The sequence below is a fragment of the Triticum aestivum genome, chromosome 7A (assembly GCF_018294505.1).
Source record: "Triticum aestivum cultivar Chinese Spring chromosome 7A, IWGSC CS RefSeq v2.1, whole genome shotgun sequence".
Taxonomy (NCBI): domain Eukaryota; kingdom Viridiplantae; phylum Streptophyta; class Magnoliopsida; order Poales; family Poaceae; genus Triticum; species Triticum aestivum.
The window spans coordinates 647,057,831-647,129,442 of NC_057812.1; the positions used below are offsets into that span (position 1 = coordinate 647,057,831).

Genomic DNA, 71,612 nt, shown 5'->3' on the forward strand with positions numbered 1-71,612 from the left:
ATATAAAATTTTATGAAATAAATCATGGTTATATAAAAATATTCGTGTACCTCAAAAAGGATGTTTATGGTTTTGAAACAAATGTTCACATGTTTGAAATAAGTGTTCACGTGTCTCTATATATACAATGTGCATTTTACATACAAGAAAAGAGAGAAATGAAATGAAAAAAAAAAAAGATAACAATACAGTCTGCATGCTGTGCTAAACGTTCGTCGCTGCCACATGCGTTGTTGGGCACTCCCCATGTGTCAACGTACGTGTCGCATTAGGCGACAACAAATCCTATATGACACCCATGGGCATCATATAGTTTAGGCTACGCCAAAGAGCCCCCCAGAGAGCCTGGCCCACATAACGGTTGTTCTATCTCGGGTTCTTTATATATTTTATTTTATTTTTATATTTACATATTTTGTTTTTTATTTTTGGTTTTTTATTTTTTTAATTATTTCAATTTTTTTTTACTTATAGGTTTTACAATATATGGTGAATTATTTTCTCAATATATATTGTGAAATTTTCTCAAATACACACTGAACTTTCTTGGTATACAATGAAAATATTTCAAACACACACTGAACTTTTTTAAATATATGATGAGCATTTATTTGATAAGCATTGAACATTTTTCTTACTATACAATAATTTATTTTAATTATAAGATGATTTTAATACACACTGAATATACTTTTAATATAAGATTACTTTTTAATATACACTGAACTTTTAATAGAACACATACTGAAATTTTTATAACGTATATTTTTATATGTTTAATAGGGTTTTAAAATATCTATCTCCTAAAGAACAACAACCATTTTTTTGTGAAAAAACAACTTGAAACCCGAAGAGGAATGAAATAAAAACTGCTCGCGGTCAATGTGGGCCAGGCAATTTGCCTTGGCTTTAGAGAAGCCACCCTTAGTTGGCGCATGTGGGTGTTAACTAGTAGGTCTCTTAGGTGATGTACAAATGTGCCCTAGAATATATGACGAGGTCGAGGGAGGTATTTGGACATCCCACAAACCATAACAGAGCACAAAGCCCATTTTGTTGTGCTTGATATGCTTGAGAATAATGACCTCTCTATTATTCTTGGGTGAAACTTTTTAAACATTGCACACACTACTACAAACACAGGGTAGCGGTGGTGGGTGCAAAAGGGCGCACCAGTGGCAGGAGACGTTGTGGAGGGCGCCCGCTACCGATCTCCCGCCACTGGTAATAGGTCACTAGTGGTGGGCAGAGCAACCATCACTGATAATAGTTTTATTAGTGGCTCGCGCCTACACAAAACCACCACTCGTAAAGTACCCTACTAGAGGTGGATCTATATACCGCCCACCTGTAATGGCGTCGGCCAGGTAAATTATAAAAAATAATGCTACCGCGTCAACATTTTGCTGCCATTGGCAACGTTTTGCACAGAACACATAGATATTATAGTGATAGCCATAAGATATTGCAATGCGCTGCAATATTACATTGATACTCATCATTACATGCATACATGCATTTTTCTACCTTATCCATTAGTTAGTATTATGACTAAACAACACATAATTTAACCATTGAACATTTTCATCATGGCTAGACAGCACAAAACACGTTTGATGGTCAAAAGGGCTTATGACTCAAAAGGTCATTGACAACTACTCCCTTTGTTCTTATTTACTATGCATATTAGATTTGACTAAAGTCAAACTTCGTAAAGTTTGATCAAGTCTGTAGGAGACAATATAAAAATTTACCATAACAAATCTATATGACATGAAAGTAAATTCAATAATGAATATAATGATATTGAATTGTTATTCTATGTGTTAATATTTTTGTTTATAAATTTTGCCAAAATTTATAAAGCTTGACCTCGACCAAAGCTAATATGCGGACTAAATAAAAGCAGGGGAGTATACTAGCTAGTCCGCTATTATCATTTCGCTGCTGCTCTTTTCATTATTCGATAAATGAAATAGTTTTCCTCAGCACTAATAAACAATTACCAGATTAAATTACCATTGGAGATACTTGCCTTCAAAAATTAGTTTCACAAAAATTCTTTATAGTGTTGCAGGATGTACTATAATAAGTCTATAAAAGTAAACTGGTTTTGGTTATACTTCCTATCTACAGCTTCTTATATCATAAGTATGTGCAGTAAGTCTGTTTTTATATTCCAGAGGCGCATGGGAGTAAGCTCGAGCTGCAGACGAGCTCAGACTCTATAGGAGGAGCATGTTCCGCTGCGCCTCTCCCACCTCCTCGGCGCACAAGGGGATGGCCAGCGCCGCGCAGCAGCAGGGTGTTGATCACAAGATAGTAAATGATTTCTCTATTAGTAGAGGTCTGAAGGTAAGGAAGCAAAGGAGTTATTAATATGTCTCTCTGGTTTTGATTTCATAATGTAATATATGTTTTATCTGTACACCATGTTTGCAGGTTCGAGAAGGGACGAAAGATGAAGAATTTGCCTGAAGAAAATATTGAACAAAAAGTACCTCTCTCTCTCTCTCTCTCTCTCTCTCTCTCTCTCTCTCTCTCTCTTGTGTATGCAGTGAAATTTGTTACTGCATTTTGATGTGATTGTGTTGTCACAGGCTCCAGATGGCTTCCTAGGGGTGATGCGCTTCAGTTTGAGATTGGGATGTTGGCTTTCTCTAACCTGCCTTCCTTGAGTCTGAAGTTGGGGTATATATTTCAATGTTTTCATGGCTAAGCGATTCTATAGCACCTTTCAACCAATAGGTTATATTTTTGTATGAGTTTTTAGAGAAAGTGCAAAAAAAATTGTGCTTGTTTCCATCAAGAAAGGACTTTGGAGCCATCACATTTGACACGCCCTAGGCACTCATCAGACTGACTCACCGACCATGCTTTTGGTTTCCAATTGCCCCTGCAGTTCACAAGCAAGCAGGCCGCAGAGGACATGGCATTGGCCATGTTCAACCGTGCCCTGAAGCTTTCTGGAGCAGGTCTGTGCCTCTGTGTGCGTCTTCTCTAACTTCATCTCGCTGGATCTATGGATCATTCTGCACGTTGGGCTTGTTGCTGGCTGCTAGCCTGGCTTGTAAGAGGATGCTCCCCTGCTCTGAGTCCAAGGTACACCAATGATCAAAAGAACACCTAAATGAAAAAAAACTCTTCCATTTGTAGTGAAGTTTTTGTAGATGTAATTTCTATTTCTTTTACATGTGGATACTGTTGTTTTGAAGCAAATTTCACCATTATTTTTTCTCAGGTTTTGTAACCTATATCAGTTTTTTTATCAGGTTTTGTTTGGTCTATTATCAGTTTTTCTCGCTTATTCTCTCTAATCAGAAAAGGAGCCTGAAAATCTGCATTTACATTTGCAGATACTGAGGGAAAGTACATATCCAGAGGCACCAATTGGGAGAGGTACAACATATGCATTTCAAAGAGAACTGGAAGAGCTAGCACCAAAGAGCCCCAACTCACCTCCACAATCAAGTTCTACATGCAATTCACGGATAGTGGTACGATGCTTCTCCTGCCTTTTTATTAAGATGAACATGCTTTGTTTCGTTAACTGAATAAGGCATCTCAAAATAATTATGATGGTTTCTCATTTGGAGCTTCACTAAGAGTCTAAGATGCATTTGTTGAATAGCCGTTCTTTAAAGATAGAAGTATTAGATGCCTTGGTGATTTCTTTGTGGTGTAGATTCCTATTATCAACATATTTGCTAACCGCGAAGTTTATCTTGGTGGATATGTAAATTATTGTTCATTGAGAATGCTTCAGGTGATTTGTTGATGCAGAGTCCTAATTAATCAAACAAACCTTACTCGTCTCCTTCTCTGTAAATCATTGTATGCAGGTTGTCGGCACATCTTTTAACCAAGTCACCTCCATTGATCCTTTTGTTGACAAGCAGCTAGACCCAAGGTTAGTCTCTGAAGATGTCTGTTCATAATTTATTTTGCCCGTCACATGTATTTCTTTGGTATGCTCATTGTATGCGCATCTGTCATACCTGTGCAGACCCAAGGTACCAAACAAAATAAGAAAGGCATCAAAACTCCTAGGAATCTTGCTAGATATGAGCATCTCTTTTGCATGACGAAGGAAATGAGCGGCTGGCTAGATCTAAATAAATCCTCATTGGATTACAAATTGTGGAGGGACCGGTCAACATTTTTAGTTTTTTACTGCATGGCTGCTAAGTATACATAGATTTAGGAAAACTACCTGCGGTAATTCCTGCTCTGGCATGCGTTTCTCTTAATTTTTTATTTATGAACTCAGACCAAGATTTATGAATTCATACCAAGCAGTGTATGTACGATTGGTTGCAGCTAATTATTCCCACAGTATCTTATGTACGCCATGTTCCAAGCAATTTCATTGTTCTCTATGATCGGCTGCACGTACATCAACATAGTGTTTCATATGCATCATGTCCCAGGCAGTCAAATGTATTGCTTTATATGATCAATAATTTATAGGGAATGCCTAATTTCTTGCAGCGTTTCCCATGGTAGATCGGTTTGGCCCTGTTGTGCTACCTAACTGATTTTGAATCAGCCGCCGTCGCAAGACCTTCCACAGCTAGACCTTGACGGCGCCAGCCGTATGGACATCCAGGTATATGATATTTTGCTACACCAGTTTTATGCTTTCAAGTCCAGCTAAGGTTAAGCCACACAAACTTCCATTAGTACTTGAATTTTTGTTTGTAAAACTTTGGATTAACAATCTCAAACAATGCTCATACTTCTTATATTCACTTGCAATTCTAAATATATGTGTGTGTTTTCTCTATGCTGTACTACTAAACTATTTGTGTTAAACAAAACACGACATCTGCACACATGTTCTCAAATTGGATCATATTTGAAGGTTTTAAGTATCCGTCCAAATTCCAGTCATGAATCGCCTAGGAGTTAAGCATCAAGTCTCAACCCAACCCTTTTTCATGGCTTCTCTGACTAAGTGATGGTCCACCTTTTATTGATTAGTGTAATTACTGAAGTGCTTAGATTATCGGTTAGTGGAAATCATGTGGTTTTGCCTCACTTTCTTTCTCATTTTAGATCCCGCCTTAACCATACAAAGTAGTTTGACGCCTGACAAATAGGCTGAGCCTATAAATTTGACTGTGAAAAATAAACTGAGCTTATAAGTTTGACCGCCATGTTATCAACTTTCTTTCGACTACAACCATCTCTCTCCATTCTGGCCGCATTCACTTTTATTCATACAACCTGCTTCTGCTGTTGTATTGTACTACAAAGCATGAAGTTGTGTAAGTTGTACGATACCATGTATACACACGTACATTTTCTTACTATGGCTAATCCAATTCCAATGTATATGTGTAGCTTTGTGCTTTGCTTCCTGTCTATCTATAGCTTATGAGTTGAGACAATTCCAAGTGTGATCAAATAGCTTGTGTATGTGCCTGTGTAGCTCAACGATCTTTCAAAATGGTTATTCATGTCTGGTTGCGTCTGGCGGGCAACGCGCGGCAAGTCGTGCCACCTATAATTGAAGCATCGTTCATGGTCAGGCTAGAACTACATAATATTGTTGCTCGAACTGCAGCCAGCAGGTGCTTTTCTTCTCCTCCTCAAGCTTCGGCAAGAATATACTACACATATATAGTAGCTGAGAAAGCATGACATGCCATAATTTGTTGTCCTTTTGTATCCTCATACACTGTATCTTCCTTTTTCATGACCCAAAAATAGCTGGGAAAGAATGACATCCATAATTTGTTTTCCATCCTAGGCTCATTTGCCGGCCTGTTATTATTCTTTTTTGTCCTTAATAAACTGTATCCTTTCTTTAGTATTCTCCTTTGCTTATTCAGGTAACTGCTGAGGATGTTTAAAAAAGACATCACCAATAGCAGAGCACTCTATTGCTGCAATTACATGCAGGTACAAAATTGATGCCCACTTTGGGATCTCCCTTGTGGCCTTTCCTACAATCATAAGAGCTACCAAGAGACGCAATTGCTTTTAGTTATCCCCTTCAGAATACTAATTATTGATGTAATGTAGAAGGTAAAAGGGAATAAAATGATCTCTTTGAAATACTTCAGAATACATGCTTCAGAGCACTAATTATAGCTATAATGTCTCTCTTTGCTTTGCTAGAATATCTCTTCAAATTTAAGAGGAGCTTGGTACTATTTTTTCTGATGGACTTTCTTTATGAGGATCAAAAGATTTGTCTCTGATGGCTTTTCTTACAAGTTCCCAGCCATTTTGTCACCCTCCTCTCCTATCATTAAAAATAGGACAGAGTTTCGCGATCAGCGACCTGAGGCGCCACTGACAGTATTATCAGCTGCCATTCAGCGGCCAATGATGCACAATGGCACAAGTGACATCATCTTCGATTTTTCTTCTGTTCATTGCCATAAAAAATTAGCAGGCTGCATTTGAGCTTGTAATATTCATTTGATGTTTCAACTAATGGGTTTTATACAATGTATTGTTGGAGATTGGATTGCAAAAACATGAGAAAATAACTTCTGACTGGATGACAACAATGTCGACCTTTTTGGAGAGAAAATTGAATCGGATTAGGCGGCAGCTGAAGAGCATGCTGCGAAAGTGAAGGGTTCTGGCAAGAAGAAAGAATGTATGTTATCTTACATTCTTTCTATTTTGAAGATTGCCTTGAGTGTGAAAGATACTGAGCATGGACCTATGTTCTTATTAATAGCTCTTGCTGCCTGTAGTACCATATAGATAGAAAATAGCTATCATTTCTAATGAAATGATAAGATTTCTTGATCTTCAATAATGATGTGTACATAAATAGTACTAAACTCGATGCTGCCTTATGATAATCTCATGGTGATGTTGAACTCATTGCTTCTATCACATGTGAATGTTTCTTCTTACTTTTATTTTGTTATATACTGTTTGAGTAAGTATGTTAAACCTGAATTAGTACTAACTTGAGCATTACCTGCATAACCACAATGATGGGACCGGCATCCTCGCGCCAAGGCGCGTTACCGATCTAGTGTTTGTGAAGAATAGGAAAATATCTGCATGTCCATGATGCACCACAAACATTAACCTAGATCCAATTTCCAAGTTGCACTCCTTCAGTATTCGCCTCCACAATTAAATAGGATGCATCAATCTGGTACAGTTGAGTAGGTGTCGTCGAAATTGGTCTTTTATCATGGAAGATAAGTGTCATATCACCATGCGCATCCATCATCTTAGGCACGACACATCTTGGAAGCTTCTATTGCAAGAACACAATAATCGAGAAGCATTAACGTGCGCGTATGGAGCGCCCTCTCACAATAGCCATGCGTGCAGCAGGAACGGCAAACAGGAAAAGGGTGCAGTCTACAATGATGTTGGTGGCCTGGCATATTTGGCTGGAGAGGAATGCAAGAACCTTCAGAGATCGCCAGCGTCAGAGTGCTGAAATCCTTGCAGCAATCAGGCAAGACATGGATTCCTGGAGGCTTGCTGGAGCCAAATGCCTGGAAACACCACTTGGTGACCCAGGCTGATCTCTGTTCAATTTTTAGGCAAATGGCGACCCCTCTAGTGATGCCAACTCTGTAACCCCCACCATGATCACTTGATCATGATTTTTTTTTCCGCATGCTCCCTGCTTAATCAATGAAAAGCCAGCAGTGATGGATCTTTCAAAAAAACAATAGCCACGTCGAATTTACTATGCCGAAGAGAAAAAGGTAAAAAACGCGTCGACCCATCGATTCTTGCTCTCGCACGCAAGCCTCCCCTCGTCGCCTCTCCTCTTACGATCTCTCTCCCCCCGCGACTCCTCGCCGCCGCCGCCACCACCCATGTGCCGTCCGATTCCGGCGAGTCCCGGCGGTGGGTGACACACCATCGACCTCCCCTGGCCCCATTCCTTGGTCCCACCCGTCCAAATCCGTCGCTATAGGCCTTCTGCCCTCGCTCCTGACCCTTGGCCATGGCTAGGGTCTCGCGCGCGGCGTCACCTTCGTCGTCGGCGAGGCTCTGGCGGGTTCCGGCGGCTCGTCTCAACGCGTGGCTCCGCCTCATGGAGCGCTGCAGCGCGGACGAGAAGGTGGAGGGCGGCGGTCGCCGTGGCGAAGGAGGGGCGGCGCTGCCACAGAGGAGAGCGACGAGGGTTGCGGCGTCGCTGCAGATGATGAGGAGGAGAGCCACTGCACCACGCGATTCCACGTGATCCTCTCATCTTCAGGCTGAACATCCTCTGTAGCATCCGCTGAAATTTTCTATAGTGAGTCCCCTGTTGTTTCATCTTCAGAACATCCTCTGAAATTTTACTTTGGCTGATGATGTTCTTACTCCCTTATGAGATCAACTGTACAATTGCTCTAAAATATTGCTTGACTGCTTGTTTTTATCTTAATAAAAGTATAGATTCTATTCTGGCAAACTGTCCACTGTATTTTTTGATAGTTAAATCTTCTGTATTCATTGGACAGAAGGGCTACATCATCAAACACATTAACCTACGCGTAAGGGGCGCCCTCTCGCAATAGCCACGTCGAATTTACTGTGCTGAAGGCGACAAAGTTAAAAACGCGTCGACCCATCGATCATTGCTCTCGCATGCAAGCCTCCCCTCATCTCCTTATTTCAATTGCATTTCAGTTGATGCACAATATGTGATGCTTTAGACGACACTACAGCGAACTATTTCATTTGTTATGCCCCTTATTGTATTTCAGGCTCAGACAACTAAAAGAGGAAGTTCTTGCAAAAAAGAAAACTAGAAGAGGAAGTTGCTATGGTTGGTGTGGCTGAGAAACTACGGCATAAAAGAGCAGAAGTGGCCTGAGTCTTCATGTTCTTTGCAGGTATAAGCCCTTCAGGCAAATTAAGCAGTTTTTCATGTTAGAATAGGGTGTTGCTTCATGCAACTGCGCCGCCGTTTAGTGTTTACAGATCACAAACTAAGCAAAATCTGGATGTTCTTTCGATTATAACTTTATTACTAAAGTTCTCTTATTTTAGTTTGTTGCACTGCATGATATACTGAGCATACTTCTTACTATTTGATTTAAATATATGGATAAAATGGCACCATTTGTTTTGGGGTGGGGTCAGAAGAGTTCTCAGCAGCATATGTACTTTGTGAAGTCCATATGCTGCGAACTAATGCTACAAAAGTTATCCTTTCTCTCTAGAAGTATCTAACTTACATGGCGTGCTTGCAAATCATGATTTAGGATGACCTTGTGTTCAGGTTGAAGTAAATAATGTTCTCATATCATTCTTTCACAGATATTTGTGTAGTTCTCTAGCTTACAATTTATAACAAATAAACTAGGATCCTTTCTTATTTTTTTCCTCAAAGAGGCATACCCGACCGCAGTGAGGAAGGAGGGCTTCGGTCGGCTATTCGGCGGCCTCCCCTACCACTCAAGGTGAAGCCACCTCCTCCCTCTCTCTTTACTACCTTTTTTCTGCCTTTCACTGCTGACGGTCTCTCCCCTGTTCGCTCCAGTAAGAAATGATCCTTTTTCTGGGAGGGCAGCAGATCTAGAAACAAGGATTTATTTTGCAAACAAATCGATGGGCAATGCATTGTGTACAACATCGGGCAGGAAGCAGACCCATAAATTTTACGCTTTTTATTATTTTCTGTTTTAATGAAACCTATTAGATAAATGTGAAGTTGAAATCCTGCAGCTTATGATGAATGGGGATCAGGTGTTAGTTTGGTTGTCAGATCATTTGCATGATGTCAACTTATTATATTATGCTTATTATAGGCGACGTATCAAGTATTAGGCGTAGTAGTAAAAGCAGAAGAAATAATCTCTCAGGTTACAAGAAAGTTAGTTTTTCAGGTGTGCATGCTGATGTGAGGTTTATATACAGAGTGAAAAGGAAGTGTTGATAAAATCCATTCATTCATTGGCCTGCATGCATCACCTATTCAAGTGTCACATGGGAGCTCAGCCCATTTTTGAAAGGAAATTGATCTGGTTGCACTACAATAAATAGTTAACACCTTCATTGAGGTGCCTGGCAGCGTACTGCATGAATTAGTGCAATTTTGTAAATTTACTTCTGGAATTGCCGAACAACCTCAAGGTTGGCTACACAATATATTTTTTTAGTGTAAATGTGATTAATTTCCAAACACTTCAGCAAAAAAATCCAGCATCGAGAAAAGTGTTACCATTACTAAATTAGGCCCTTTTGGATAAATACGAACTTAGCTAGACAGACTCATATAAAGTAATGTTTTTTTATTGTTGCCCCATAGATTCTTGGTAATCAATTCAGGATGATATAATTTTATAGCTTGGCGTCAGGAATTTATAGTTCAGATTAAATTCCTGACGTATAAATGTATAAAACCATGTTATATAATTCCACAGTATTAGATGCTCAATATTGTTCTTGCCATGATGTATATTAAATGTGGTTGTGTTTTTATCCTTCCCATTTTCAGATCAGGTTCTGGTTGATGTGTAGAGCTATTTCCATCCCAACAAATGTCTCTCAGAGATCTATCTGCCTACCATGATTTGAGTGCTGAACTATTATCCGGGTTCCTTGCAGAAAAAATCAATGATATGATTGTTCATGTTAAATGGTCTTGCCTTTCTTCTTCTTATTTCACTGTACATCCTGATCTAACACTATCTGGATATAATATGTGCTTGTTGCTTGACTGGCACTTTACTTTTCTATGCGGAAGGTACATTACAGAAGATGATAGGATACTTTCAATTCTGCATTAGCATGACAATATCCATGATGTAAGCAGCTTTCATTCATAAGCATCAATCTGAATAATAATAATTCAGAAATTGTTTTGATTTTGATATGTTCCTGATGCTTGTGGTTGGTTTGCCCCCATTGTAGCGCTGACATGATCCTATCATACATCGAGTAGCTTTTGGTTGGATGGTAAACTGAGTGGACAAAAATGACCTTGTTTTTTATTTTGTAAAATGATAATTTAATGAGCTTATGATTCCTAAAATGAATAGTATGGTATTTTCATCATTAAAATCCAGGCAACTATTGAACTCCCTGGAAAGGGGTGTGTGTGTGCATTGGGGCTAGAGGCACTGCTTGGGACCCAGTTGTAAGTGGGTGGTCCATTTGTGGAGAGTTGTTGTGCCCTGTTGGATGTGTTGCTATGTGGTTAATTATTGCCTATGTGGTTGGTCGTGTGAATTTTCTATTAGACTTGCATCGTATGTGAATTAACACCGCCTTTCCCCTCATGTATAAACCTTTCTTCTAACAAAAGAAAATGATGGCACCATGACAAGGAAAAATATCTAGAGCCCACAACCCAGTGACCAGTTGAGATAGGACTACTTAAGAAATGGAGTAAGGAGATTAACCTCGCCACTTCTTGATTCTTCCCTCTTTCCAGTGCCCTGTTCCCAGAACTTATCGTCTTTGCTTGTGCAGATTTTGATTATGTACGCCTACAAGGTATTTGCTGAAAATCCCAGAGGGCTGGCAGGGAAGGAGTGGTCTCTATAAGCCATGTGATTCCATTCTTCAAAAAATTAGTACCAGCAATCATAGCAAGATGATTTTGAGATTAATAAGAATCCATGAGATGAATAAAAGTATGAAGAAACAAGGAATTCTGTCACAGGAGAAACTGTGGTACACCACTTCAACACGGCACAAGAGGCAGATCAGGGCATCTTCAAGGATAAGGAAACATCTGCAGACCTGAAGGTGGTTGGGAACTTGGGATGTCCTTGCTATTGGAGTGGTTCGCCGAAAATTATCGGCAGTTTGGTTGCACATTGGAGCTTATCACAAACAATACACAGGAAGGATCTCAGTGTTGTACGGGTTATGGTGGGATAGGAGGGATCCTGCACACCGGGTTGAGGTGAACGCTTATGAAGACACACTTGATGAGGAGTATGATGAAGACTTTGAAGACCAGTCAGCTGAAACTCCAGTGAATTCAGTACAGGAGGAGCCTGTCCTAGCTCGGAACCGGAACGCGCCGTAGCAGGAGGCTGAGGCATCTACAAGCTCAGCGAGGAAAGTTTAAGGTTTGTACTAAATTGTGGCAGCGCTTTTCTTATAAACAAATGATCATGTGGTAACATTCGATTCGATTTTCTTATTTTAGGAAGACGACGAGAAGATTTGAGAAATGATGATATATAGCATGCTGCTGCTGCTGCATAAGTGAAGTCCTCTCAGCGTGATTGGGAGGAAGACTGTATTGCTGATCTCCATCAGAAGACTATCCTATTTAGTACTGTCATTATTAATAAGAGGAATCATAGTTATAAGTTACTATTAAGTGTCTCTTGTGTGATCTCGAATTTGTGTGTTAAGTTTGTGCTTTATTACTGTTGCTGCAGCTGCGTCTGCAATTCTGCATCTGCTTATCTGAACCGAAGTTGTGATGCTGCCCTATATTTATTTGAAAATAAAATCTATTGTGCGTCTGTTGATCTGATATGGCAATATTCCTGTTCAGTTGGCCTTGCATTTTATTTATTTGCTACTGTAGTTTTTTTTGTGAGACATTTTCCTTAGAAAAAATATATGAAATTGTGTGTATTTTGTTTGATCGTGAGGTTATTTTAAGGTTTGCTTATGTTCTTTTTGAAGGAAGTAATTGCAAAAAACCACCACAATTGGGGACCCTAATTCAGAAAACCGCCACCTTTCGATTTTTTTTTCAAATAACCACCACCATTCTGCTGACAGTTTTCAAAAAACACTGATAGGTCACTAAACACATGTTAACAACGTTTCTGGCAGATGGGTGCCGATGTAAGTGATGATGTGGCACTGAAATCTCACGGTGTTTGGCCTGTACAGTAAGCTGCACATGGGACCCGCACGTCAGCCTCTATACTTCCTCCTCCACAAGCGTTGACAGGGGAAAATAATCACACCTGCATCTGACCGGCGCACCACCGGATTCAGCCGCCGGCCGGCTCGCGAGCCTCCGCCTCCGTGATCTCCCTCCACCTTGTCTATCTATGCTCCTGCACGCGAGCCGCATCAGCGACCATGCCCAGGCACGGGGGCGCGAGCAGCAGCGGCGGCATCGACCAGGCACGGGGGCGCGAGCAGCCACGCAAGGGCACGAGCAAGTGCAGCGGCCACGGCTACGCACGGGGGCGCGAGCAGCAGCAGCAGCAGCCACGCACGGGGGCACGAGCTGCAGCACCGGCCGCGCCCATGCGCGCGAGCAGCAGCACCGGCCTCGGGACGGGCCGCGAGCAGCAGCACCGGCCGCGCCCGGGCACGCGACCATCAGCACCGGCCACGCCCGGGCACGCGACCATCAGCACCGGCCACGCGACGGGCCGCGAGCAGCAGCACTAGCCGTGCCCGGGCACGCGACCATCAGCAGCGGCCACGCAAGGCGGCTCGAGCTACCGCCTGCTACAGAGTACGGGCACGCCGCAGCGATGGCAGGAACGCGAACTCTGCCCAGCGTCCCGACTACCCCGTGGGCGCCCTGGTCCGGCGCCGAGATCCCTCATGAGGGCCATCTCCTTCCCCCCTATTTCGCCGTTGCCCGCGACCTCCCGAGCACCATGGCCGAGAGCACGAGCTCTTGGTCCGCCCCGCGCCCCGACTACCCCATGATCGCCTGGTCCGGCGCCGCCTCTCTGCCTGCGGCCGCGCTACCTCGCACTCAAGTCACTCGCAGCCCATTCCTACACTGCCACTGGCGAGCTAGGCAGCCGACGGGATGCCCTCTAGGTGTTTGAGGAAATTACTCAACAGGACCTAACGTCCGTCTCCTCACTCTGTTTGGCATATGCCAGGTTGACCTGACAATAGGATCTACCCGTCAGATTCGTTGTCAAACGGCTCTAATCAATCGATCAGTGTTTTCTGAAAACTGTCAGCACAATCCTGGCGGTTATTTGAAAAAAAATCGAAAGGTGGTGGTTTTTTGAATTAGGGTCCCCAATTGTGGTGGTTTTTTGCAATTTACTCCTTTGAAGGTTTGCTTATGTTCTCTTTGATCCTTCCTGAATGCGAATAAGAAAAGAAAGTTGAAACATGTTCACTAATATGTGTGCTTTGCAGGCTTTGTTTCCATGTAGGGATGTATTTGAGTGTACACTTACCTGACTTTATATAGTGTGTCATCTTTTGTTTATGGCTAGAACTGCTGTATCAAATGTGCAAATGGCACCAACATCATACAGTGGGCCATGCCTGATAGCTATTGCTGTCATTTCCCCTCCTGAAATCATCCTTTTCCTATATGTAGGAGGTTCAGTAAGGTTGCTCACCAATGAGCTGGGAGTATTTTTGTCCTGAGTACTTGCATGATTGAAGAAGAAATCAGGTATTGCTAAATGTGCTATTGCAGATCAAAGGTGAACTCAAACGATTTTCTTACTTCAATCTCAGGTGAGGACTCTTGTTCACTAAAATTCATTTTTATGTAATTATTTTATTGATCCATGACATCGGCCATCCTCTGTTTCCCTTCCGCTCCTCTCGTCGATGACCATGAGTAGGCAAAGGAGATGAAGCGCACGCGCAGTGCCAACGCCGCCGCCGCCGCCGCCGGATTTTCTCTCGAGTCAGGGGAGGTGTTTGGGGGATCGACTAGGAAGGATCGAACGGCAGCTGGAGAAGACCTGCACAAGGGTGCCACCAGTCATTATGTTCTAGACCAAATAGATCGTAATGCGATCGAGTTGGAGAGGTGGATTCAGACAACAGATTCCTTCACAAATTCAAAGGCAGAACTCAAAAAAGAAAGGGCAAGGAAATGAAGGACGCAGGACTACTAGAGGCAAAGACAGACAGACGCGGCCGGAGCACTATGACGGCTTTGATGGGCGTGGAGGAGTGCACGAAGACGCTGCGGAGCACTGCTGAGGAGCTTGTCAGCAGGAGTAGCTGCTCCCGCTGCTGCATCACAACCGCATCCTGATCTGCTTCGACAGGTTCAAGCCCTCCGTCACCGGCCGTGTGCACATCTGGAAGGTCAATAATAATTCTCCGACTCTTAACTTCCCAGCCGCCAAGTTGCTCTTGCACCACATGCTCTTGCCGCAAATTCCTAGGATCGTACGTACGTTGTATGTTTCAGAATGACTGACACACGTCCTCGCCTTCTCCTCTTTTGTTTCTACCGAATTCTAAGGGTGTTGGAAAGGTGATCAGTGTGAACAAGATGGTCAGGGCCGGATGCAAAGTGAAGATCCTAATAGTGGACTAGAGGCCTGGGCTGAAGGACTCCGCAAGATCAAGGAGCGGCTGGACCACGACAAGGACGTCGGCGGTGGCTTCTCCGCCATGTGGGATTATTGTTTGACCTTTCACAGTTACTTCAGGTGTCCATAACATCAAGCATAATTTTGGTGCTTCTTAACCTTTTGCATTCTATTCTAATCCTATGACAGAAGTTTTCTTAATACTTTTAGTTATGAATTTTGTTTTGTGATCTTCTTCCTGATTCGATGTGATTAGCATAATACTAAATTTGTTGGCTACTAATTGATACTTCTGTGTGATACCTTTAGTGTGTGCTGACCGGATTAATCTAAAGTACCAAGATTTGCTTGTTCATTATTTTCATTCAAGCTAATCGAATGTTCATTATTTTGTGTCAATACTGTACAATAGAGAGCTGTCCATGACATGTATGGGAGCAAGGGAACCGGAGGTACTAGATGTAGGCACTAATTGTATTTAGAGTTCGGCTGCAACAATCAAATCTTTTAGGATGGTACTAATTAATGTCTTGATTATTTTTTATTCCAGTCAACATCAGGTACAACCTTGACTAGGAGATACCATGAACATATCTTAGTCAAATAATTTATGAGCGACCTGTACTGTTTACTTGATCTTTGGTTCAGAAAATAGAATCTAGCTTCAGTCAAGTTAACCATCAATTTGTTTCAGGGTTAGTATCTATAATTATCCCATGTTAAAAGAAAATTGGTACTATGAATTAAGTGACACCATGAAATAATCTGGATCAATATAAGAAAGAAGAATTACAAGTTTGTTAAAGAATGGGGGATTAGAAGTACAAAAGTAGTAAATCAATGATGGCTTGCTCATGTTGGTTATAATGTAATCGATTCCATTGTGTGAGACAACAACCAAGAGCAGTTTATTTTATCATTCTAAAATAGTATCACTTACACCAAACGTCATTTTAGTAGCATGTTCATGTCAGAATCTAAGAGTGTTAGGAACATAGGGAGGAGATGGCAATTATGGACATTGGAGAGGAATAAATTTGATCACATATTCTATATAGGGTCTTTTGTAGATGCATGTTAGCTGCAGAAGCACATCCTTGTATGACGAAAATTCTCTTAGTACCAACATGAATATGATAGTTCGGTGCAAGACGGTGTTGATCGACGGTGGTCGTCGTGGTCGAGGCAGCGGGAGGCGACTGCGATGACTGATATGGTTACCAGCATATAAAAGGTAAGCGACGCCGCTGTTGGGTCTCTCTCGTCTCCTCCTGATATGGTTCATGCAATATTTGGTGCTTGCCTTGTTTGCTTGTCATGGAAATTTGTTTGTTGGATAGACAAAATAATGTGTACATGTCATCGTAATAATCATGGGTATGTATTTGTATAAACTGTCAACTGCAAATGGTTTGGTTCCTTTGAAAAGGACTGAAAATATCTTGCTAGATAGTAAGGTGGACTATCAATGTTTTAAATTAGATGGGCATATTTATCTGATGGAGATCAATGACATCAAGGACACACAGGCAGCTGCGAAGCATCTCATGGATCAGCCGGTGAACAGAAGGAGCAAAGACGGCATTTCCTGCATCGTCGTAAACATTCGTTGCTAGCAGAGGCTTCAACCTGTGAATAGGAGGTGCAAAGATGAATCTCCTCCGTCATCATAAACTTCCAAAATTTGTAGTGGAACTTTTTACTAACATGTCATGTTTATGTGTTACCAAGATTGCAAAAAAACAATTGAAATGGGGACTGCCAACCTGGCACCGCCCCAACTTTTTCTCGGGAGGCGCCACAAGGTGGCGCCCCAACCCCTAGTAACACAGTAAGCACCGGAAATCCGTTGATGCTCCCGGGAGTGCGCGCTCCTGGACGTGAAAAAAACATTTCAAAATGTGAAAAAATTCCAAACAAAAATTTGGCGCATACATCTCGATATTATATGTGTGCACGTCAAGTTTCGGATAAAACAGTCATTTTTAGTGGCTTGTGTAAAAAAGCCAAAATGATGTCTTGTGAAAAGCATTTTTAACACCGGATTTTGTCTTTTTCACGCGTGACATATATGAGTTGTCGGTTTTTCACGAAACGACTTTGTGAGCATGTACAATATCGAGATGTGCGCGCCAAGTTTTTGTTTAGATTTTTTTGACATTTTAAAATATGTTTAAAACACATTTTAAAAATCAAGAGCGCTCCCATGTGCCAAAACGCCACTCTCGCTACTATTTTTAATTCACAAAGAATGTATGAAAAATATGAAACTGAATACAATTCTTACCATGTATTTGTTATGAATGTTGGCCTTGTTCAAGGCATGCACTAGTGGCATGTATGGTGCATCATTTCGTCTGGCATTATAAGTGTCCTTAAGACACTCAATATCATCAACAAAGGAGAAGAGGCACATTTTATCCTCCCAGGTAAGTGCGGTCTCGATAGTATAGTAAGTGTTGTATACAATCTTCCAAGTTGTTCGGTTCTCAGAAGTAAGCTGTCCAATAATATGTAAGCAAGATTAGTTAATTATAAATGATAATGTATTTTGACTGATATACAAGTTAATTACCAGGTATGTTTAAGAGACATACACGGAGGAAGGATTGAAATGTTGTCCAAATCCACACAGATGTCAAGATCAGAATCAGAATATTTGCTAATATCAAAGTGGAGTACATCCCTTCCTCAAATTTGTAAGCTTTGGCAGATGCCCTCCAATTAGAACACTCAAAATAAGTACACTCTTTTTCGTTATGAATCGTAGACTTGAAATAAAAAATCCCTCTTTAGTCTTGAGGTAGGCAATGGTCCTAGTTTCCTAATCCATGGAGACCTTCAACTTTTTTAAGAAGTCAGGCCTTGCAAGATATGGGATGCAGTAAAGTCGTAATAAAGAAAGAACAAAAATTACCATTATTAAGAAAAAATCCTTAATACATGCTTATGAATAAATTATGTGCAATAATTCTTAAAACATATATACCGTCATCCATTTGTTTCCCTGCAAAAGCGTGAGGTAAAAGCAATTGGTGTGCAATCCAACATTGGCGCACAAACCCCTCGTGTTGAAATAGTTGGGGCACTCTGTTTGTTGCGTTGAAATTGACAAATAAGAATAACAAATTACGAGTCGACAAAAAAATCGACATGGCCTTTTCTAAAACGTTGACATATTGAGTGTCAGAATTTGACGAAACGGAAATGGATCAAGGTTTCGTCAAAATGTTGGCACTCATTTTCAATCTCTGGAAATTTTGAAGACATGCACATCCTCGATGGACATTCTGACTAACATTTGTCACCTAGTAGTTGTTGTGTAAAGCCTAAACAACAAGCTATAGGGCAGACACAACATACTATGTAAATGTTAAACACTTGTATGATAGTATTACATTTTGTTGCTACAAGGGTACATGGCATGGAATACCTATAGGCTCACCTACCAGAATATCATTTAGCAAAATTGGTTAAAAATCATGCTACTACTATCTTTAAAACATAATCATGCAAAAGATGAAAAATATGGGTCAAGGATGGTCATGCGCTACTTGCGTGTAGCTGATGTAGTTGAAGGTATGTTCCTCGTCTACTCTTCTTATCAATGTTATAATCTGATGATAAAAAGAATAATCCTAATAAACACCAACTTCAAATAAAATCCAATAAAAGATGAAAAAGAACAATATCCAATATTATTGTTAGAAAAATACTAAGGACATGTTCGTAATTAGGTTTGAGGCATGGCTAACTTGGTTGAATTCCCAATCGGAGTGAACAAAGTTTTAGGTACGGTGTGCCAAGAATAATCATCAAATAAGTTCAAAACTAAAATGAATCAAAGTGGTAGGGTTTTGAGAGACTTTTTAAGTCATGGATAAGAAGATGCTTCAGTTCCCACTTGGATTTGAACCTATACGAGAGATATGCCAAACAACTAATTCACAAAACCTTGGATTTGACAATGGAATTTGATGCACGGAAGGTGGGCGGCTGCGGGATGAAGGTGGCGGTGAAGCAACGACCACAATGGAATGTAGCGCATGCACGAGTTCCACAAACACGACCCCCACCTCGTCATGCCCATCGGCTACTGTGCCGACGTCGACTTGTGTAACACCCCAAAAAATAGAGCTTTTTGATTTTTGTGTTGTTATTAACTTTTGACAGTCTTCCAAACATTTTCTTCTAAACTTTGTAATAAAAGTTCACCTCGCCCTTGCTTACACCTGGATCACAGCACAACCAAGACCTGCCCATCTCAATTCCTAGTTATCTAGAATTTGAAACCCTAGCTCTGAATTAACACAAAGGAAACTTCACTTTCTTTGTTGATCTAGTCTACCCCAATATTCGAAGAGCCTCCCAAATCCATATGGATCAAGGGAGTGACACAATATTGCCATGGCAAAAGCAATATTTCTCTTCCAGAGACAATTACAGTTTCTGCCACTTTTGGGGAAATAAATCCAAGGAATACTTAGGCACCTCAACAATTTTTAATTTTAATTGTAGGTTATCATTGTGCCTATAGTATACATGGGCAAAAGATTGGCTCAATGAGGGCAAGGCAAAGTCTTGCATTAATTGGTAAAGCCCGTATGCCCTAGGTCGCTATTGTGAAGGAACTACCATTTTGGTAGCTCTGAAAATTCTCAAATAATTTGGCAGCACCTAGTAGTCACACATGAACAAAATACACCACAAACTTGGTCATTCACAGCCACACAAAATCACAAAGCAAGGTGGAAAGTTTTTGCCCTAATTGCAAGGTTGTGAAAGAAGTGTTAGCTAGGAAAGTCTCGTGTAGAGTGTCTTGGAGGAGATAGTCACCTTAGCATGCAAACACTCTCTGCAAAGATTCGCAACTTGCCTCACAAACACCTTGCTCTCCAATTTAAAATATAAAGGAATCCAGCAATGGGTCATCTTAGGACAAGTCAAAGCACGCGCGCGCACACACACACACACACACACACACACACACACACACACACACACACACACACACACGCACACACGCACACGCACACGCATACGCACACACACACACACACACACACATGCGAGAATATCTTATTGAGATCAAGATTCGGTGGGAACCAGTGAAAACCATGTGAAAACAATATTTTGAAGTTGCAAAAAAAAATCTCAAAGTCGTTTTCGCCCGATTTTTCGTAATAAGCTAGACAACTCTCTTATTCTAAATGAATAGACATATCTCCTATTGGTTTCTCAAAAAAAAGAAAAAATAAATGCAACTAGATATGCACTATTTATCTTTCTTGGCTCGAATAATCTCTACACTTATGTACATTTCCCGTTGATCCCTCTCAACCCCTTGGTCAGGATCTCCTTTTAATTATTTTTGTGAATGCAGATCGCGACCTGCTATCAAAGATAGGTCGTGGATGAGGAAATGGCTAGTCTGGGGTTTAGGATTTGCTAGCAATAGTTGATGTTGCTAGCGCTTCCTTATTGTCGACGCCAAAGCAGTTGCCAAAAGGCCCAAACTTCCTTTAGCTTTGTGATGGTGCGGTTCATCTTAGATGAATGGAAACCATTGCTTAGGGGGGTGTTTTATCGAGTAGGCATGGATGGTTGTGTAACCTGAGGATGCTAGGAAACACCAGTATGTTTTTTTTTCATGTTCCTTATATCGATGATAGACCTAAAAACAATATTGATGGACATGAAGGATGGTGTGTTCATAGAGATCAACAAGAGGGGAAATGTCAAAGTGATAGGGCTTATAGCTAGGGAAAAAAATAGACATGCCTAATAATCCGGCAGGCAAGCACCACGAGGGAGTGTCACTGATCTCTACACACACCCCATTACCCATGTTCATCAATTGTTGTTTCTAGGGGTATGGAGATAATCCTATTTGCTGTTTTCTAGCATCCTCAACTTACACAAACCCATCCATCCCTACTTCACTTGACACACCCCTAAGCTGTGGATTCCATTCATCGAGGTGGACTAAACTTTATTGGCATCGAAGGAAGTCTGAAATAGCAACAATAATTGCAATGCTATGTTTTCTCAATATTCCTTAATGTATTACCGAAAAATGTTTATGCCCCGCTTTATTAATGTATTTACCATCTTCATTGGTGATTTAGGAGTTTACTCCCTCTTTGGCATTAAAGGATTCTTTTCCCAAAGTCAAAAGAAAAGCTAATTCTTGCACAACAATATTTAAAAAAAAACTGTGCTGCCAAACTTCATTTCTTTTTGAGGGGTACAAACTTCATTTTTGTTGAAAAATATATTTTTTAGTTCTGTTAAAAAATATATATTCTCCCCAAAACCACCACTCGCGAAACCGATATGCCCAATTCCTACCGCGGAAGTGTTTTGTGCCGGAAGTTTTCGGCCCAAAACAAAGAGAGCGTTAGAGCATCTCCAACAGGCGCCCAACGCGGCGCGCGCCCATCACCTGGTTTGGCGCGGCGCGCTGCGCCCGCTCCAGCAGCCGCGCTAAAATGCAGCGCGCGCGCGCCGCTCCAGCAGCGCGCAAAAAATGCAGCGCGCACACAACATTTTTTTTAATTTTCGAACGCATAGATAAAATAAAAACTAGATAGATTGCATAAATAAAAAACGATACAAAGGTATTTTACATCGGTGCAACTATATAGATAGTTCGAAAGCATAGATAAACTATGGCGCAACTAGATAGAAACTACTCTAAGTCGCTATCATCATCACCATTATCATCCTCGGCGGTGTCGTCCAAGGTGTCTAGCCAGATGTCCAGCCACCGATCATTGTTCGGCGTGAAGAACGACTGCCCACCTGCTGCAACGATGTCGGACTGCGCATTCACCAACGCCTTCCGCTGACGCCTTTCCAACCGCGTCTCGCGGTGCCTTCGCGTGTCCTCCTCGCGGCGCCTTGCCCAGTAGGCCTGCTCGTAGGCGACGTCCTCCGGGTGGCGCTGGCGCCACTCCGCCATGACCCGCTCGTCCTCCTGGGCGACGAGGAGGCGGCGTTGCCGCTCGGCGTGCTCCGCACGGTCTTCCGCCGTGTTCAGACGAGGCAGAGGGGCGAGGTTGAGCGCTTGCTGGAGCGTGTAAACATCTTGAAAGTTTATCTGGCCGCGCGGCCGGCCTAGGCGCCACGCCGCCGCGTCGTACGCGCGGGCGGCCTCGCGCGCCGTCCCTTACGTGCCGAGACCGAACCGGAGTTCGCCAGAGCGTATCTCCGCGGTGTAGCAGCCGTTGGGGCGCAGGCGGACGCCACGGTAGCCGGACGCTCCTCGGCGGCGCGGTGGCATGGCGGCGCGTCGGTGGCGGGGCGCTGGAGCGGCGCGTGGCAGAGGGGAAGAGGAAGTGTGGAGAAGCGCGTGGCGAAGCGGCGCGCAGCTTTATAGGCGCGCGAAGCGGCGCGCCAAATCTTGTGCGCGCGCGCGCAAACGGTTTCGGCGCGCGCTTGTTTCCCGCGGCCGCTGGAGCGCGGCAAACCGCCCCGCGCGCGTCGTTTGGGGCGTCTGTTGGAGATGCTCTTAACCGGAGGTCCGACGGAGTGGTGAGCCGTCGGCGGTAAACGGGAGGAATGGCGGCGGCGGTGTCCCATCTGGATCTGGACGGTGGCACGAAGCGGCGGCGGAAGGAGGAGGAAGTAGAAGCAGGCGCGGAGGCGGCAGAGGACCGCATCTCGGAGCTGCCGGAGGCGCTGCAGCTGCACATCCTCTGCCTGCTCCCGCTCAAATCCGCCATCCGCACCGGCGCGCTCTCCACCCGGTGGCGCTCCCTCTGGACGCACCGCTGGCCGGCGCCCTCCTCCCTCGACTTCCACCTCGGCACCCACGACTCCCCCCATCCGTTCCTCGAAACCCTGGAGCGGCGCGGGCGGCGGCGCCTCCAGCGGTTCGCCCTCTCCTTCCACATCGGCAAGCTCAAGGCCGAGCACTTCCGCCGCTGCCTCGACTACGCGGCCGCCTGCGCCATCGAGGACCTGCACGTCCACCTCTCAAACCGCGTCTTCAACATCTTCTTCGACTACCGGCTCCCGCTGGGGGACGCCCACCTCGCGCGCCTCTCGCTCCGCGCCGTGACCGTCGACCTCCCCGTGTCCTTCTCCGCCCACTCCCACCCCTTCTCCGCCCTCGAGGTCATCCACCTCCACTGCGTCCGCATCTCCGACCGCACGGTCAACCGCCTGGTCGCTGCGTGCCCCCTCCTCCACACCCTCGATCTGCGCTACTGCGAAAGCCTCCTCTCCGTCATCGTCACGGCGGCCGGGGCACACTTGAGGAGCCTAACCCTTGCAGAGTGTGGTTCGGAAGCCGAAGTATTTTTTGCCGGCGATGCGTCCAGCCTGCGCTCATTCCACTACAGCGGCGCCTACATTCCGGCCTGCAGCATCCCGGCCACCGCCAATCTTGCTGACCTTTACATCTGCTTCGGAGGACCTAACCGCTGGAGGCAATTGTCAGGACCTTATTGCGAGCTGCGCACAAACTGGCTTCAACTGCTAACCAATTTGTCTAACCTCACCGTGCTTACCCTCTGCAGCAGTGCCCTACGGGTTCGTCGCTCTCTGCATTTCATGCTATCCGGTTGATCCCAATACTCAGTTACTGTCTTACTGATAAACTTCTTCTTGCAGAGATTGTCTGCCAAAGCTCGTGCCAGGTTAGCTGCCACAGGCGCTGCACCATGCAAGTTGCTGAATTTGAGAGAGCTTCAGCTACTGATGTTCGCAATGGAGATCGATAACATAAACGACATTTACACTTTCCTTGTGGCCTGCTGTGGCCCTCGATTGGAGAGGTTATTTGTGCAGGTGAATAAATTGCCTTTGACTTTTGTTGGCCTGCTGTGGGCCTCGATTGGAGAGGTTATTTGTGCAGCTTCGACTTCGTATACAAGCTGTCAAAGAGATTGCCTTATGGCCTTGACAAATGCATTCAGTTAGTAGTCATTGTATTGTTGCTTGGTTTTGATGTGCTCACTTATTTTGAATGCTTACTACACCCTCTTGCAGCTTCCGACAAGTAGTTGTTAGTATAGGCCAGAGGATGAACCATCAGGATCAGAATCTGAGGAAAATGGGTCAGTGGAAGAGCTATCAGAGCAAGAAACAACGGAGGAAGATGAGCTAGAGGAAGAGCTGTCAGAGGGAGATGACCCAGAGGAAGAGCTGTTAGAGGGAGATGACCTAGAGGAAGCGCTGTCAGAGGGAATTGAACACGAGGAAGAGTTGTCAGAGGGAGAGTCACCTGAAGAAAATCAATCACAGAAACATGGGTCGAGGGAAGAGATATCTGATGGAGGGCAATCAGAGGAAGAGGCAATAGAGGATGGTGATGGCTTTGAGAACCTTCTGTTGGTCAACATGATGAATTTCAAGGGGCGCCACCATGAGATGCAGCTAGTAAGCCTTTTCTTGAAGATGTCTACTAGTCTCAACCAACTGATACTGTTTACTCCCAAGACTGATCACCCAGAATGGCTTCAGAAGGATCATATGAATAATTCACATATTCTTGAAAGAAAACTATCGCCTCTAAGAAAGGCCTCACCGAATGTTCAGATAGTACTCAGTGAACCTGATGATAGTGCAATCCAGCCGTTGCACGAGGCTTTTGTCAAGGTTTAATGATTTGTTTGTTGTGGAGTTATGACCAGATAATGCGAAATATCAGAAACTAGCAACTACTAGTATTAGGCAAGACAAAGAACAAGCTAGTCTGCAAGGTAGGCAGGATGCTGTGTTCTGGAGTACGTCGTCTGGGCCTTATACTCCCTCCGTCCGGAAAAGCTTGTCCCTCAAATGGATGTATCTAACACCAAGTTAGTGCTAGATACATCCATTTGAGGGACAAGTTTGGGACAAGTTTTTCCGGACGGAGGGAGTATTTTGCAGCTTAACTCCTTAAGACTCTTATAGAAAATATCATGACTGGGACTTGTTATGCCCTAGCTTTGACTTGTACCTCAATCAGTTGGTATGGCAACGAGTGTTGCAATTTTATTTTTCAGTTTTCCTTATTTATTATTGTCACTATTGCCATCTTCATTGGTGATTAAAAGTTCCTTTCCTGGCGCCAAGAGAATACCCAGGCATGAATCCTGGGAATTGTACCCAGTTTGACAGATCTTGGCTGAATTATGTACTGCTGATATGTTTAATCAGATGTTGACTTCTATGTCACTTGTCTGCAGCTGGATGAAGTCACTTTCTACATGTGCTCTACTGTTAAATCAGCTTACCTTCCGCTGGTGTAATCCTCAAACATATGACTACAATACAAGTTCTTTGTAGCATGTGGTGTATTGTAAATTCAGTTAAGCCTGTCAGTGGCATAACTCTCAGGGGGTTGCTGACAGCATCAAACAGTGTCATGTTTGCTTACCTATGTATGTGTCAGTTTTTTTCCCTAGTGTGTGCAGGATAGGCAGGATGCCAAGTACTATAATCGATGAAGGACGAATTATCATCGAGTATATACTATATTTTCTGGGCCTTAAATTCTGCACCTTAAACTCCTTAAGACCCTCAAAAGATCCTATGATCCAGTTTCTGAATCGACCTTGTTGGTGTTCGGTTTGAACAAACTGATCATAATTCAGTTCAACAGCTGGGCAAGAAAGCCTTATGAATATAATGTAGTAGGCTGAGACTTGCTGTGCTCAAGTAACTTTTTGTTTTCCTCAATCTTCATTTAGTACAGCATTACTGTAATCAGCTGCAACAGTTACAATGTTATCTTTTCCCACTTTTCCCTTGTTTATTGTCCAACCGTCTTTATTGCTGATTCAAGAGTTTAGTCCCTTTTAGGCATGATCATTAAGGGGTTCTTGTCCTGAAGTCAAGAGAAAACACCAAATCATGTAATATGGGAGCTCAACCAGCATGAATCCTGTAAACTGTACCGGCCAAATTCTATATATCTATTGTCAGATGCTGACTTGTCTGTTGTTTGGATGCAAAAGTTCTGAATATTTGTTCCTCTCTACATGTGCTGCACTGTAAATCCAGTGTGCCCTGCCATTCAACCGGTTAGGATGACCGTTAAAATTTGGTGAGATCTGATCATCATCAGAAACACATCGGGTATTGGTAAGATCCAAGAGCAAAGAGATACGTGGTTCCTTTCCTTGTACAGACCAATGCCGTTTTCCTATATTTGCCTCATCAATCACTTGGCAGCTCGCCTCAGATCAGAGGAACGACTGCATGACTGACCTTGCAAGCATATACTCTCGATTTACACATCATTCACGGATAATCAAGAGGGAATGAACAAAAATGGAGAATCTGAACCGGGTTCAGGAGAACAAAAATGGGTCCTCTAGTACTAGAAATCAGTTGGGTCCCCAGCACACGACGTGGTACGCCTTGTGCAGCTTCTCCTCCTCGGACCGCCTGGGCCGCGCAGCCCTGCCGACGGCCTTGGAGGAGGAGGAGGAGAGGGACGCCGGGACGGCGCGGCGGCCGGTGAGCACGGCGCGGTGGTAGAGCGAGCGGAGCGCGTAGTCCCAGCGGCACAGCCCCGCCTGGTCCTTGAGCACCTCCACGGCCGCCATGCTCGTCGCCACCACCAGCGACGCCCCCTTCTTGGTCGCCGACGAGCTCATCTCTGTCTTGTGCTTCCGATAGATGGGTCGATTTCTCGCGAGCTGAGGTTGTGCTGAACTCTGTAGGTTGAGTCGACGCAGTGTGCCACCGACGAGCAGCAGGGGCGAGGTGTTTATATACGCGCGCGTGGGGAATGGATTCAGCCAGCGTGGAGCGAGATGCAGGGGGAAACATGGGGCTTTGGTTGCTGGTTTCGGGCGAGTAGGCACAGACCACACCCAGATTCCCAAAAACCGGGGGTTGGACCGGTGGGTTCGCTCGACAAAAGTGAGGCCTACGCACGGCGCCACCCACTAGTTTCCGGAGTTCCGGCTTGACGTCGTTCCTTGGTTCGGGGCTATCACGCCGGTCGCACCAGAGCGTAACGTGCGCTTTGCTCCGCCGTGAAACTAATTAAGTATATTTTTCTTCTACTATAAGGGTTATTATTATACCTGAAAGTGCGTTATATCGACTAGAGGGGGGGATGAATAGGCGATTTTTATGAAAGTCTTCAAAACGTGAAAGTTTCGAAGACAAACGATAAAAATAAACCTATTACCATACAGCGGAAGGTAGAGTACACTAGGCAAACCATAGTCAAGTATTCAATAAAGTGAAAGCACAATGACTAATAGCAGCTAGATAGTAAGGATCAGGTAGGAAGATATTATAAAGCCGATCAGAACAAGCAGTCACTCAGTGAAGACAGAAGATAGTGCAATCATGCAATGACTTCACAAGGACCAACAGTTAGTAAAGGGAAGGGAAGGATGAAACCAGTGACTCGTTGAAGACAATGATTTGTTGGACCAGTTCCAGTTGCTGTGACAACTGTACGTCTGGTAAGGGCGGCTAGGTATTTAAACCTGAGGACACACAGTCCCGGACACCCAGTCCTGAACACGCAGCTCAGGACACCCAGTCCTCACCGTATTCCCCTTGAGCTAAGGTCACACAGACCTCGCCCAATCACTCTGGTAAGTCTTCAAGGTAGACTCTTAAACCTTCACAGACTTCGTTCACCGGCGATCCACAATGTCTCTTGGATGCTCAGAACGTGACGCCTAACCGACTGGAGGATTCATAGTCCTCAAGTGTAATAAGTCTTCAGATCACACAGACAAGAAGACTTAAGTGATCCCTAACACTCTTTGGCTCTGGGTGGTTAGGGCTTTATCCCCGCAAGGAGTTCTCTCTTAAAGGCTTCGAGGTGGGTTGCTCTCAAACGACAAAAGCCGTACTTTAACTCTGAGCAGCCAACCATTTATGGTTGTAGGGGGTGGGCTATTTATAGCCACTAGGTAACCCGACCTGATTTGTCCGAAATGACCCTGGGTCACTAAGGAACTGACACATGTTCCAACGGTCAGATTTCAAACACACACGGCAATTTTACTTGGGCTACAAGCAAAGCTGACTTGTCCGACTCTGGACAAGATTCGCTCTCATAGTCTTCACTCGAAGACATAGGTTTTGGTTAAGCATCACTTCAGTTATTCTGACCGGTTCTCTTGGACCCCACTTAACAGTACGGTGGTTCCTATGACTCAATAAAGAAGAAAAAGAACTATGAAACATCTGAGTCTTCGATCTCCATAGGCTTCATGCGATGTCTTCTCTTGTCATAGTCTTCAATGAGAATATCTTCGTATACCACCTTTGACATCAATGTCTTCATACATTTTTAGGGGTCATCTCTGGTAGAAAAACCGAATCAATAAGGGACTTTCACCTGTGTTATCCTGCAATTCTCACAAACACATTAGTCCCTCAACTAGGTTTGTCGTCAATACTCCAAAACCAACTAGGGGTGGCACTAGATGCACTTACAATACCAATTCACACTTTGACCGTACCATGAGAGCGGTCGAGCAAATGTGAACCCTGCACAAGCCAGAAGCGACGCAGACAATGAAACTGGCGAAGAATCCGAAGGTAAGCCGTCGGACATGAAGGAAATATGCCCTAGAGGCAATAATAAAGTTATTATTTATTTCCTTATATCATGATAAATGTTTATTATTCATGCTAGAATTGTATTAACCGGAAACATAATACATGTGTGAATACATAGACAAACTTAGTGTCACTAGTATGCCTCTACTTGACTAGATCGTTAATCAAAGATGGTTATGTTTCCTAACCATGAACAAAGTGTTGTTATTTGATTAACGAGGTCACATCATTAGTTGAATGATATGATTGACATGACCCATTCCATTAGCTTAGCACCCGATCGTTTAGTATGTTGCTATTGCTTTCTTCATGACTTATACATGTTCCTATGACTATGAGATTATGCAACTCCCGTTTACCGGAGGAAAACTTTGTGTGCTACCAAACGTCACAACGTAACTGGGTGATTATAAAGGAGCTCTACAGGTGTCTCCAAAGGTAGATGTTGGGTTGGCGTATTTCGAGATTAGGATTTGTCACTCCGATTGTCGGAGAGGTATCTCTGGGCCCTCTCGGTAATGCACATCACATAAGCCTTGCAAGCATTGCAACTAATATGTTAGTTGTGAGATGATTTATTACGGGACGAGTAAAGAGACTTGCCGGTAATGAGATTGAACTAGGTATTGGATACCGACGATCGAATCTCGGGCAAGTAACATACCGATGACAAAGGGAACAACGTATGTTGTTATGCGGTCTGACCGATAAAGATCTTCGTAGAATATGTAGGAGCCAATATGGGCATCCAGGTCCCGCTATTGGTTATTGACCGGAGATGTGTCTCAGTCATGTCTGCATTGTTCTCGAACCGTAGGGTCCGCACGCTTAACGTTACGATGACAGTTATTATGAGTTTATGCATTTTGATGTACCGAAGTTAGTTCGGAGTCTCGGATGTGATCACGGACATGACGAGGAGTCTCGAAATGGTCGAGACATAAAGATTGATATATTGGAAGCCTATGTTTGGATATCGGAAGTGTTCCGGGTGAAATCGAGATTTTACCGGAGTACCGGGAGGTTACCGGAACCCCCCAGGAGCTATATGGGCCTTAGTGGGCTTTAGTGGAAAGGAGAAAGGGGCAGACCAAGGTGGGCCGCGCGCCTCCCCCTCCCCTAGTCCTATTAGGACAAGGAGAGGTGGCCGGCCCCCCTCTCTCTCTTTCCCCCTCGGGGAATCCTATTCCAACTAGGAGTGGGGGGGGGGAGTCCTACTCCCGGTAGGAGTAGGACTCCTCCTGCGCCCTCCTCCTGGCCGGCCGCCCCCTCCCCCTTGGATCCTTTATATACGGGGGCAGGGGGGCACCTCTAGACACACAAGTTGATCCTTGAGATCGTTCCTTAGCCGTGTGCGGTGCCCCCTGCCACCATATTCCACCTCGATCATATTGTAGCAGTGCTTAGGCGAAGCCCTGCGACGGTAGAACATCAAGATCGTCACCACGCCGTCGTGCTGATGGAACTCCTCCCCGACGCTTTGCTGGATCGGAGCCCGGGGATCGTCATCGAGTTGTACGTGTGCTAAGAACTCGGAGGTGCCGGAGTAACAGTGCTTGGATCGGTCGGATCGGGAAGATGTACGACTACTTCCTCTACATTGCATCAACACTTCCGCAGTCGGTCTGCGTGGGTACGTAGACAACACTCTCCCCTATCGTTGCTATGCATCACCATGATCTTGCGTGTGCGTAGGAATTTTTTTGAAATTACTGCGTTCCCCATCAGTGGTATCCGAGCCTAGGTTTTATGGTTTGATGTTATATGCACGAGTAGAACACAAGTGAGTTGTGGGCGATACAAGTCATACTGCCTACCAGCATGTCATACTTTGGTTCGGCGGTATTGTTGGACGAGACGACCCAGACCAACATTACGCGTACGCTTACGCGAGACCGGTTCTCCCGACGTGCTTTGCACATAGGTGGCTTGCGGGCGACTGTCTCTCCAACTTTAGTTGAACCAAGTGTGGCTACGCCCGGTCCTTGCGAAGGTTAAAATGGAGTCTATTTGACAAACTATCGTTGTGGTTTTGATGCGTAGGTGAGATTGGTTCTTACTTAAGCCCGTAGCAGCCACGTAAAACTTGCAACAACAAAGTAGAGGACGTCTAACTTGTTTTTGCAGGGCATGTTGTGATGTGATATGGCCAAGACATGATGCTAAATTTTATTGTATGAGATGATCATGTTTTGTAACCGAGTTATCGGCAACCGGCAGGAGCCATATGGTTGTCGCTTTATTGTATGCAATGCAATCGTGATGTAATGATTTACTTTATTACTAAGCGGTAGTGATAGTCGTAGAAGCATAAGATTGGCGAGACGACAACGATGCTACGATGGAGATCAAGGTGTCGCGCCGGTGACGATGGTGATCATGACGGTGCTTCGGAGATGGAGATCACAGGCACAAGATGATGATGGCCATATCATATCACTTATATTGATTGCATGTGATGTTTATCTTTTTTTGCATCTTATCTTGCTTTGATTGACGGCAGCATTATAAGATGATCTCTCACTAAATTATCAAGAAGTGTTCTCCCTGAGTATGCACCGTTGCCAAAGTTCGTCGTGCCCAGACACCACGTGATGATCTGATGTGATAAGCTCTACGTCCATCTACAACGGGTGCAAGCTAGTTTTTGCATACGCAGAATACTCAGGTTAAACTTGATGAGCCTAGCATATGCAGATATGGCCTCGAAACACGGAGACCGAAAGGTCGAGCGTGAATCATATAGTAGATATGATCAACATAACGATGTTCACCATTGAAAACTACTCCATCTCACATGATGATCGGTTATGGTTTAGTTGATTTGGATCACGTGATCACTTAGAGGATTAGAGGGATATCTATCTAAGTGGGAGTTCTTAAGTAATTTGATTAATTGAACTTAAACTTATCATGAACTTAGTACCTGATAGTATCTTGCTTATTTATGTTTGATTGTAGATAGATGGCTCGTGCTGTTGTTCCGTTGAATTTTAATGCGTTCCTTGAGAAAGCAAAGTTGAAAGATGATGGTAGCAATTACACAGACTGGGTCCGTAACTTGAGGATTATCCTCATTGCTGCTCAGAAGAATTACGTCCTGGAAGCACCGCTGGGTGCCAGGCCTGCTGCTGGAGCAACACCGGATGTTATGAACGTCTGGCAGAGCAAAGCTGATGACTACTCGATAGTTCAGTGTGCCATGCTTTACGGCTTAGAATCGGGACTTCAACGACGTTTTGAACGTCATGGAGCATATGAGATGTTCCAGGAGTTGAAGTTAATATTTCAAGCAAATGCCCGAATTGAGAGTTATGAAGTCTCCAATAAGTTCTATAGCTGCAAGATGGAGGAGAACAGTTCTGTCAGTGAGCATATACTCAAAATGTCTGGGTATAATAATCACTTGATTCAAATGGGAGTTAATCTTCCAGATGATTGCGTCATTGACAGAATTCTCCAATCACTGCCACCAAGCTACAAGAGCTTCGTGATGAACTATAATATGCAAGGGATGAATAAGACTATTCCCGAGCTCTTCGCAATGCTGAAAGCTGCGGAGGTAGAAATCAAGAAGGAGCATCAAGTGTTGATGGTTAACAAGACCACTAGTTTTAAGAAAAAGGGCAAAGGGAAGAAGAAGGGGAACTTCAAGAAGAACGGCAAGCAAGTTGCTTCTCAGGAGAAGAAACCCAAGTCTGGACCTAACCCTGAAACTGAGTGCTTCTACTACAAGCAGACTGGTCACTGGAAGTGGAACTGCCCCAAGTATTTGGCGGATAAGAAGGATGGCAAGGTGAACAAAGGTATATGTGATATACATGTTATTGATGTGTACCTTACTAGAGCTCGCAGTAGCACCTGGGTATTTGATACTGGTTCTGTTGCTAATATTTGCAACTCGAAACAGGGACTACGGATTAAGCAAACACTGGCGAAGGACGAGGTGATGATGCGCGTGGGAAACGGTTCCAAAGTCGATGTGATCGCGGTCGGCACGCTACCTCTACATCTACCTTCGGGATTAGTATTAGACCTAAATAATTGTTATTTGGTGCCAGCGTTGAGCATGAACATTATATCTGGATCTTGTTTGATGCGAGACGGTTATTCATTTAAATCAAAGAACAATGGTTGTTCTATTTATATGAGTAATATCTTTTATGGTCATGCACCTTTGGAGAGTGGTCTATTTTTGATGAATCTCGATAGTAGTAACACACATATTCATAATGTTGAAGCCAAAAGATGCAGAGTTGATAATGATAGTGCAACTTATTTGTGGCACTGCCGTTTAGGTCATATCGGTATAAAGCGCATGAAGAAACTCCATACTGATGGACTTTTGGAACCACTTGATTATGAATCACTTGGTACTTGCGAACCGTGCCTCATGGGCAAGATGACTAAAACGCCGTTCTCCGGTACAATGGAGAGAGCAACAGATTTGTTGGAAATCATACATACCGATGTATGTGGTCCAATGAATATTGAGGCTCATGGCGGATATCATTATTTTCTCACCTTCACAGATGACTTAAGCAGATATGGGTATATCTACTTAATGAAACACAAGTCTGAAACATTTGAAAGGTTCAAAGAATTTCAGAGTGAAGTTGAAAATCATCGTAACAAGAAAATAAAGTTTCTACGATCTGATCGTGGAGGAGAATATTTGAGTTACGAGTTTGGTGTACATTTGAAAAATTATGGAATAGTTTCGCAACTCACGCCACCCGGAACACCACAGCGTAATGGTGTGTCCGAACGTCGTAATCATACTTTACTAGATACGGTGCGATCTATGATGTCTCTTACTGATTTACCGCTATCGTTTTGGGGATATGCTTTAGAGACGGCCGCATTCACGTTAAATAGGGCACCATCAAAATCCATTAAGACGACGCCTTATGAACTATGGTTTGGCAAGAAACCAAAGTTGTCGTTTCTTAAAGTTTGGGGCTGCGATGCTTATGTGAAAAAGCTTCAACATGATAAGCTCGAACCCAAATCGGAAAAATGTGTCTTCATAGGATACCCAAAGGAGACTGTTGGGTACACCTTCTATCACAGATCCGAAGGCAAGACATTCGTTGCTAAGAATGGATCCTTTCTAGAGAAGGAGTTTCTCTCGAAAGAAGTGAGTGGGAAGAAAGTAGAACTTGACGAGGTAACTGTACCTGCTCCCTTACTGGAAAGTAGTACATCACAGAAAACTGTTTCAGTGACACCTACACCAGTTAGTGAGGAAGCTAATGATAATGATCATGAAACTTCAGATCAAGATACTACTGAACCTCGTAGGTCAACCAGAGTGAGATCCGTGCCAGAGTGGTACGGTAATCCTGTTCTGGAAGTCATGCTACTAGATCATGATGAACCTGCGAACTATGAAGAAGCGATGGTGAGCCCAGATTCCGCAAAATGGCTTGAAGCCATGAAATCTGAGATGGGATCCATGTATAAGAACAAAGTATGGACTTTGGTTGACTTTCCCGATGATCGGCAAGCGATTGAGAATAAATGGATCTTCAAGAAGAAGACTGACGCTGACGGTAATGTTACTGTCTACAAAGCTCGACTTGTCGCAAAAGGTTTTCGACAAGTTCAAGGGGTTGACTACGATGAGACCTTCTCACCCGTAGCGATGCTTAAGTCTGTCCGAATCATGTTAGCAATTGCCGCATTTTATGATTATGAAATTTGGCAAATGGATGTCAAAACTGCATTCCTGAATGGATTTCTGGAAGAAGAGTTGTATATGATGCAACCATAAGGTTTTGTCGATCCAAAGGGAGCTAACAAAGTGTGCAAGCTCCAGCGATCCATTTATGGACTGGTGCAAGCCTCTCGGAGTTGGAATAAACGCTTTGATAGTGTGATCAAAGCATTTGGTTTTATACAGACTTTCGGAGAAGCCTGTATTTACAAGAATGTGAGTGGGAGCTCTGTAGCATTTCTGATATTATATGTGGATGACATATTCTAATTGGAAATGATATAGAATTTCTGGATAGCATAAAGGGATACTTGAATAAGAGTTTTTCGATGAAAGACCTCGGTGAAGCTGCTTACATATTAGGCATAAAGATCTATAGAGATAGATCAAGACGCTTAATTGGACTTTCACAAAGCACATACCTTGACAAGATTTTGAAGAAATTCAAAATGGATCAAGCAAAGAAAGGGTTCTTGCCTGTGTTACAAGGTGTGAAGTTGAGTCAGACTCAATGCCCGACCACTGCAGAAGATAGAGAGAAAATGAAAGATGTTCCCTATGCTTCAGCCATAGGCTCTATCATGTATGCAATGCTGTGTACCAGACCTGATGTGTGCCTTGCTATAAGTTTAGCAGGGAGGTACCAAAGTAATCCAGGAGTGGATCACTGGACAGCGGTCAAGAACATCCTGAAATACCTGAAAATGACTAAGGATATGTTTCTAGTATATGGAGGTGACAAAGAGCTCATCATAAAAGGTTACGTTGATGCGAGCTTTGACACTGATCCGGACGATTCTAAATCGCAAACCGGATACGTGTTTACATTAAACGGTGGAGCTGTCAGTTGGTGCAGTTCTAAACAAAGCGTCGTAGCGGGATCTACATGTGAAGCGGAGTACATAGCTGCTTCGGAAGCAGCGAACGAAGGAGTCTGGATGAAGGAGTTCATATCCGATCTAGGTGTCATACCTAGTGCATCGGGTCCAATGAAAATCTTTTGTGACAATACTGGTGCAATTGCCTTGGCAAAGGAATCCAGATTTCACAAGAGAACCAAGCACATCAAGAGACGCTTCAATTCCATCCGGGATCTAGTCCAGGTGGGAGACATAGAGATTTGCAAGATACATACGGATCTGAATATTGCAGACCCGTTGACTAAGCCTCTTCCACGAGCAAAACATAATCAGCACCAAGGCTCCATGGGTGTTAGAATCATTACTGTGTACTCTAGATTATTGACTCTAGTGCAAATGGGAGACTGAAGGAAATATGCCCTAGAGGCAATAATAAAGTTATTATTTATTTCCTTATATCATGATAAATGTTTACTATTCATGCTAGAATTGTATTAACCGGAAACATAATACATGTGTGAATACATAGACAAACTTAGTGTCACTAGTATGCCTCTACTTGACTAGCTCGTTAATCAAAGATGGTTATGTTTCTTAACCATGAACAAAGTGTTGTTATTTGATTAACGAGGTCACATCATTAGTTGAATGATCTGATTGACATGACCCATTCCATTAGCTTAGCACCCGATCGTTTAGTATGTTGCTATTGCTTTCTTCATGACTTATACATGTTCCTATGACTATGAGATTATGCAACTCCCGTTTACCGGAGGAACACTTTGTGTGCTACCAAACGTCACAACGTAACTGGGTGATTATAAAGGAGCTCTACAGGTGTCTCCAAAGGTAGATGTTGGGTTGGCGTATTTCGAGATTAGGATTTGTCACTCCGATTGTCGGAGAGGTATCTCTGGGCCCTCTCGGTAATGCACATCACATAAGCCTTGCAAGCATTGCAACTAATGTGTTAGTTGTGAGATGATGTATTACGGAACGAGTAAAGAGACTTGTCGGTAATGAGATTGAACTAGGTATTGGATACCGACGATCGAATCTCGGGCAAGTAACATACCGATGACAAAGGGAACAACGTATGTTGTTATGCGGTCTGGCCGATAAAGATCTTCGTAGAATATGTAGGAGCCAATATGGACATCCAGGTCCCGCTATTGGTTATTGACCAGAGATGTGTCTCAGTCATGTCTGCATTGTTCTCGAACCGTAGGGTCCACACGCTTAACGTTACGATGACAGTTATTATGAGTTTATGCATTTTGATGTACCGAAGTTAGTTCGGAGTCCCGGATGTGATCACGGACATGACGAGGAGTCTCGAAATGGTCAAGACATAAAGATTGATATATTGGAAGCCTATGTTTGGATATCAGAAGTGTTCCGGGTGAAATCGAGATTTTACCGGAGTACCGGGAGGTTACCGGAATCCCCCGGGAGCTATATGGGCCTTAGTGGGCTTTAGTGGAAAGGAGAAAGGGGCAGCCCAAGGTGGGCCGCGTGCCTCCCCCCTCCCCTAGAACTATTAGGACAAGGAGAGGTGGCCGCCCCCCCTCTCTCTCTTTCCCCCTCGGGGAATCCTATTCCAACTAGGATTGGGGGGAGTCCTACTCCCGGTAGGAGTAGGACTCCTCCTGCGCCCTCCTCCTGGCCGGCCGGCCCCTCCCCATTGGATCCTTTATATACGGGGGCAGGGGGCACCTCTAGACACACAAGTTGATCCTTGAGATCGTTCCTTAGCCGTGTGCGGTGCCCCCTGCCACCATATTCCACCTCGATCATATTGTAGCGGTGCTTAGGCGAAGCCCTGCGACGGTAGAACATCAAGATCGTCACCACGCCGTCATGCTGACGGAACTCCTCCCCGGCGCTTTGCTGGATCGGAGCCCGGGGATCGTCATCGAGCTGTACGTGTGCTAAGAACTCGGAGGTGCCGGAGTAACGGTGCTTGGATCGGTCGGATCGGGAAGACGTACGACTACTTCCTCTATGTTGCGTCAACGCTTCCGCAGTCGGTCTGCGTGGGTACGTAGACAACACTCTCCCCTCTCGTTGCTATGCATCACCATGATCTTGCGTGTGCGTAGGAAATTTTTTGAAATTACTATGTTCCCCATCAGGACATCCCCCACAGTCGTAATGGCCGATGCATCACGAAAGTCGTGGCTGGAGTAAAAACCGACGAGGTTGCTCAAGCAAGGCGGTAGCCCTTTGTGCCGATGTCAAGGTAGCATAGAGCGTAGGGTGGTGTAGTCGTGGTCGAGATAGCCGTGCGAAGAACGCCGTGGTCAATGTCGAGTCGAGGTGGCCAGTGTCGACGAAGTCGCCATGAAGATGCGGGCGCAAAGATGCCCCGAGTTAGTCAGAGGCGCAGTGGTGTCGAGGTAGTGGTGAAGAATATAGAAGACCAAAGTCTTCATTGCACCTTCCAGCTTAGCATGTGGAGAATGTCCTTTGATGGGCCAGAGAGTTCGCCTTATTATGTGATAAATAGTCCTTGGCAGATACTCAAGGTCTTCAACAAAGAACTCCTTAGGATATGCAACATCTTGTGGCAATGGCTTCATCATACTGAGCATCTGACTCATGTTTGGTTCATGCTTCTGAAAGATGCTCTCTATAGCTTCACTGTGAAGCTGACAGCCAGGTTCGTAGAGATCGCCAGGAGTGGGCAGACCAGTGAGCTCAATGATATCAAAGGCTTTTGCTTCGTGATGAACATTTCCTGTCATCCACTCCAGGACCCAAGTCTTCGGATCTCTGTTGTACCCATGGATGTGAAGTGTGGCATAGAATTGGAGCAGCAACTCTTCATTCCAGTGCTCTTGGTCGGTGACAAACGGCAACAATCCAACCTCCTTGAAGCAATCCAGAGCTTCTTCCAGACAGGGCAGACCAGTTATTGCTTCGATGTCAAGACGCTTATGTGGGAAGATGTGATCTTGATTGTATAGAATGCAGGAGTAATAGCTTCGCTGCGGATAGCTCCAGAACCGATTAGAAGATATTCTTTCCCTTGAGTAGGGGTTCTTGGAGCTATTGAAAAAAGTGTTGTCTGCTTTGAAGCCGTTGACATTGAAGGATCCAGGTGCTGATGCAGGACCTGGAAACCTGGGCAATCTTGGGATTGGCTTCTGTACCTGAGGCTTGTGCTCAACATGATAGTCAAACTGAGGACCAATAGCAGGCACAGGAGCAGAAGCAGTAGCATCAGTGGCTTCGCTGACTTCTGGTGCTTGGGTTGGTGAAGGCTCCACATTGGCTTCAGTCACGACAGCGTCAGTGGCGTCGGTGGCAGCCTCAAGATTCTCAACCTCCACTTGATGAGCTGGAGGGTCGGTCACAGTCACGTTCTCCTCGAGAACAGCTTCTGGGTGAGACGGGGGTGTAGCAACTCTTGGGGTTTCTTCTTCATCAGCTGATGCAGCCGGAATGTCTCCAGCAGCTTTAGCTTCAGACTCGGAGACTGGAGGCCTTGGTCCTTTGCGAAGCCTGCGTAACGCTGGCGATGCCTGTGGAGTTGGAGTTGGCTGGGCCTCAAAGTCATCTTCCTCTTGTGCTTGTGGGTGATTAGCCCATGATGCATCCTGAGCAATTGGCTTCAGAGGACGACCAATGTTGATGAGTTCGCTGTGCGTTAGCACAGGCGATGATACATGTTGGTGCTCGATTTGAGGAAGAACTGCATCATCTTCAACATGGTCATGGTGACCAATGTCTTCAGCAGCAGTGGGATCAGCTGCTGGAAAGTCTTCAGCTTCATGAGCCTTTGTGAAAGCAGGCTCATGGATAATCAGTTGGTGTTCTTGATGTTCAGTGGCTGGGCGAACCATGAAGATGGGTTCAACTATTAAGGGCTCTGTGGGAGCAGCCCGTTCCTTCTTGGTCTTCTGCTTCTTCTTGGAGGGGGCAGTAGCAGAGGCTTCAGGATGTTTCCTCTTTCTGGCTTCAGCCTCAGCAGTACTCGTCTTCTTCAGTTCTGAAGCGGTAGACCTGGCCTTTGGCTTCGAGCTAGTCATGTTGGTTGGGAAGACAATGGGATGTGCTTCCTGCCTTGGTGCGTCAGGTTCGGCCATAGCGGGCTTCTTCTTCTTCTTTGCAGCCATCCTGGGGTCGATGCCAGGACGCCCAAGGGCCTTGCGCTTCTCAGCCTCATTGTAGGCTTGCACACACTTGTCAGCCAGACTCTTCAAGCGCTCACGAGAATCTTGAGCTTCTTCACGCTTCTTGAGAAAGGCTTCTTTAAGCTCGTGCAGCATGATCTTGAAGTTCTTGACCTCTTGCATGCTGAGCTTGGCCATATGCTTCTTGAACTGAGCTTTCTCAAAGTCAATCTTCTGCTTCAGTTCGACGATGCGCTGAGCTAGAGCTAGCTCTGAAGCAATGGCACCATGGAAGGCGACACTGAGACCAATGGGAAGTTGCAGGTCTTCAAAGCTGAGGTTGGGCGTTTCAAACCACTCATCGATGAAGTCGTGGATGATTGCCACGTCAAAGAGAGGCAAATTGTTGAAGATTTCTGCTTCTTCTTTGCTCTTGATCAGTTGCTCAAGAGCGCCATCTGCAAGATCTTCATCACTGGACAGATCAATGGCATTGTTGCACAGAATAGCAGCAGCAGTCAGTTCTTGGCTGGTGTGTGGCAGAGGCATCTTGACTTTTTGGGGCTTGGAGATGCGTGACAGATCTTCAGACTGCACACTGTCTTCAGGAGGTGCAGTAGCCAGTGGTTTCGCCCGTGAGATTTTTGGTGGAGCAGCTGATCTTGAAGCCTTAGCCTTCTTTGGCTTCTGCGGCTTTGGAGTAGGCGCTGGGGCTTCATCAGTGTCAGCATCATCATCAGAATGATCCACTTTGGCACCTTGAACTAAGATGTGAGTGATGAGGCCATCAAGGTTGTAGAAAGGACTGATGACATTGGCTTCTGCATCGCGTGTGCCGTCAGCCCGGGGAGCAGAAGGACCAGGGTTGAAGTCTAGTCCCAATGACTTCTTGTTTTCCTTGGCCGATGCCTTTGCATGCTCAAAGTTGCGCTTGAAGAGATTATCGTCACGACACCATAGCAATGATGATGGGTCGGCATCTTCAGGCTGAGGTCCACGGACCATACACGGATAGAAACCCTGAGCAATAGCTTCAGCTCTATTCTTGGGTGGAAGGCCTCGGAAGAGAATATCACCCCAAGGACTTTTGATAGCACTCTTCTCAGAATATTCCTTGGTCACGAATCTGTATTTGTACCACTGTTCTGCCCAATATCTTCGAATCCACTGGATTCGGGTCTTGCGCTGATTATAATCCTCTTCAGGATCTGTCTTGTAAAGCTCTGAGAGGTCATCAGGCAAATCTCTTGATGTTCCCCCACGACGCTGTCTGCCTCCCTTCCTTGCAGATTTCTCTATAGCCGTGAGCTTTAAACTGAATGGCTTCAACACGTTCAAAGGCTTCAGAGGCTTTCGCTTGCTGGACAAACAGGAACTGGCTTCGGGAGAATTTATATGATGCTGTAAGAATTCTGCAAATGAATGCAGACTATGAGAACCAAGGGATTCTCCCACGGACATGTACCTGTGACAGCATTAAGGTGCGAGGGAAGGGGAAGAGGTCATATGCATTCTCAGAAGATTTTGAAGATAAATCAGTTTAGAAGACATTGACCTCATCGTGCGAAGACATTCACTCATAGATAAGGAGTTGGTTCCAGATTTGTACGAATCTAGAGATCAGTACAAGTGAGGAATCTAACTGCTTTGTGAAGCATAAGTGAACATACTAGGCATAATATGAGATGCAGTATGAAGTGGATCCAACATGTGTGAACAGAAACTACTTGTGGTAGAAAGTGACGGATCTGTAGGATCAAAAGAGCCGTAAAAAGAAAGTTTTATTTACCACACAAGGAACTGCTAGATGGAGTGGAAGAGGAGGCCGAGCAGTTCGATCGTCCGTGCCCTAACTTGGCGATGGAGGACACCTACGGCGACGGCGGAGAGGAAAATGTCCGCGGTCGGCGTGAAGACGGCGTCGGAGAGGTTGCGACAGCTAAGCGCTTCGTCGTCGGCGTCGTCGAGGGCTAGCGGTGGCGCTAGGGTTCGTGCGAGAGTGGAAGAAGAGATAATGACTGTGGTGAGGCGTGTATTTATAGGGACAGGGGCGGCTCAGTGTTATTACACAGGTGCCCCTGGCGATTCACATCTGAGGAACATGTGGTCATCATGCAGCATATCGGAGGTTGTTCCACGTCCCATGCACGCCTGGATTGTCGGGTGGTCGTTCCCACTTCTCCGGGTTTCAGGTGAAGGAATGAGCATTGAAAACGGACTTAATGTTTGTCTCTGTGTCTTCTGCTGACAAGGACACAGAGAAGACATTCGACAGTTTCAATAGAATGCATATGATTTGGAGAGATAGAGTTTGAGATAGAAAGCATAGAGAGGTTAGGGTCCAATCACATTCACTTAGTTCAAAAGATTCAACAAGAAGACATAACTATAAATGAATGCTGTAGAGGACAGAACACTAGTATATATATATAATCAACATAGTGAAGATAATCATGAAGACATGTTGAAATTGAAGCCAAACCAAATGTGAAGACATAGTAAATATAACGCCATGGGTAAAACACTTCAACAGAAGAATTTGGTGGTGGCGTTACCCACCGTATAGGAAGTATTAGACCCAGACACGGCGCACAATTATCGTGGCACTCTGAAGTCAAATTCCACATTAATGTATTCACACTTAGAATGCATGTCTTCATTGATTGAAGATATACTTTACTTTGTGTGTTGCACATCTAAGTCATCAATATGCATAAGTGTTAGGATGTGTGCTTGATCACAGGACATTTGAGGATTCCAAGATATTTAGCTCACACCGTAACTTACAAAATCTCTTCTCATCCAAGGGCTTGGTGAAGATATCTACCAATTGCTCTTCAGTGTTGACGTGTATGATATCAATATCTTCCTTCACAACATGATCTCTGAGAAAGCGATGAAGAATTTCAATGTGCTTTGTCTTCGAGTGCTGAACTGGGTTGTTGGCAATCTTGATGGCGCTTTCGTTGTCGCAGTAGAGTGGAACTTGCTTCAGATGAATGCCATAGTCTTTGAGTGTTTGCTTCATCCACAGAAGCTGAGCGCAGCAAGATCCAGCAGCAATGTATTCAGATTCAGCAGTGGAGAGAGATACACAGTTCTGCTTCTTTGAAGACCAACATACAAGTGATCGTCCCAGAAAATGACATGTGCCTGATGTAGACTTGCGATCCACCTTGTCACCAGCATAATCAGCATCCGAGAATCCAACCAGATCAAACTCTGAGCCCTTTGGATACCACAATCCTAGAGTTGGGGTGTGAGCCAAATATCGAAGAATTCGCTTCATAGCTAAGTGATGCGATTCCTTTGGTGCCGCTTGGAATCGAGCACACATGCAAACACTAAGCATAATATCTGGCCTAGATGCACATAGATAAAGTAAAGAACCAATCATGGAGCGGTATACCTTTTGATCGAACTCTTTACCATTGTCGTCGGGACCCAGATGATGTTTGGCTGGCATTGGCGTCGTAAAGCCTTTGTAGTCTTGCATACCGAACTTCTTCAGGCAATCTTTGAGATACTTCTCTTGAGATATGAAGATGTCGTTGCGTTGTTGTCGTATTTGAAGACCGAGGAAGAACTTCAGCTCTCCCATCATAGACATCTGATATTGCTCTTGCATCGCATATCCAAACTCTTCACTGTACTTCTGATTGGTGCAGCCGAAGATAATGTCATCCACATATATTTGGCACACAAACAGTTCACCATCATATGTCTTCGTGAAGAGAGTGGGGTCGAGGGAACCAGGTATGAAGCCTTTGCTCTTCAGGAAGTATTTGAGTGTGTCATACCAAGCACGAGGGGCTTGTTTGAGGCCATACAGTGCCTTGTTGAGCTTGTATACCATGTCAGGATGTTTTGGATCTTCAAAGCCAGGCGGTTGTGCAACATACACTTCTTCTTCAATCTTGCCATTGAGAAAAGCGCTCTTCACATCCATTTGATATAGAAGTATGTTATGATGATTTGCATAGGCCAGCAGTATGCGTATGGCTTCAAGTCGAGCCACAGGAGCAAATGTTTCATCGAAGTCAATCCCTTCCACTTGAGTATATCCTTGAGCAACGAGACGAGCTTTGTTTCTGACAACTTGACCATGCTCATCTTGCTTGTTGCGGTATATCCATTTGGTGCCTATTATATTGTGCTTCCGAGGATCAAGACGCTTAACCAGTTCCCATACATTATTCAGCTCAAATTGTTGAAGCTCTTCTTGCATAGCTTGAATCCATTCAGATTCCATGAAGGCTTCTTCAACTTTCTTGGGTTCTGTTATTGAGACGAATGCGAAGTGCCCACAGAAATTTGCTAGCTGTGTTGCCCTTGAACGAGTGAGCGGACCGGGTGCATTGATGCTATCAATTATTCTCTCAATCTGCACTTCATTGGCAACACGTGGATGTATAGGGCGAAGATTTTGCTCTTGTTGATCATTGTCATTGTTAGAGGGATTGTCTTCAGGCTGAGCATTGTCTTCAGGTTGATCAGGTGCAGAGATGATAAGTTCCTCTTCAGGTTGAGCTTCAGAGGGTATGATTTCTTCAGTTCCCATTAGTTTGATTGATTCACTGGATGGAACTTCATCTAGCACATTTGGCAGGTGCTCGCTTTGTGAACCGTTAGTCTCATCGAACCGCACATCCACTGTTTTAACCACTTTATAATGAAAGAGATTGAAGACTCTGTAGGAGTGCGAATCCTTTCCATATCCAAGCATAAAGCCGTCATGTGCTTTTGGTGCAAATTTTGAAGTGTGATGTGGATCCTTGATCCAGCACCTGGCGCCAAATACTCTGAAGTAACTGACATTTGGCTTCTTGCCAGTAAGGAGCTCATAAGGTGTCTTGTTCAGAAGCTTGTGAAGATAAACACGACTGATTGTATGGCATGCAGTATCAATGGCTTCAGGCCAGAATTTTCTTGGAGTCTTGTATTCATCAAGCATCGTTCGGGCCATCTCAATGAGTGTTCTGTTCTTGCGTTCGACGATGCAATTCTGTTGTGGCGTGTATGGGGCTGAGAATTCATGTGTGATGCCCAAAGTATCAAGATATGTATCAAGGCCAGTGTTCTTGAATTCAGTGCCATTGTCACTTCTGATGTGCTTTATCTTGGCGCCATAGTTGTTCATTGCTCGATTTGCGAAGTGTCTGAAGACATCCTGCACTTCAGTCTTGTAGAGGATTATGTGCACCCAAGTATATCTAGAATAATCATCAACAATGACAAAGCCATAGAGACAAGCAGTAGTAGTAAGAGTTGAGTAATGAGTGGGACCGAAAAGATCCATGTGGAGCAGTTCGAAGGGTCGAGTTGTTGTCATGATTGTCTTCGAGGGATGTTTGGTCCTCGTCATCTTTCCTGCTTCACAGGCACCGCATAAGTGATCTTTCTTGAACTTGACGCCCTCGATGCCTATGACATGCTTCTTCTTTGCAAGGGTGTGGAGGTTCCTCATGCCAGCATGCCCTAGCCTCCGATGCCAGAGCCAGCATTCTGAAGCTTTTGCTAGAAGACATACGGCAAGCTGTCGTCCTGCTGAGAAATCTACCACGTATAAATCATCCTTCCTATACCCTTCAAACACTAGAGACTTGTCAGATTCCATTAGAACAAGGCAACGATATTTTCCAAACATTACGATCATATTTAAATCGCAAAGCATTGAGACAGACATTAAGTTGAAGCCAAGGGATTCAACAAGCATGACTTTATCCATGTGTTGATCCTTTGAGATTGCAACTCTACCTAGACCCAATACCTTACTTTTACCAGTGTCAGCAAATGTGATGTGACTCTTGTCGGATGGACGTAAGGTTGAGTCCATAAGAAGGCTTCTTCTGCCAGTCATGTGATTGGTACACCCACTATCAATAATCCATTCTGAAGCAGATGGTGTCATACCCTACAGTGCAGTTAGGGGGATAGGCTTCACGAAGAGAATTGTGAAGCAAAAATATTTGACGAACCAGTGGGTTATGAAAGCTTAGATCGAGATTAGGACTGATAGGGAGAGTAGCAAGCGATTCAGGAATGAAGTACATAATAAGACCATTCGGGCATTTGATCTTGCGCCCTACAAGATGTTTAAGGTCCCAGCAATAGCATCGGACGATTTTGGTTTTCTGCTGGAGACCCTTCCCTGCAAAAGAGAGTTAAGCTTTCTTAGCCACCCACATCTTCAAGAGTGGCTTAGAAGCAATAAGTCTAAGTGCAGCATCTGAGAACTTTGGCTTTGGGGCCTTAGCAAAAAGTCTTGCAGGTGGACAATAGTATTCATAAGAATAAGCAGAATAGTTCTTGGTCTTATGAACATGGCGGTTTGATGAACCGCGCTCATATTCATAGGCCTGAGTATGGCTTCCCTACAAAACATTTGCGTTAGTTTGACTCCGGTGAGTCCTTTGTCTGTATGAAGCCTTTGGACCGTATGAAGCCTGTGGTCTGGGGTTTGTCTTCTTCACTTCTGGTGTCATGATGACATTCACAGGAAGATTCTCCAAACACCTTTTCGGCACCCAGATCTTCTTCATAGGCGGTCCATTCCTGCAGTTAGTACCAATATACCTGGCAAACACTTCACCATTCTGATTCTTAAACAGTTTATAGTTTGCATCAAAGGATTCATCAATAACAATGGGGTTAGCACAAGTGAAACCAGATAGAGTGGATGGATCTACTGAAGGTTCCTTTGCAGTAACCCATGTGGTTTTGGGGTACTGCTCAGGTTTTCAGTAAGAGCCATCATCATTCATTTTCCTTTCGAACCCAACACCCTCTTTCCTAGGGTTTCGGTTCAGGATCTGCCTTTTGAGGACATCACACAGTGTCTGATGCCCTTTGAGACTTTTCTACATCCCTGCTTCAAGCAATGTCTTTAACCTAACATTCTCATCAGCAATAGCAGTGGTATCCTCAGCAGAGGGGTTAGTTCCCACATCAATAGTTGAAGATATTGCAACAGTAGCAGCAGTAGAACATTCAGCAACAGAAGTAGCATTATCACGCTCAATGCATTTAAGACATGGTGGTTCAAATCCTTCGTGAGCTGAACTGATCTGTTCGGCGCGAAGCGACTCGTTTTCTTTTTGAAGATCTTCATGAGCCGCTCTCAATTTCTCAAGGTCTTGCTTCCTTTGAAGATAATCATAGGAAAGCCTTTCATGAGCTGTTGAGAGTGTTTCATGATGACTTTCAAGTTCCTCATACTTAACGTGAAGATTTTTTATGTCTTCAATTAAGGACTGAGATCGAGTCATTTCAGCGTCTAACAGATCATCGCTTTTGTCTAACAGTTTTTGAATGTGTTCCATGGTTTTCTGTTGTTCAGTTGCAATTTTAGCGAGTGTTTTGTAGCTGGGTTTGGAACCACAATCAGAGTCATCGTCACTAGATGTTTGATAGTGAGTAGTGCGTGTGTTTACCTTGGCACCGCGTGCCATGAAGCAGTAGGTAGGAGTAGAGTAGTCTTTGTCATTTGCATAGGTGTCAGTGATGGAGTCATTGTCTTCAGTGTTGAAGATGGACTTGGCAACATATGCTGTAGCCAGACTCGCAATGCCAGAATCGGACTCCTCCTCAGACTCCACCTCCGCCTCCTCAGAAGCGGACTCCTCCTCTGAATCCATTTCCTTACAAACAAACGCACGTGCCTTGCCAGATGAGCTCTTCTTGTGTGATGAAGACTTGGAGGAAGACTTGGAAGAAGACTTTGAGTATTTCTTCTTCTTCTTGTCGTCGGAGTCATACTCCTTGCTCTTCTTCTTCTTGTTGTTCTCATTTTCCCACTGCGGACACTCAAATATGTAGTGGTCAGGTTTCTTGCACTTGTGGCATGATCTTTTCTTGTAGTCATGAGCAGAAGCTTCATCATTCCTTGAGCTTGATCGTGAAGACTTTCTGAAGCCTTTCTTCTTGGTGAATTTTTGGAACTTCTTCACAAGCATAACAAGCTCCTTTCCAATGTCTTCAGGATCATCAGAACTGCTGTCAGATTCTTCTTCAGATGTGGAAACAGCTTTTCCCTTCAAGGCATGAGTTCGCCCATAGTTGGGACCGTAGATGTCTCTTTTCTCAGAAAGCTGAAACTCGTGTGTTGAGCCTCTCAAGTATGTCAGACGAATCGAGTGTCTTGAAGTCCGGACGTTCTTGAATCATCAGGGCTAGGGTGTCAAACGAGCTGTCAAGTGATCTCAGGAGTGTCTTGACGACTTCATGCTTGGTGATCTCAATAGCGCCGAGGGCTTGAAGCTCATTTGTGATGTCAGTGAGTCGATCAAACGTGAGCTGGACATTCTCATTGTCATTTCTCTTGAAGCGGTTGAAGAGGTTGCGAAGGACACTAATTCTCTAATCTCTCTGGGTTGAGACACCTTCGTTGACCTTGGAGAGCCAGTCCCAGACTAGCTTAGATGTTTCCAAAGCACTCACGCGGCCATACTGTCCTTTGGTTAGATGACCACAGATGATATTCTTGGCAGTAGAGTCCAGTTGAACAAACTTCTTGACGTCAGCAGCAGTGACACCTTCACCAGTCTTGGGAACGCCGTTCTTGACGACATACCATAGGTTGACGTCAATGGCTTCAAGATGCATGCGCATCTTATTCTTCCAGTAGGGATATTCAGTTCCATCGAAGACAGGGCACGCAGCGGAGACTTTAATTATCCCTGCAGTCGACATAGCTAAAACTCCAGGTGGTTAAACCGAATCACACAGAATAAGGGAGTACCTTGCTCTAATACCAATTGAAAGTGCGTTATATCGACTAGAGGGGGGTGAATAGGCGATTTTTATGGAAGTCTTCAAAACGTGGAAGTTTCGAAGACAAACGATAGAAATAAACCTATTACCATGCAGCGGGAGGTAGAGTACACTAGGCAAACCATAGTCAAGTATTCAATGAAGTGCAAGCACAATGACTAATAGCAGCTAGGTAGTAAGGATCAGGTAGGAAGATATTATGAAGCCGATCAGAACAAGCAGTCACTCAGTGAAGACAGAAGATAGTGCAATCATACAATGACTTCACAAGGACCAACAGTAAGTAAAGGGAAGGGAAGGATGAAACCAGTGACTCGTTGAAGACAATGATTTGTTGGACCAGTTCCAGTGCTGTGACAACTGTACATCTGGTTAGGGCGGCTAGGTATTTAAATCTGAGGACACACAGTCCCGGACACCCAGTCCTGAACACGCAGCTCGGGACACCCAGTCCTCACCGTATTCCCCTTGAGCTAAGGTCACACAGACCTCGCCCAATCACTCTGGTAAGTCTTCAAGGTAGACTCCCAAACCTTCACAGACTTCATTCACCGGCGATCCACAATGTCTCTTGGATGCTCAGAACGTGACGCCTAACTGACTGGAGGATTCACAGTCCTCAAGTGTAATAAGTCTTCAGATCACACAGACAAGAAGACTTAAGTGATGCCTAACACTCTTTGGCTCTGGGTGGTTAAGGCTTTATCCCCGCAAGGAATTCTCTCTCAAAGGCTTCGAGGTGGGTTGCTCTCAAACGACAAAAGCCGTACTTTAACTCTGAGCAGCCAACCATTTATGGTTGTAGGGGGTGGGCTATTTATAGCCACTAGGCAACCCGACCTGATTTGTCCGAAATGACCCTGGGTCACTAAGGAACTGACACGTATTCCAACGGTCAGATTTCAAACATACACGACAACTTTACTTGGGCTACAAGCAAAGCTGACTTGTCCGACTCTGGACAAGATTCACTCTCATAGTCTTCACTCGAAGACATAGGTTTTGGTTAAGCATCACTTCAGTCATTCTGACCGGTTCTCTTGGACCCCACTTAACAGTACGGTGGTTCCTATGACTCAATAAAGAAGAAAAAGAACTACGAAAGATCTGAGTCTTCGAGCTCCATAGGCTTCATGCGATGTCTTCTCTTGTCATAGTCTTCAATGAGAATATCTTCATATACCACCTTTGACATCAATGTCTTCATACATTTTTAGGGGTCATCTCTGGTAGGAAAACCGAATCAATGAGGGACTTTCACCTATGTTATCCTGCAATTCTCACAAACACATTAGTCCCTCAACTAGGTTTGTCGTCAATACTCCAAAACCAACTAGGGGTGGCACTAGATGCACTTACAATACCAATTCACACTTTGACCGTACCATGAGGGCGGTCGAGCAAATGTGAACCCTAGACAAGCCAGAAGCGACGCAGACAATGAGACTGGCGAAGAATCCGAAGGTAAGCCGTTGGACATCCCCCACAGTCGTAATGGCCGATGCATCACGAAAGTCGTGGCTGGAGTGAAAACCGACGAGGTTGCTCAAGCAAGGCGGTATCACTTTGTGCCGATGTCAAGGTAGCTGAGAGTGTATGGTGGTGTAGTCGTGGTCGAGATAGCCGTGCGAAGAACGCCGTGGTCAATGTCGAGTCGAGGTGGCCAGTGTCGACGAAGTCGCCATGAAGCTGCGGGCGCAAAGATGCCCCGAGTTAGTCAGAGGCGCAGTGGTGTCGAGGTAGTGGTGCGTCGGGAAGAAGACGGTGTTGACGAGCCGTTGCGCCGGGTTTGCCAAGCCAGGGGACATGTCGTGGATGAAGGCACACATTGGTGTTACATCACCGGGCATGCGTAGGCGGACGAAGTCGATGTTGACGAGTCGCTGCACCAGGCTTCCCATGCGCGGGGACACGTCATGGACGAGGGCACACGCCGGTGTTGTCAGCACCGGACATGCGTAGATGGGGACCCGCACAAGCCGTACGCCATGTCGGAGGGTCCAGCAGAGGAGGACTCTGTTGGAATTTTGCTAGTAGGCCTTTGGCCCAAAGCCCAACTAAAATTCGGAAATTCTCTTGACCCATTCATGCACACATGTGAGTGCAGTGAGTGAGGCTAAATTTTAGTCCCACCCCGGAAGTTGAGAGAGAGTTGCACCTCTTTATAAGGTGAGCTCTTCTACCACTTGTATGAGCATGAGAAGAGGAGACCTACACGCGCGCTCCTCCTCCTCGCTCGCCTCGCCACGCCACGCCACGCCTCGTCACGACGCGCCGCTGGTTGCGGGATTGAGCCGAGCCGAGGACAAAGCTATGCACGTTGTCTATATTTTTGCTGCATGGGAAAATTAATGAGTCATCAATTAATAATTAACGGACGCGTTAATTACTGAACCGTTTCCGATTCTTTTGGATCGTGACGACTCGGACGTGGGGTTTACTCCCACGACCTACCCGGCCCGCACTATATAGTCAGGTAGACGTCTACCCTAACCGCCGCCGCTTCGTATGGTTTCTCACCACCGTTCCAGATCATTGCGCCGCCAAGAAGGTCTTCTCCATCCCTCCTTCCGGCGTGCACCGCGAGAAGGGACAGCAGGCCTCCGGAACCCCGCCTCTCGTGATCCTGTACGGGAGAGGGGCGATCAGGTTTTTGGGGAGCGCACTCGCGCGACTGCTGACAGCGACGACTTCGCGAACGACGACTTCTTCCCCGACCTCGGCAACCTCGTCCTCGACGACATGGGCGACAACGTCAACGCCGGCGGTGCTGCACCCACTGCACCGTATGTGATTCTATCCTTCCTGTTCGAGATCGTGGTAGAATTCATGCTTCTAGTATGTGCCCTAGATGTGATATGTTCATCTGCTATGCTAGTTCGCATGATTAGTTTAGTCTCTGCTGCTGTGGTCATGATTTATCTTCTGTTTATTCGGATTAAATCTCGTAGTAATTTGCTCATATTTCCAACAGACTCGACAACGATTACGGCGCTAGTCAATGTGGGGTAGAAAATGCCAATGTCGACCAAAGTTGTCAGAGTAAATGAAGTGATCAGAGAAGATGACGACGATACTGACGATGAGCTGATGCTGGACGAAGATAGAGAGGTGAAAGGCGTCAGCGGCTACGAGTGTAGCGGCCCCGACATCGGTGGGAGAACCTACGTGCATCGTGCTATGCTTGCAAGCATAGCACACGCATGGGATGCAACAACGTGTGAGCAGCTTTTTTTTTGAGGGGTGTAACACACTTTATTAATCAAAAGCCACAGTTTGTGGAATACAGTTTGCATGGGGATTAACAAGCCATACATGGCGCCCCTGCTGAAGAGAAAGAGCTGATCTAGCTATCTTGTGAGCGTCACCATTCGACGCCCGCCCCTCGAACACAAATTTACAATTAAACGCAGAGGCTCTCAGGCCAATCTCTGTCAAGATCGCACCATATTACCCATATAACCCTTGTTAATATCATTGACCACCTGTTGGGAATCTGAAGCTATGATGAAATCATGGATGTGCAAGTCTTCAGCCAACGACATCGCCTCCCGGCATGCGATCGCTTCCAGAGTCCCGACATCGTCGACACCTCTAATCACTAATGCTGAACTGCCCAGGTACTGTCCGTGGTCATCTCTGCAAATGGCTGCCGCTGAACCTCCTCTGTTAAAATTCATCACGCCGGCATCAACGTGAATTTTGGCAAACCCTACTGGCGGTGCCTTCGGACTAGTTGTGGGTGCTTGATTATTCTGTCTGGAGCTTCTCGCCTCGCCCATTGGCTTGCTTACACCCAGGCTCTGCAGCTCGCTTATAAATCTCTCAACAAAACCATGGGTAGCATAAGGGCTCTGAAAATTTCCTTCATGAATAGCTTGTCGGCGAGCCCACCATATCGCCCAAAGTGTAACTGCTAGTTTGACAAAAGAAGCATGCGACAACACTTCCATCATTGAGAAGAGCCAAAGTTTGGCGTTCGGCTCCATAGATGAACTTAGCTGTTCCACTTGATCTGCATCTGCTAGCGCCCAAACACATCTCGCCGAGGTACACTCCAGCAATGAGTGACGCCATGAGTCCGGCGCACCACATAGTCCACATGAACTCGTTGTTGACATATTTCTGTGTGATCTGACATCCTCTGTGGGCAAAGATTGCTTAGCAAGTCTCCACAAAAACATCCGAACTTTGCTGGGCACTTGCACTTTCCACAAAAGCTTCCATGCTGAACCTTCCGAGTCCATACTTGAGGAGCCCGCTGTTTGCTCAAGCCATGCCTCTCTCCTCCTCCTGGTGGAAACCAACATAGCATAGGCAGACCGGACCGTAAATATGCCGGACTTTTCATAATGCCACGACCAGAAATCTGCTATATTTTTTGTGCATAAAGGTATTCTCAGAACGATAGGAATATCCATTGGCATGAGTACCTGTTCTAACTTCTCCCTATTCCATGTCGTCGAGGTAGCATCAATGAGCTCCGAAACATGTACCGGCGGGTGAGTTACCCTGCTCCCGTACGGACGCAACATCTCCGTGCGAGGCAACCAGTTATCGTTCCAAATATTTGTGGTTTCTTCATTGCCAATACGTTTGATCAGTCCTTGCTTCAAGACCTCTTTGCCTTCTATAACAGCTTGCCAAATTTGGCTAGGGTGGCTTCCCAGTGAAGCTTCCAGAAAAGGCGTGGTTGGGAAATATATGCTCCTCAAGATGCGAGCACTGAGAGATTCAGAATTTTGCAATATCCTCCATGCTTGTTTAGCAAGCATCGCCAAGTTAAAGAGTTCAAAGTCTTTAAAACCCAAACCACCCATATTCTTGGGTTGTGTCATTGCCTTCCAGGACACCCAGTTGGGCTTGCGTTGTCCATTCTTGCTTCCCCACCAAAATTTCCGAATTAGCATGTTCAAGTGCTCGCACAACCCTCTTGGAAGTTTGAAGCATGACATAGAATAAACCGGGACAGCTTGGGCTACTGCTTTAACCAAAACCTCTTTTCCTGCCATGGACAAGTTTTTCTCAATCCAGCCTTGGACTTTGTTCCACAACCTATCTTTCAAATATTTGAAGGCTCCATTCTTAGACGTACCAATATCACTAGGCATACCAAGATATTTTTCATTCAAAGTTTCATTTGGTACGTGCAGTATCCCTTTAATTTGCTGGCGTACACTGTCAGGAACTCCCTTACTGAAGAAAAGTGAGGACTTGTCATAATTTATCCGCTGCCCCGAAGCTTGACAATAAACATCCAAGACTTGCTGCACCTCCATAGCACCCATACTATTGGCCTTAACAAACAGCAGGCTGTCATCTGCGAAGAGCAAATGGTTCACTGGCGGCGCCAAGGGTGCCACAATTAAACCATGAAGATTTGATGACTCACTTTTTGATTTCAACAGGCACGAAAGGCCCTCTACTGCTATCAAGAACAAGTATGGGGATATAGGGTCCCCTTGTCTTATACCTCGCGTGGGCGAGAACTGCTCCAGCTTCTTCCCGTTCATCAAAACAGAGAATTTGACTGAGCTAACCATATCCATTATGATGTTTACCCATTTTTCCGTGAAGCCCAATTTTAACATGATTGCCTTCAGATATGCCCATTCAACTCTATCATAGGCCTTCATCATATCCAACTTGAGAGCACAATGATGATTCTTCTTTGCTTTATTCCTCTTCATAAAATGTAAGCATTCATATGCAGTAATGATATTATCAGTTATAAGCCGTCCTGGAACAAAGGCTGATTGTTCCTCTGATATGATTTCTGGCAACACTTGTTTCAAGCGGTTAGATATCACTTTAGATGCAATCTTATAAAGGACGTTACACAAGCTGATCGGTCGAAATTGTGATAAAAGGGTGGGATCTTTTACCTTCGGTATTAGTACCAGTACCGTCTCATTAATGCAAGCTGCTGATTCTGTACCATTGATGATGCTCAGAACTGCCCTTGTTACCTCCTCTCCGCAAATCTCCCAGTGCCGCTGGAAAAAATGGGCGGGGTAGCCATCGGGCCCGGGGGCTTTTATCGGGAACATCTGGAACAATCCCCGTTTGACCTCTTCCTTATCGTAAGGTGCATTCAACATAGTGTTCATCGCATCCGTTACCTTCACTGGGACTGTCCGGAGGACCTCTTCCATGTTATTAACCCCTTCTGTTGTATATAAGTTTCTATAAAACTCTGTAGTCATGGTTTCCATTTCCTCCGTCAAGCTACCATCAGGACGCGCTAACGCCTTGATCTGATTTTTCCGTCGCCTTCTGCTGGCACGTAGATGAAAAAAGTACGTATTTTTGTCTCCATGGACGAGCCATTCAAGCCTTGCACGTTGTCGCCAAAGTATCTCTTCCCGATGATACAATTCGACCATGCGGTCAGTTATCTTAACCTCTGCATGCGATGGCGCCAATCTTGCCGGCTGGGAGCGGAGCATCTCTAACTGTCCCTTTAAATACTTTATCTCCTGGCGCACACTCCCAAATTTCTCCCGATCCCAGGTTGATAGGTCAGACGCTAATCCACCCAGTTTCTCTTTGAGCGCATGCACTGATTCTGCAGGTGTTGCTTTCCAGCCTTCACTCACGCATTCAAAAAGACTTGGGTCCCTCTCCCACATGAGCTCATATTTAAAGCTCCTGGGACCCGGTTTGCATGCATGCACGTCCAACTTGAGTAGGAGTGCAGAATGATCAGATGATGCGGAATCTTTATGTTCAAGAGAAGCATTTGGGTATGAGAGCACCCACTCTGAGCTAGCCACACATCTGTCAAGGCGGACACGTATGAACGTTCCTCCAGAAACTCTTCTTTCAAACGTCCAACTGTTGCCTGTATATCCAATGTCCGTTAATCCACATGTGTCTAGGGCGTCCCGAAAGGCATCCATTTGCGCTTGGCTTCTGTTTCCTACACCATCATGCTCGTGTCCATGTATTACCTCATTGAAATCTCCTATGACAGCCCATGGGAGGGTGCTTGTTCCTGCAATACCTCGGAGCATGTTCCATGTTTTATATCGTTCGCTCATCTGGGCTTCCCCATACACAAAAGTAACTCTGGATTTAATTCCTACGAGATCATCCACCACCACATCAATATGATACTCAGAATAACCAGAAACTTCAACTTTTATTGAATCATTCCAAAAGATCCCCAAACCACCACTTCTACCTCTACTACTAACAGCAAAACTTTTATTGAAACCTAAAGAACTGGATAAATTCTCAACACGTGAACCTTCTATCTGAGTTTCCAGAATACAAAGAATAGAAGGGGCATATTGCCTCGTCATGTCGCGAAGCTCCTTGACTGTCGCGGGCTTGCCAGCCCCGCGACAGTTCCAGCATAGGAGACTCATTGCGCTAGGCGCGACCCCACCTGGGAGCCCGCCAAATGCGCATCGGAAGGTTTGTCACCTGTGTTGTAGGACCCACTGTTCTTATCATAGGTTGGTGGAGTAGACCGGTTTCGCTTCGCCTCATGCTTGGAGGGGCTCAGAGGATTAGTCGTGGCCACCGAGCTTGTTCCACTTTCCAGCATTAAAACGGTTTTTGCCACTCCCGATCCGGACGGGTTCTCTGGTTGGACTGCGCCCCTCTTCCTGTTGAAACCAGCTTCATCCATCTCAAAATCAGTGTCACCAGAGCTTTTGCTGTCATCTCCGCCATTGCCATCATAAGTTTCCTCCCTGTTGCGGCCACCAGATCGGCCGCCGCTGCGGCCTCCTCTTCGGCCTCCCCTACGACCACGTCCGCCTCCTGGTCCTTGGCCACTGCGCATAACCCATGATGCTCGTAGCTCTTTAAAAATCAGCGCCGATGGTGGATGAATTCCGGTACCATGCTCCTTGAATAGATGCCCCAACATGCCGCAAACAGCACACCAGTCGGGGAGCTTTTCATATTTAACCCTGTATATCTGACGCTTCCCCTCCCTAATCATGGACACTGCATTCTTCAGAGGTTTGTTAACATTGATTCTGACCCACACACGATGGAAATTCCCCGTGAAATCTGGAGATTGAGGTTCAGCAAAAAGCACTTCCCCTACCTTAGCTGCAAGGGATGGCACAAGGTGTGCGTACAAGGGTGGGACATCGTGCACCTGCACCCAAATCTCAATGGTGTCGAGAGGAACTGTTGATGGTTTAGCTAATCCATCATAGGGCTTGAGAATGACAGCATCACCTCTGAAGTGCCACGGTCCCTCCTGGGTGACTCTCTCCCAATCCCCTAGACAGGAGAATTGGACGGTGTACAGATTGTCTTCTAGCGGCTTGAATTTTACTTCTTGTGCCAGATCCCATGCTGCTCTCATGTTCTTAAAAAACCAATATTGGCTATAGGTTTTGGCGCAATGAACCCTAGCAAGAGCGATCCAACGAGCAGCCTCAGATGGCGCCGCAGCCTCATCAAAAACCACGTCGTCCAGGTCCTCCTCCCGGAGGCCCAGTTCCTTCATCATCATCTCCACATCATCGACCTCCGTTGACCCCGCCTTAGCAGCGCCCGAAGTCGATCTTGAATCCATCGTGAAACCCTAACCCGATGGGAGAGTATCGGGTCTTTTCGGAGGAACTCTGAATCCTCTCTCCTCCGCCAGTACAGCCTAGCCCAGAGCAGCCCACCGGCCCCCCTGGATCGTAGGCAGGCGACTAGCAGAACAAGGGAGGTAGAGGAGGCAGGTCTCGACGGCGGCGACTCGGTCGCCCCGGGAGGATAACAAACCCTAACTAGAGGGAAATCAGCCTAACGTGTGAGCAGCTAGACACACGCAGGAGATGCTCAAGCGCCATGGGCCACGTGAGTGCACCAATGGATCAAAGCGTGCGGCCAACATGAAGACTCGGAAGTGGTGATGCGGTTGATCTTGGTGGTTGATGAAGATGTTGGTGGGGTATACGCGTGTTGTAGACGAACGGCGGTGGGCGATGCAAATCGATTGTAGATTTAAAAATAAAAAAGAAACAACAATCAAGTCGATTGGCGAGACAGAAAAACTCGGATCAACGGATCGGAAAAAAAGATTTTTGAGGGCAGCCGGTCAACACGACTGGAGGACGAACTCTAGATACGGGCAACGTGGCTCACTGCGTCGATCATGGAGACTGGCTGCCTCGGAGGCGGCGCGGAGCGAAAGCGGTGGCTAGGGTTTGAACTGGTTAGACTGATACCATGTAGGAAGAATAGAGAGAGATTGGTGGAACTGATTATTGTATAGGAATAAATCCTAGTCTATCTCATACTCCCTCCATTCCAAAATAAGTATCTCAATTTTTTACTAACTTTAGTATAATAAAGTTATACAAAAATTAAGACACTTATTTTAGGAGGATGGAGTATTTTCTAACTAATCATGATACTCAACATAATCCACATATTTGGCCATTCTACCACTGGCGTCCACGAATGAAAATTAAGCGGGCTTTTAAGCGGTAACCATGGGTAGCCCACGTCCAGGATCAACCTGAGTTATACACTACTCTTTTGTTGTATATAAATCTCAATGAATTTTTGAGCCCTTCAAAGGACATCACCTCAACATACTTGTCGAATGGATTCTTTTTGAACGTTGATATAATCCATCTCCGTCTCTTTCATATCCCGCAAAATAAATATATATATATATATATAGAGAGAGAGAGAAACACATCTTTTGTATTATCAAGTTCATCCTTACTATATTTAAGAAAATGACAATTCTTTTAACTATGATTTTTTTTCACTTTCTATACTTTACATATTCTTTTTAATCATACATTTGCTTCCATCAGTTTTAGATTTTTTAGCAATCTTTATGCATTTCTTTTAGCACGGTTCCCTAGGAACGTGCGGATATCATCTAAAACATTTATCTAAGCCACGATGATGGTTTGTTTCACGAGCAAAATTCTCATGTTGCTCTCCTGGATTACAGTTATCAGGAAATTGCCTGTGTTTCCAACAGTGCCTTCCGAGTCCGAAGCGTGAACTAATTTCCCCATTGATTAACATTGAAACGGCAACTATAAAATATAGCATCAATAATGTACGTAGTAGTTGCAATGTACATTACGCTGCTACGATAGCTTTGGGTAACTCAATATATCACTTGTACTACGAACCAACTCTATAAATCTAGTCACCTTAATTTATCAATTTCGGTGAGCAGCAGATCATATATATCATACATCAAAATTTATTCCCCGTGGTTGGTCGATGATCATCTCTCACCGCGGTGGTCAATGTATGATCTCATTATCATCCTCAGCAGCAGCAGCTGGACAGGGGTGTAGGTTGACGGCAGCTCTGTAGCCGAGAGAACCGGTCAATCCCAGCAGCAACAGCCAGTGGAGTACGGCGGCGACAAACCAACCTGCCACAACGCCGAGCAGGTCACATGGCACAATAATGACACCGGGGCAAATGATATGAGCTGGAGTAGAAACTCCGGCATCCATTGTGGTCGTGGATGGCCCATCCAGAAGAACACGTGCATGGTGCAGCCCATGACCGAGAGGTAGAAGACGGTCATGAGCAGGTCGACCTCGACCCTCTCCACGGCGCCTTCCACCTCCTTCCCGTGGAGGAGCAATGCCATCGGCCCCGTGCAGCCAGCCGTCATGAGAAGCGCCAAGACGGCCATCAGGTGGCCCACCTCGTCGGGGCAGGGGTGAGGGACAGGCGGCGCGGGTGCGAAGCCGGTGCAGGGCGAGCGCGTAGCCGACGTGCGCGGCGGCGTACACGGTGGCCAGGTGGAGGGCAATGACGGCGCCTCGCGGGCCGACGTGGGGCGGCAAGGAGGAGGCCGTAGGAGAGGCGGATCAGATCGGTGTAGAACGGCCAGCTGCGCCAGATGCAGAGGAGGAAGAGGAACACGTACGCGCAGACGGTGACGGCGATGATCCACACCTGGGCTATGGGGTGCCCGCCGGCGCGCGCCAGCAGGACGACGGGGATGGCTACGGCAAGCGCCCCCGTAGAAGCCAGCAGCGCCACCGCGCCGATGAACTGCGTACGGAGGCCGGGGTCCAGCTGCCTGAACGGTTCCAGCCACGTAGAGGGCATCCTTATCCTCATGTCGACGGCCGCCATGGAAGTCTCGACCGACAGATCGTACGTACGCGCCGTAGCTTCTTCTTCTTCCGTATTTTATTTTATCAGTTTTGCTAAAGCACGTCTAGATGTGCCATAAGTATTGCACATCTAAGTTATATGTCATTGATCTTACATTGAGATTCGTGTGAATATTTTTTTTCTTTTTTTTCTTTTTCTTTTTATGCTTGATTCACTCACTTAGATGTGCAATAACTAGAGCACATCTAGATGTGCCCTAGACACACCCTTTATCTCTTGATAGGATTCTTTCCTATTTATTTATACGTTGTTCACGGAAAGATGGAAGGGGTTTTCCTTACGTTGTGTGGTAAAAAAAAGGAAATAAGAGCATCTACAGCCGGACTTTGTAAATCCGCCCCCTCAAATGTCCGCGGGAATTGACTGAGCATGCTTCAAATTAGGCACCTTGCGCGAACCAATCTGTGGTTGGATGGTTAGAGGGACGGTGGTATCTCCAGCCCACCAGGGTTTTAGGATTATTTCAGGATTTCCCAGCCCACTGGCGGCGGAGGTGGGGTCAACGTGGCCTCTGGCGAAGACATGGGCGGGGGCAACCGCATGATCGGAGATGTTGACAGGACGTGGGCAGGGCGGCGGCCGGCGACGCGCTGGCAAGATGCAGGGACTAGTCCAGATGCAGCGGTGGTCCAAAGGTTCGAGGCGGCCATGCACCGCCGAGGAGAGGACGAACAGGCTGGGGCTGGTTGCGTTGTAGGGCTGCCTCGTGAGGGTTGGGCTTGGCATGGTCGAGAGAGAGAGAAGGGCTCCTGGGCCAACGCGCGGTTCGACGTAAAATTTTGATCAGGTGAAAAACCGGCTGGGACATGGTTTCAGATAAGGGAAATCATTGGTGGGGGCTGGCGACGTGGATCGGTCGAGAGGGAAGGAGGAGCTAGCGAACGAACGAACGACATACGAACTCCCCCTTTAGAAGTCCAGAGAAAGGGAACAAATAGCACACGTTCATTTTCCACAGCTCAAAAAATCTCTCTTCTCATATACAGATTTCTATTGCTCCTTCCAAACCCCCTGATCTCAATCTATTTTTTTTTCAATGTCACTTGGATGCAGATCGAAACGTGCCCTTCGAAGATGGTACGTGGATGAGGTAATGGCTAGTCTCTGCTTCAAGATTTCCTAGAAAGTAACTACTGCTAGTTCTTTCTTGATCTCGACGCCAAAGAGGACACCAACAATTCAAACTCCGTTTAGCTTGCGATGGTGCAGTCCAGCGTAGATGAATGAAAACCACTGCTTAGGGTTGTGTTTGATGGACTAGGCATGGATGGTTTTATAACCCGAGCATATGCTAGGAAACGCCAATAAAATTATTTTTCATATCTCTTACCTCAATGATAATAAATCTAGAAATAATATTGATGGACATGAAGGATGTTGTGTTCATAGAGATCAACAAGAGGGATGATATAAAAGAGATAAGGCTTAAAGCTAGGGAAAAGGTAGACATTGTTGCATGCCGGAGATCACAACCTGACAGGAAAGCACCACAAGCAATCTGATCTCTACAAGCATACCATCCCCATGTCCATCAACCATTATTAGTGGATCAATCAATGATATGAGAGGCATGGATCACCCTGAGCTTACACAACTCATACATCCACATTTCATCGGACACAAGCAGTGAATTCCAATCACTTGAAATGGACTGTCCTATTATGCTGCTAAAGGAAGTCTGGAACAACATATTGTATTTATCATCCTTGTTAGTGATTTTATATTCCTTGTTTGTTGTTCTACCATCCTCATTGGTGATTTAAGAGTTCAATCCCTTTTTGACACTAAATTGCTCTTGCCCTACGGTCTTCCTAGCCAGCCGCCGCCTTCAAAAAGGTAGGGTTCTCTGCCTCCCGCCGGCGTCGGTGCCGGTCCGTCCCGTCTTCGGTGGCCTTAGGGCCATGGAGATAGAGTGGATCTCGGCTCTTGCCGGTGGCAGGGCTCCGTTTTTAGATTTTTTTCGAGCTTTGTTAGGGTTTGTGTCCTGCTTAGCCCCCATTCGGTGATGCATCTAGCATCATCAGTGGGCATGTGGAGGTGTGTCTCCGGCAGATCTATCTTTGGTGGATTTGCTCGGATCTCTTTGTCGTTCGTCTTCGTTCGTATGTCTTCAGGCTGGATCCTTTTGATCTACACTCTTCATCTGCGGCAATTGCTGTTTTGGTGCGTTGGTTCTATGGGGCCTTAGCACAACGACTTTCCGACTGTCTACTACAACAACGTTTGCCCGACTTCAGCGATGGAGGGGCGATGATAGCGGCGCGCCTTCGGCTCGCTTCAGTGCTTGTAATCGTCACTAGGTGGTCTACGGATCTTGATGTAATTTTTATTATTTCTAGTGTTCGTTGTACTACCATGATTGAAGATGAATAGGTTGAAAGTTTTTCCTGCAATTTTTTTTACTCTTGCCATGAAGTCTTGGAAAACATGCCACGCAAATCTTTTGTTAGATGTTAATTTGTCTGTCTTTCTCTGTATGGATTCTAAATATGAGCCCCTTTAATACATGTGTTTTCCAAATTTGTGCATGTCATCCTCGCGTATATATGGATTCAAAATATGCGCCCCTTTATATCATAGGATGGGATGTTTCCGAAGGGACCCTTTATACATGTGTTGGACTGTAGATCCACCAATGTAAATTCATTTCGATGAATATCGTCTTCCAAAAAACTCATTGCTTTTTTTCCACCGCAAAAAAAAAAAACTCATTGATTTTTCATGCATAAATATGCCCCCACAAACTTCATTTTTATTTTTATTTTTTAGCGGTACAAACTTCATTTTTGTTTTTAGTTTTTTTGTTGAAAAATATATTATCCCCAAACCCATCACTTGAGAAATAGATGACCCAACATTTTACTAACTTTGTATTAAAAATAGTACAAAGTTGAGTTCCCTCCGTCTGAGAAAATTTGTCCTTGAAATGGATGTATCTAGTATCAAGTTAGTGCTAGATACATGCATCTGAAAAATAAGTTTGGGACAAGTTTTTTCGGACGGAGGGAGTATATGCTAAATTCCTCCTACCGCGGAAGTGTTTTGGGCCGGTCCATCGGAGGTTTTTGGCCCAAAACAAAGAGAGCGTTAACCGGAGGTCCGACGGAGCGGTGAGCCGTCGGCGGTAAACGGGAGGAATGGCGGCGGCGGCGGCGTCCCATCTGGACGGTGGCACGAAGCGGCGGCGGAAGGACGAGGAAGTAGAAGCAGGCGCGGAGGCGGCAGAGGACCGCATCTCGGAGCTGCCGGAGGCGCTGCGGCTGCACGTCCTCTGCCTGCTCCCGCTCAAATCCGCCATCCGCACGGGCGCGCTCTCCACCCGGTGGCGCTCCCTCTGGACGCACCGCTGGCCGGCGCCCTCCTCCCTCGACTTCCGCCTCGGCATCGGCGACTCCCCGCACCCGCTCCTCGAAACCCTAGAGCGGCGCGGGTGGCGGCGCCTCCAGCGGTTCGCCCTCTCCTTCGGCATCGGCGCGTTCAAGGCCGAGCACTTCCGCCGCTGCCTCGACCTCGCCATCGCCTGCGCCGTCGAGGACCTGCACGTCCACCGCGTGCACCACTTCTTCGCCCGCTTCTACAAGTTCCGGCTCCCGCTGGGTGACCCCCACCTCGCCCGCCTCTCGTTCCGCTACATCAGCGTCGACCTCCCCGACTCCTTCTCCGCCCGCTCCCACCGCTTCACCGCTCTCGAGGTCATCCACCTCCGCTGCGTCCACATCTCCGACGACACAGTCAGCAGCCTGGTCGCCGCGTGCCCCCTCCTCCACACCCTCGATTTGCGCTACTGCGAAGGCCTCGACTCCGTCAGCGTCGCGGCGGCCGGGGCGCACCTGAGTAGCCTCACCGTTGCAGAGTGCGATCCGTGCACCGACGTTGTTTTGGCCGATGAGGCATCCGGTCTGCGCTCATTCCGCTACAGCGGTGCCTACATGCCCGCCTACAGCATCCCGGCCACCATCACTAGTCTTGCTGACCTTTACATCTGCTTCGGAGCATCTAACCGCCGGCGACGCTTGTCAGGCACCAGAATCCGGTTTTATGGACAGGAGGCTCACGCTTGCGAGCTGCGCAGAAACTGGCTTCAACTACTAACCAGTCTGTCCAACCTCACCGTGCTTACCCTCTGCAGCAGTATCCTACGGGTTCGTCGCTCTCTGCATTTCATGCCATCCGGTTGATCCCAATACTCACTTACTGTCTTACGGATAACCTTCTTCATTGCTATGCTTTGCAGAGACTGTCTGCCAAAGCTCGTGCCAGATTAGCTGCCACAGGCGCTGCACCATGCAAATTGCTGGATTTGAGAGAGCTTCAGCTACTGATGTTCGAAGTGGAGATCAACAACATGAACGACATTTACTCTTTCCTTGTGGCATGCTGTGGCCCTCGTTTGGAGAGGCTATTTGTGCAGGTGAACACTAGCTGTTATATATTCCATTGCCTGATAACCTTTGTTGATGAACTGTTAATTTTTTTTGTCTTGTGACCTTGACAAATGCATTCAGTTATTAGTCATTGTATTGTTGCTTGCGCTTGACATTCTTACTTATTTTGAATGCTTACTACACCCCCTTGCAGCTTCCGACAATCAATTATCCATATGAGCCAGAGGATGAACCATCAGGATCAGAGTCAGAGGAATTTGGATCAATGGGAGAGCTATCATACCAAGAGGCACATGGGGAAGGTGAGCTGGATGACGACTTGTCAGAAGGAGAAGCAACAGAGAAAGATGGGCTAGAGGAACAGCTGTCAGAGGGAGATGCCCTGGAGGAAGATGAGATAGAGGAAGAGTTGTCAGAGGGAGAAGAACTAGAGGAAGAGCTTTCAGAGGGAAATGAACTAGTGGAAGAGTTGTCAGGGGGAGAGCCACCTGAGGAAAAGCAATCACAGAAACAGGGGTCAATGGAAGAGCAATCTGATGGAGGGCAATCAGAGGAAGAGACACTAGAGCACGGCGATGTCTTTGAGAACCTTATGTTGCTCAAAATGATGAATTTCATGGGACGCGACAATGAGATGCAGCTAGTAAGCCTTGTGTTGAAGAAGGCTACTAGTCTCAAGCAACTGATACTATTTACTCCCAAGATTAATCACCCAGAAGAGCTCCACAAGGATCATATGAATACTTCCCATTTGCTTGAAAGAAAACTATTTTCTCTCAGAAGGGCCTCGCCAAATGCTCAGATAGTTCTCAGCGAGCCTGATGATAGTGCAGTCCAGCCGTTGCATGAGGCTTTAGTCAAGATTTACTGATTTTTGTTGTTGTGGAGTTATGATCGGATAATGTGAAATATCAGAAACTAGCAACCATTAGGTAAGACAAAGAACAAGCTAATCTGCAAGGTAGGCAGGATGCTGTGTTCTCTAGTCCATGAAGGATCATGGAGTATGTTGTCTGGGCCTTATATCCTTAGATCCTTAAGACTATAAAAAATACCATGATTACCCAGTATCTACATTGGCCTGTTGCCTTGTTGTTGGATAAGAAAGTCCTGCAAAAACACTGTAGAAAGCTGAGACTTGTTACGCTCTATCTTTGTGCTCGTCAATTCGCATTAGTACCGCAGTAGTTCAATCAGTTGGTACGAGTGTTGCATTTGTTTTTCATTTGTCATTATTGCCATCTTTATTACTGATTAAAGTTCTTTTCCTGGTATCAAGAGAAGAACATAAACATGTACAGTTATATGGAGTTTCAACAGGCATCAATCCTGGAAACTGTACCCTAATGGTGTTAGCTGAGGCCAAATTATGTACTACCTAGAATCAGAGGAAAATGGGTCAATGCAAGAGTTATCATAGGAAGAGGTACCGGAGGAAGATGAGCTGGGTGAAGACTTGTCAGAAGGAGCAGAACTGGAGAAAGATACGCTAGAGGAAGAGCGCAGATGCTCTGGAGGAAGATGAGCTAGAGGAAGAGCTGACAGAGGGAGATGAACTAGAGGGAGCTGTCAGAGGGAAATGAACTAGAGGAGTTGTCAGGGGGGGAGCCTCCTGAGGAAAAGCAATTACAGAAACAGGGGTCAATGGAAGAGCTATTTGATAGAGGGCAATCAGAGGGAGAGACACTAGAGGATCACGATGGCTTTGAGAACTTTATGTTGCTCAATATGATGAATTTCATGGGGCGCAACAATGAGATGCAGCTGTAAGCCTTGTGGTGAAAAGGTCTACTAGTCTCAAGCAACTGACACTATTTACTCTCAAGATTAATCACCTAGAAGAGCTCCAGAAGGAACATACGAATACTTGCCATTTTCTTGAAAGAAAACACTATGGTCTCTCAGAAAGGCCTCACCAAATGCTCACATAGTTCTCGGCGAGCCTGATGATAGTGCAATCCAGCCGTTGCAAGAGGCTTTCGTCAAGATTTACTGATTTTTTGTTGTCGTGGAGTTATGATCGGATAATGTGGAATATCAGAAACTGGCAATCATTAGGTAAGACAAGGAACAAGCTAATCTGCAAGGTAGGCGGGATGCTATGTTCTGCAGTCCATGAAGGATCATGGAGTATGTCGTCTGTGCCTTCTATTTTGCGGGTTAACTCTTTAAGACTCTTATAAAAAATATCATGATTACCCAGTGTCTACACTAGCCTGTTGCCTTGTTGGTGGACAAGAAAGTCTTACAAAAACAATTTAGAAGGCTGAGACTTATTGTGCTCTATCTCTGCTGTTCAATTTGCATTTAGTACAGCAGTACTTTAATCAGCTGGTACAACAACGAGTGGTGCAATTTTATCTATTTTTCAGTTCTCCTTATGTATTACTGTCAGTATTGCCCATCTTCATTGCCGATTAAAAGTTATTTTGCTGGTGCCAGTAGAAAATCTAAAACATGTACAGTAATATGGAATTTCCACAGGCATGAATCCTGGGAACTGTACCCTAATTTTGGTAGTTGGTGCCAAATTATGTACTGCTGATATGTTTGATCAGATGTTGACTTGTCTGTCACTTGTCTGAATCTGAAATTCTGAATATGTGTCACTTTCTACGTGTGCTCTACTGGAAACTCAGTTTAGCCTGCCACTTGTGTAAAATCCTCGAACATATGACTGCAGGACAAGTTCTTTGTAGCATGTCTTGTACTGTAAATTCAGTTGAGCCTGTCACCGGTGTGACGGAAGAATTTGTGGCTGGTGACAGCATCAGGCCATGTCATGTTTGCCTACCTATGTTGTGCGTCAGGCCAAGCGTCTCTAAATAACCATCATTTGGTGCCTTGCTGGTGTGGTCATCATGTATAAATACGCAACATAGTGGAGTTGTCGGTGTTGGTTGGTTGTGTGCTGTTGTGGGTCAGAGCCTGTGCACCAGATCCAAAGGAAGTTACCAAGGCACCAGACCTTTACCCCTCAGATTTTGCAAGATAGGCTGGGTGTTCAGTTCTGTAATTGACGAAGATCTTTTTGATCCAGTTTCTTATTAATCAACATTGTTGCCTTATTGGTGTTTTGCCTGGAACGAAGTGGTCATAATTCAGTGCAATAGCTGGGGAACAAGGCCGTATGAATATAGTGTAGTAGGTTGAGACTTGAGACTTGAGACTTGCTATGCTTTTTTTTCTTTTTTTTTGTTGCTCTCAACAATCTTCATTTAGTACAGCATTGCAGTGATCAGCTGGAAGATCAGCAACAGTTTACAGTGTTATGTTTTCCCACTTTTTCCTTGTGCATTGTCCTAGCATCTTCATTACTGCTTTTAAGAGTTTACTCCCTTTTAGGCATGAGAAAAACTAAACCATGTAGTACAACAGTATGTGGTTCAACAGGAATGAATCCTGGAAACTGTACCTTTTAGGCCAAATTCTTCTTGTATATATATCTATTGTCAGATGTCGACTTGCCTGTCATTCTCTGCATCTGAAAAGATCTGAACATGTGTCCCTCTGTACACGGGCTGTCACTGTAAATAAGTTCAGCATAGCCTGCCACTTGTGTACGTATTTTCATAAACATCTGACCACGGCAGAATTTGTAGCTAGTGGCAGCATCAAGTGGTAAGCATGTCTTTTTTAGGGGGGATGTGCTAAGCATGTTACTTTTGCTTGCTTATTATGTCAGGTCAAACCACTCAAGATCTAATTAACCATCATCAGTGGTGCCTTGCTGGTGTGGTGATCGTGTATATATGAATAAAGATAGAGAAAGAAACATGATGCAGTGGTCACTGGCGGTGGTGTGCTGGTGTGGGTCAGCGCATGTGCACCAGATCAGATCCAGACGAAGTTACCAAGGAATCGATCAATCAGATCTTATCCCCAGAGTGTGGAGGTTGATAATCATTTGATTTGTGCAAAGACCGGTGAGCATTGCCATTGCCCAGCGGCCAGGTAAAGAGCAGAGCAGGTAGGCAGTTGGCCTGTTGCCCTCCACATCGCTTTCGATCTCCAGTCCTGCTTCGTTAAGTTTCAGTCGATTCTATATCCGTGAGACCTTACGTTTAAATCCGTGCAAATTTTTATTTTAGTTTTCTTTTTTGCATGTTATATCACTTGACTGGATCTTTTTTCTTATTTTTCTTGTATGTTATATCACTTGACTGGTTGTGGTTAAATCCGACTGAGACCTAGCCACACCCTTCAATCTTTTACCTATCTATAGACTATAGTACTGCACTAGTACCTGGCCTGATCAGCCTGATTTGGATTTAGCAGTGAGGCTGAGCTGAGAGGTCTGGGGCAGCGGAGGAAGCAGGATGGGCTTCTCCTTCTTCGCCTCTCGCGCTGCCGCCAGGTTCCTGGAGGACATCCGGCGCCCCTCCTCCGCCGGCGTCTCCACCGCGGCGCTCCTCCTCACGGCCGCCAGGTGCGTCCCCCACCCCCGATCCCCCATGCCCCCTCTAAAGTTCTTCCATTTCTTTTCCCCTTTCGTTGCGTGATGATGGTGATCCACTGTTCCTCGCCGCCCCTTTTGTCTGCTTTACCCTCTCTCTTTTTGTTCTTTCTCGTAGCTGCGTCCTTGGTCTAGCACTCTAGAATCTAGATAATCTTGGTCAACAGGGAGGTGATGTTCATGGAGTGGACATCCATCCATCCGTCCGATGTACTACTCCATGAACAGACACCATCCCCTGTACTTCATGAACAGTCCATTTTTGTCTGAATTTTGTCCCCAAAATCCACCACTGTTCTTCCGGATCGAGGTGGCTGGCCGCATTTGCGAGCCTCAGAGATTTTCTTCACTGGCTTTGCAGCGGCGGAGGCATTGTGGCCTATGCCGACTCCGCCAGGGCGGAGGAGGCTCCGGAGCCACCGCCCAGGAAGAAGAAGGTGGTGGTGCTCGGCACCGGCTGGGCCGGCACCTCCTTCCTCAAGAACCTCGACTCCTCCCGCTACGAGGTGAAGGTCATCTCGCCCCGCAACTACTTCGCGTTCACGCCCCTGCTGCCCAGCGTCACCTGCGGCACCGTGGAGGCGCGCAGCGTCGTCGAGCCGATACGGAGGATGTTCGAGAAGGTAACACCGTGGCTGCTGAACTGATGCTCTTGTGGTTGGTGTTATGCAGAGCTGTGGAGTAACACAGTGGCTGCCTCTCTCGCTCTTCTTTTTTGCAGAAGGGGAAAGATGTCGCGTATTATGAAGCAGAGTGCTTCAAAATCGATCCGACGAAGAAAGCCGTCCACTGCCGCTCTGCTGTTGGTACCAATTTGGATGGGAATGGCGATTTCATGGTTGATTATGATTACTTGGTCGTCGCTCTTGGGGCTACTGTCAATACATTTAACACTCCTGGTGTGATGGAGCATTGCCACTTTCTGAAGGTAAAATCCTGTGCAGCATTGTGTGTGTCTTTACTGTTCTGCTTTCTCTCATGTTTCAGTCCTGAGATGTAAGTTATTCTGTGTAATGTTCTGCAACGTCTTCAGATATATTGTACTGTAAAGTATTAGGAAATTTACATTCATGGTCATGGGACTGTTAGCCATATCTTGTACTTACAGCCTCACGTTGTAAAAGCCAGGAAGTGGAGGATGCCCAAAAGATTCGGAAGAGTGTGATAGACTGCTTTGAAAGGGCGTCAATTCCTAACATCAGCGAAGAGGAGAAAAGGAAGATCCTTCACTTTGTGATTATTGGTGGTGGACCTACTGGGGTTGAATTTGCTGCGGAGTTGCATGATTTTCTTGTCGAAGATCTGGTGAAGCTATATCCTGCAATTGAACAATTTGTGAAGATAACAATTATTCAATCAGGAGAACATATATTGAATACGTAAGTCGGCACTAAATTACCATATAATGAGGGTCGAACAATCCTGCAGTAATAGCCATGATTCACTTCCATTGCTAAGAATATGTCAGGTTCTCATCGCTAAGAATATGTTTTGGTATGCATAAAAAGCCTCCAGGGGAATTAATGTATCGGTATGTCAGTCTTCCTTCCCAGATAATGAGGATTGTACGGCTGGTTCACATCTACTCCCTCCGTCCCATAATGTAAGACGTTTTTGCAAGCTATGTTGGTTTACAAAAACATCTTACATTATGGGACAGAAGTAGTAGCAGACTAGAAGATGCATGCTGCAAGTACTGAGGTCCCCAGCAAATCTCCTCCTGGATAATTCTCAAATACTCTCAGGAAAAAGTGAATAACAATTGGGGATATTTTCCATGTTTAGGAAAACAATTTAGTCACTAGAAGTGGAAAATATATCCCAGTCACTGATTCCAGGGTAGATGATAGACCAAAACCACCTTACCCCCAAGCAATGCCAGTGTAAGATTAATTCTTACCAAATCTTGTTAGTAATTTTTGGATTGTGGCGGTTTCTTCCCTGTTATTCCTCCGCTTCCTTTTCTTTTTAAAATGAATGTTCCTAACTGCTATGAAATTATCACGCTTACTGTAGACATTGCGATTTTATTGGGGAATTGGACGTTTTGTTGATTTGTCAAGAGAAAAAAATTGCCCACTGGTTCAATATACATGCCTTTGTTTGTAGCTTCAGTAGATCTTCCCTTTTCTCCATGTTTACTGTGAGATGATATATATCTATTTCATTCATGTAGGTTTGACCAAAGGATAGCTGTGTTTGCTGAATCAAAGTTCCAAAGAGATGGCATCGAGTTGAGTACAGGATTCAGAGTGATAAAGGTCTCCGATGATTCAATTACAGTGAAGTGCAAATCATCTGGTGTAGAAACATTGGTGCCGTATGGGATGGCTGTTTGGTCTGCTGGCATTGGTACTCGCCCCGTCATTACAGACTTCATGAGTCAAGTTGGTCAGGTTGTTAAATCTGAATCAAAGTCGTGTGTTCAGGTTACCGAGTTATGCTTAACTTCTAACATTTTGTTGATGAATGCAAATGTTCTCTCTTTCAACAGGGCAAACGACGTGCCTTGGCAACTAATGAATGGTTAAGAGTTCCTGAGTGTGATAGTGTCTATGCAATTGGTGACTGTTCTTCAATAAGTCAAAGGAAAATAATGGTATATGTAAAGCATTTCATAAATATTTTTGCACCCTCTTTGCGTTTTCGAACTTCCTAGGCGGAGATATCATAGGAACAGCTACACACACCGCACCTCAGAATTATCACTGCACTGTTATGGTTTCTTGGTAGATCTGTCATCGGTGTCAAATTAGTCATTCTATTGGTATGCGTGTATGTTCCAGTTTCCTCTGTGTAAGTATAACAAAGTTTATCACGCTGAATAAACAAGCACACTGAACATCTAAGTTAGCAAAGTCCAGTGCATGTTTCCTCCTCCTTCTGACTCGTTTGCTTTTGTTTCTTTCAGGAGGACATTTCAACAATATTTAAAGTAGCAGACAAGGATAACTCTGGCACCTTGACACTGAAAGAAATAAACGATGTTCTAGAAGATATTTGTATAAGATACCCTCAAGTAGAACTGTATATGAAAAGTATGCACATGGTTGACATTGCTGATTTGATAAAAGGTGGCGTAGGTGATTCCAACAAGGAGTCGATGGTGGTTAACATAGAGGAGTTCAAAAAAGCTCTGTCTCATGTCGACTCCCAAGTTAAAACTGTTCCGGCGACTGCTCAGGTTGTCTCTATTTCCAGAGAATACATGGGTTGATGATATTTTAGAATAGATAATGTTTTGATCCGTGAACAACCCATTTGTGTTTGTGCGGATACTCCCTCATTGTTTCTCTGATATTTGCCAGGTTGCTGCGCAACAAGGGTATTATCTTGCTGACTGCTTTAACAAAAAGGATCACTGCATAGAGCATCCAGAAGGTCCGTTGCGCCTGACGGGGTCAGGGGAAGGGCATCACAATTTCCGCCCATTCCGGTATTTAGCTTTCCGTTACAGCTGTACTTG

At 45.2% G+C, this 71,612-nt stretch overlaps 3 protein-coding genes, 2 long non-coding RNA genes and 1 pseudogene across 10 annotated transcripts in view; 5 read left to right on the forward strand and 1 right to left on the reverse strand.

The window, feature by feature from the left end:
• Positions 1–7,702: 7,702 nt before the first annotated feature.
• LOC123148934 (uncharacterized) lies at positions 7,703–12,413 on the forward strand. 6 transcript variants are annotated; one of them, XR_006474247.1, is made up of 5 exons: positions 7,703–8,239; positions 8,448–9,392; positions 9,473–11,322; positions 11,407–12,014; positions 12,095–12,413. It is a non-coding gene; the product is annotated as an uncharacterized lncRNA (long non-coding RNA). The 6 variants fall into 6 exon arrangements; XR_006474249.1 differs by having other exon boundaries at positions 8,448–8,822; positions 9,296–9,392; positions 9,473–12,014; XR_006474250.1 differs by having other exon boundaries at positions 8,448–8,822; positions 9,323–9,392; positions 9,473–12,014.
• A 304-nt stretch (positions 12,414–12,717) lies between these two features.
• LOC123154192 (uncharacterized) lies at positions 12,718–15,525 on the forward strand. Its single transcript, XR_006476716.1, has 3 exons — positions 12,718–14,358; positions 14,469–14,943; positions 15,104–15,525. It is a non-coding gene; the product is annotated as an uncharacterized lncRNA (long non-coding RNA).
• Positions 15,526–22,677: 7,152 nt separating this feature from the next.
• LOC123154193 (uncharacterized) lies at positions 22,678–25,834 on the forward strand (annotated as a pseudogene).
• A 425-nt stretch (positions 25,835–26,259) lies between these two features.
• Positions 26,260–26,861, reverse strand: LOC123154194 (uncharacterized). Its single transcript, XM_044572974.1, has one exon. The coding sequence runs from the start codon at positions 26,765–26,767 to the stop codon at positions 26,495–26,497; it is 273 nt and encodes a 90-aa protein (XP_044428909.1). The 5' UTR covers positions 26,768–26,861; the 3' UTR covers positions 26,260–26,494.
• Positions 26,862–62,393: 35,532 nt separating this feature from the next.
• On the forward strand, positions 62,394–64,760 carry LOC123148936 (uncharacterized). Its single transcript, XM_044568462.1, has 3 exons — positions 62,394–63,447; positions 63,540–63,716; positions 63,884–64,760. Exons 1-3 carry the CDS (start codon positions 62,443–62,445, stop codon positions 64,559–64,561), a joined length of 1,860 nt encoding a protein of 619 aa, XP_044424397.1. The 5' UTR covers positions 62,394–62,442; the 3' UTR covers positions 64,562–64,760.
• Positions 64,761–67,641: 2,881 nt separating this feature from the next.
• Positions 67,642–71,612, forward strand: part of LOC123148937 (external alternative NAD(P)H-ubiquinone oxidoreductase B1, mitochondrial) — a 5,277-nt gene continuing 1,306 nt past the window's right edge. The window contains exons 1-9 of the mRNA XM_044568463.1: positions 67,642–67,660; positions 67,969–68,119; positions 68,508–68,769; positions 68,868–69,074; positions 69,275–69,525; positions 70,323–70,542; positions 70,641–70,745; positions 71,058–71,330; positions 71,455–71,582. Of these exons, the coding sequence (XP_044424398.1) occupies positions 68,010–68,119; positions 68,508–68,769; positions 68,868–69,074; positions 69,275–69,525; positions 70,323–70,542; positions 70,641–70,745; positions 71,058–71,330; positions 71,455–71,582 (1,556 nt within the window). The 5' untranslated portion in view covers positions 67,642–67,660; positions 67,969–68,009. The remainder of the gene's footprint in view (positions 67,661–67,968; positions 68,120–68,507; positions 68,770–68,867; positions 69,075–69,274; positions 69,526–70,322; positions 70,543–70,640; positions 70,746–71,057; positions 71,331–71,454; positions 71,583–71,612) is intronic.

Excerpts from the sequence above, each read along its gene's own strand:
- LOC123154194 (XM_044572974.1), bottom strand. The coding sequence starts at position 26,767 with ATGAGCTCGTCGGCGACCAAGAAGGGGGCGTCGCTGGTGGTGGCGACG.
- LOC123148936 (XM_044568462.1), top strand. The coding sequence starts at position 62,443 with ATGGCGGCGGCGGCGGCGTCCCATCTGGACGGTGGCACGAAGCGGCGG. Across the intron at positions 63,448-63,539 it reads TCTGCAGCAGTATCCTACGG|AGACTGTCTGCCAAAGCTCG; the intron begins GTTCGTCGCTCT and ends TATGCTTTGCAG. Across the intron at positions 63,717-63,883 it reads TGGAGAGGCTATTTGTGCAG|CTTCCGACAATCAATTATCC; the intron begins GTGAACACTAGC and ends ACCCCCTTGCAG.